General features: G+C 39.7%; 1 protein-coding gene and 1 long non-coding RNA gene across 4 annotated transcripts; one reads left to right on the top strand and one right to left on the bottom strand.

Annotated features, from left to right (window-relative positions):
* The first annotated feature begins 13,551 nt into the window (after positions 1-13,551).
* On the top strand, positions 13,552-50,293 carry NTN4 (netrin 4). Of its 3 annotated transcripts, XM_081331510.1 has the most exons (10): positions 13,552-13,836; positions 19,665-20,194; positions 30,264-30,542; positions 37,126-37,252; positions 38,232-38,420; positions 40,562-40,775; positions 41,066-41,181; positions 42,560-42,628; positions 47,612-47,782; positions 48,580-50,293. In XM_081331510.1, exons 1-10 carry the CDS (start codon positions 13,791-13,793, stop codon positions 48,711-48,713), a joined length of 1,875 nt encoding a protein of 624 aa, XP_081187636.1. In that variant the 5' UTR covers positions 13,552-13,790; the 3' UTR covers positions 48,714-50,293. The 3 variants fall into 3 exon arrangements, with proteins under 3 accessions (XP_081187636.1, XP_081187637.1, XP_081187638.1); XM_081331511.1 differs by lacking the exon at positions 30,264-30,542; XM_081331512.1 differs by lacking the exon at positions 48,580-50,293 and having other exon boundaries at positions 47,561-47,778.
* On the bottom strand, positions 47,966-52,757 carry LOC308670197. The gene is made up of 3 exons (XR_014026964.1): positions 52,662-52,757; positions 50,592-50,720; positions 47,966-48,671 (listed from the first exon to the last, which is right to left on the bottom strand). It is a non-coding gene; the product is annotated as an uncharacterized lncRNA (long non-coding RNA).
* Between the last annotated feature and the right edge of the window lie 377 nt (positions 52,758-53,134).

Raw genomic sequence — 53,134 nt, 5'->3', positions numbered from 1 at the left:
TATATAAACTGTCCATGGTTGAGGCTTTCTTTACATTTACCTATCAGAATTAGTGGAGAACTTTAGCAGAAATGATTATATATTTATAATTCACTATACCATATACTATACCTATATATAGCTCAGATTCATATACAGAGATAAGTGGAAACATATAAACTATAATTTGTAAGTCACGAATAATATACAAATGGTGACAGATATGAACAGCAGTTAACTATTCTATGCAAAGTTGATTCAATGACCCATATAAATTGGATTCAGAAATTAACTTCTAATATGTCTTTTTTTAAAAGTATTATCTGAATTTTGATCAGTTTATGCTTGTAGCTGACACTAGATGTCACCATCATTATTCAGTTATGAATAATTCTTTTTATTTTAATTAGGACTTTGGCACGTATTTCCCACTATTTCTTGTTATTTAGCCTATTTTGTTTGAGGTGCACACCGTCCCTGTGATTAAGATTCAATGCCAATTCTTAATTATTTTTGATAAATTTTAACTGAACAAGTTCAACTAAGAGGTAAATGTTCTGATTTCAGTGGTGGAATTTATAGAGTTTTAGTGGAAAAATTATAAAAGTAGATAAACACAATGATTTCTGCACTTTTCAGCACATTAGTCATGAACCACATATGTATTAGTCTTGTCACTTAACTGAATTCTAAAAATGTTACCAACCCATATAATTGCATAATACTGTATACATTGTGTATATTGAGGGATACATTGGGATATTGCCAGTAAAGGGAAAACTTTGAAGATTCAATATTGGTATGATGCTTCACTTTTCTCTTCATGAAGCAATGAAAGAGACACGGAGACAGAAGTTAACTTTTCCATAAAAGGTCATAGGGGAATTTTGATTGAGCATTAGATGCCCAAATAGGAACATATTTTTCAGTCTCTATACACTACACTAATAGGGTTTCCTGCCTGAGCAGGGGGTTGGACTAGATGACCTCCAAGGTCCCTTCCAACTTTATTGTTGTTGTTGTTTTGTTGTTGTTGTTATTGTTATTATCAGGGTGAATTAGAAATTCAAGTAAATGAGGCCAGATATAATATTGTTGCCTTTACAGAAACTTGGTGGGATGAAACCCACAAATGGAATATATAGACCAAATAAAAGAGGAGGTGGAGTTGCATTGTATATAAGAAATAACTACTTCTCTACAGAAATAGAACACAACAATGATGAAAACTTCTTGAATGCATTTGGGTCAATATAAAAGGGGGGGAAATGACATTACCATAAGTGTATACTATAGATCCCTCAACCAAATAGAGGAAATAGATGAACTTTTTGTTAGTCAGTTAACTAAGGTATATAGGAAGCACATCATAATCGTAATGGGGGACTTCAACTACCCTGACATCAACTGGGAGACAAACTCTGCACCAAGTGGAAGATCAAACAGATTCACGACAAACCTAGCAGACACCTTTATCTCCTGAAAAGTAGAGAAGGTAATTAGGGGATCAGCCATATTGGACCTAATTCTCACTAATAGAGATGAAATGATTGAAGGTGTTGAAGCCACAGGAATGTTGGGGGAGGGGGAGTGATCATGCAATATTGGAATTCAACATTATGCAAGCACAAGCAATAGAACAAAGTCAAACTAAAGTCTTGGACTTTAAGAGACCTAATTAGCAAGAGCTTGGGAAGGATTCCATGAATGAGAATTCTCAAGGGGAAAACAACCCAAGAAGCTTGGGAAATTTTGAAAAGTGAGATTATAAAAGCCCAGACTAGCACAATACCAATGAAGAAGAAAAATACAGTTCTCAAAAGAAACCAGCATGGCTGCATAAAGAACTTTCTGATAAATTGAAAGACAAGTATAAAAAATGGGAAGAGGGGCACATAACTAAGGTAGAATATCAGCAAATAGCCTAAGTCTGCAAAGATGAAGTGAAGAAAGCTAAGGCTCAAAATGAACTAAGGCTTGCAACAAAAGTAAAAAATAACAAAAAAGCTTCTTTCAACATGTAAAAAACAAGAAAAAAATCAAGGAAACAATTGGTCCATAAATGGGAGAAAATGGTTAGAAGGTGACAAGCAACAGGGAGACAGCAGAACTGCTTAACTCGTTTTTTGCATCCATCTTTATACAAAAAGAAAAAACAGTCCAACCTATCAAAAACAGTACCCTAAAAAACAGATTAGGAATATAAATTAAAATAGGCAAAAAATAGTAAGTGAGTACCTGTCCACTCTAGACAAGTTCAAATCACCAGGACCAAATGGATTACTCCCCAAGGTTCTGAAGGAACTGGCAGACATGATCTCAGAACCACTGAACTATATCTTTCGAAGATCTTGGAGCACCGGGGAACTACCAGAGGTCTGGAAAGGAGCTGGTGTAGTTCCCATCTTCAAAAAAAGAGGGGGGGGGAAATAAGTCCAGGAAACTACAGACCTATCAGCCTGACCTCAATAACTGAGAAGATTCTGGAAAACAAAATCAAGCAACAAATCAGTGAACACCTAGAGGCAGTCATAACCAAAAGCCAACATGGGTTTGTCAAAAAACAGATGCCAGACAAATCTTACTGCATTCTTTGACCAAATGACAAAATTAGTGGACCAGAGGAATGCTGTGGATATAATTTACTTGGACTTCAGTAAGGCATTGGATAAAGTAGATCACAACCTACTACTTGATAAGACAGAAAAATCTGGGTTAGACAGCATCACCACCAGATGGATTCATAACTGGATGACCAACCTCCCTCAACGTGTAATCCTCAATGGAACAGCATCCTCATGGAAGGAAGTATGCAGTGGGGTACCCCAAGGCTTCATTTTAGGCCTAGTACTCTTGAGCATCTTCATCAGTGCTTTGGATGAGGGGAAAGATGGGGAACTCATCAAATTTGAAGATGACACCAAGCTGGCAGGAATAGCCAACACTCCAGAAGATAGGCTTCAGGTACAGAGGGATCTTCAGACTTTAACATTGGGCGCTATCTAACAAAATGAAATTCAATGGTGAGAAAAGTAAGGTTCTACATTTAGGCAAGAAAATGAACAGGTATAGTATAGATGGTACCCAGCTCAGTAATAGTAACTGTGAGAGGGATCTTGGAAGTCCTAGTGTACAATCACTTAAATATGAGCCAGCAATGTGCTGTAGCTGCCAAAAAAGTCAACACAGTTCTAGGCTGCATTAACAGAGGGATATAATCAAGATCATGTGAAGTGTTAATACCACTTTATAATGCCTTCTAATACTGCATCCAGTTTTGGCCGCCATGATGTAAAAAGTTATTGAGGCTCTAGAAAGACTGTAGAGAAGAGCAACTAAGATGATTAGGGGACTGGAGGCTAAAACATAAAAAGAACAGTTGCTGGAATTGAGTATGTCTAGTTTAATGAAAAGAAGGACTAGGCATGACATGATAGCAGTGTTCCAATATCTCAGCGGTTGCCACAAAAAAGAGGGAGTCAAGAAGTAATGGATGACAATTAATCAAGGAGAGAAGCAACCTAGAACTAAGGAGAAATTTCCTGACAATTAATCAGTGGAACAACTTGCCTCCAGAAGTTGTGAATATTCCAACACTGGAAGTTTTTAAGAAGAGACTGGACAATCATTTGTCTGAAATAGTATAGGGTTTCCTGCCTGAGCAGGGGGTTGGACTAGAAGACCTCGAAGGTCCCTTCCATCTCTGTTATTCTGTGAACCCCTGCCATACAATGATCAACTGCTGGAAGTATGGGCATGCTAGATGCTGTAGCCACTTAAAATTGAGGAGGTTCCTAGACTGGAATGAAGCTTGAGAGATAAGGCCTTAAGACAGTTCAAATTGGGAAATAGTACTGCTGAAGCAAAGCAAAGCTTCAAAATATAGGCAGGAGTGCATGTACTGTGGCCTGGAAATGGGTGGAACACAATGATGTCTATTCCTGCTTTCAAGAAATGATGGTTAGCCCATTCTGGCAAGTGGGCAAGCAGAAAGTGTGGCCTGGTCTAGACATGGAAAAGTTTCTGATTTGGCAATAGATAGAATATTCTACAAAGGGAACAACGTTCGGTGCTCTGACGTACAGTATTTAGGAAAGAATCTTTTTTTATTTTGAAACAAATGCATACTTACTTTGTTTTTTTATTAGGGTGATTTAAATTATTAAACATTTTATTATAACAATTAAAAGTGGACAATGGGGTTTATTTTTTAACTGCAAGCCTGACCAAAGTTCACTATTTAATATATTGGTGTCTGTATAAGTATGTAGCATTCTTGTTATACTTTAACAGGATGTCTTTGCATGGGGTGCAATTATTCAAATTCTTTTAGTTATCTAAATTTGTGTCATGTGTTTGGTTTGGTCTGGTCAATTTTTTGGGGGGGTCAATTTTCCTCCCACTTTTTTCCAGTGAAGTATGTATGTATGTATGATCCTCGTTTAATAACCACAGTTGGGGCTGGCAACTCCATCATTAAGCAACATGGTCGTTAAGACTTCACATGACACTGGTTTACTATCAATTTGTCCATTGACTTTGCTTGTTGAAGCCTGCTGCGAAGCATGTAAATGGCAATTGTATCACCATGGGACACTGTGATGTTTGTAAACGCTTATCAGTTGCAAAGTACACAAATTGTGATCACATGACTACAGGGATGCTTCAACAGTTGGAAGTATGAAGACTCGTCGTAAAGTTATTTTTTTTCAAACAGTTGCTAAACAGGCAATCATTAAACAAGGACTACTTGTATGTATGCATTCAATATGTACGACCACCCATCTCAAATCCATGACTCTGAATGGCTAATAAGAGTTTTAAACAGCATAAAAACATATATCAAGAAAAACAGGAACAACCAACAACTAATTAACATAACCATTGTGCAAAATTATAGTCTATATGCATAACTAGATATTACTTTTGTAAGGGTTGTGAGAATATATCAGAAGCATTCTAGGGGTACGGGGTATAGAAAAGGTTGGGAACCGCTGTTGTATGGCTATTTCATCCCAGTTTGCTGAACTGCTATGTTCTCAATTGGTCAGCAGTTTCCTTTATTTTTATATATTCCAGTTAACCCAAGGATGACACATAAGGAACATGGAGGCAGTAAATCTTCAGGCTACCACGTTTTCCCCGCCTTTTCACCCAGCACACCTTCATTCCATCTTGGCACATCCTAATGGACAGTTTCTGTCCAAGCTGGGCAAAGTGTACTCTTTTCTTTGTGCTTCATCTAATCCTCCCCTCCCCTCCGGCTCCTTTACCTTATCTTTAAGTTGCAACATGTGCATGCTGAAATCAGTTACAAAGTATCCCTGAATGCTCCTTGTTCTTATTTGAATTATCAGTTCTTGCTTACTACTATGTTTCCATTGTCCCAGGTGTAATAAAGAGACCAAGAAACAAGCATTTCCCCTTATTTTAATCATTGCAATACCGAAGAAACAATAATACAGTGAGGTTAAAGGATGCATTAGTACCAAAGGAGACATTATGGGAAGGGAATGGGAAGGCATTTTATGTTGTGATTCAGGGTCAGCCTGTGGGTTCGGCAGTTGGGTCGGATGACTCAGAGGAGGAGGAGGGGGGTGTTGAAGAGCTTGCTGAGGGGATTGGACAGCTTGATGAGAGCCCCCAGCAAGGCCCCTTGTCAAAACTCGTCCTGCAGCAAGCAGGGCAGGGTGCCGAACACAGGAACGAGAGACTTCCGCTGCGGTCTAGAAGCACTTTATTCTTCAGGGCAACAGCCGCAACAAGAAACAAAGCCAGCGTTGGCCGCTACCTGCAGCCAACGCTACTATATACACACCCGAAAACCCCACCCAAACTCCACCCAAACACGCCCACGCCCTCCCATCCCCTATAACTTCCCCACCCCTCCCCTACAAGGCCCTTCGCCCGACGGCCAGTCAGGTAAGCCCCCTCCCGTGTTTTGCCGCCACCATGCTCCTCCCCCTCACCCACTCCCTGCCACGCCCAACTCCGAACCCTCCTGTCGTCGTCCACGCTCGAGGCCCCCAGCCACCCGGTCACCGCGGCGGGGAGGGACCCGTCCCCTAACGGCTTCGCCTGCTCCCGCATTACACAGTCCTGCGCAGGCATGGCGTCGGCCGGAGGAGGCAGCCGCAACGGCGGAGTCCCCGAAGCATTCCGCTGCAAGGCCGAGGCTCCCGGAACCTCCCAGGCCGCTGAGACGCTGAGTTGATTCGGGCCCCTACCGGTCATGCCGCAGGCCGGGGAACCTTGCACAGACGCGCCGCCGGGCGGGGACGGCAGCCACGGCGCGTCTGGAGGCGGCTGAAGCGGCGGCACGGACCCCGGAGCTTTTTGGGCCGGGGAGCCTTGTGCGGACGCGCCGCCGGGCGAGGACAACAGCCGCGGCGCGTCTGGAGGCGGCGGAAGCGGCGGCGCGGACCCCGGCGAAGCCCAGGAAGCTCTGCAACTGTTTCCGGGTCCGTGGGGCCTGCCACTGTTGGATAGCCTCCACCTTCCCCGGGTCCGTCTCCACCCCGTTTGAGGACACCCGGTATCCCAAATAGTCCAGCCGGGGCTTGTGAGACTCACATTTAGAGAGCTTCACATATAACTGGGCGTCCCTCGGTTTGGTCAGTACACACCGGACTAAGGCGACATGCTCCTCCAGCGTTGACGTATATATGAGGATGTCATCTAGATAGACTAGGACCCCCCGGTACAAATGTTCATGCAGGACTTGGTTAATTAACTGCATGAAGACCGCGGGGGCCCCTTGCAGACCAAACGGCATTACCCTGAACTGAAAGCTCCCCAGCGGGCAATTGAAAGCCGTCTTCCATTCGTCGCCGGCTTTAATCCGGACACGGTAGTACGCCTCCCTGAGGTCTAACTTGGTGAACACCCGGCCCGTAGCCAAATGGGCCAAAAGGTCCTTCATCAAAGGGAGGGGGTACAAGTGCTCTACACATACCGCGTTAACCCCCCGGTAATCCACGCACAGTCTTAGGGTCACATCCTTCTTCTCCCTGAACAGGACAGGGGCCGCCATCTTGGACCGGGTGGGCTGGATGAACCCCCTCCGCAGGTTCTTGTCTATGTATTGGCGAAGCTCCTGCATCTCCCGGGGTGCCATTGCGTACATGCGGGGTTTCGGCAGTTTTGCCCCCGGCTCCAGTTCGATGGCGCAGTCCGTGGGGCGGTGGGGTGGCAAGGCATCACACTCTTTCTCATCAAAGACATCTGCTAGATCGCTGTACTCCCGTGGCACCTGTATCTCAAGCCCAGCTCCCACCCCCGCGGCCCCCTCTGGCCCACCGATTCCCTCCGGACCCATGAGGGAATGCTTTGCAGGAGGCTGGGGCCCTGTCCCAAGACGAAGGTGTCGGCACCCCCCCTCCCACCAAACCGTGGGGCCCCACCTGTCCAACCACGTGAGCCCCAGAATGACCGCCTCCGTCATGGACGGCACCACGACAAACCGGAGGGTCTCCCAGTGTGTACCCATTTCCATTCTCACCGGTGCCGTTACATGCGTAATGGGTGCCCCACCCAGAAGGGACCCGTCTACCTGCTGGAACCGGAGAGGTTTGGGGAGCCGCTGAAGGGGGATGCCGGCCTCCCTTGCCATTACCAGGCTGATAAGGCAGCGCGTGCTACCTGTATCGATCAAAGCCTTACACTCCCTCCTCTCGCCTGTTCGTGGGCTTATCAATGCCACTGGCAGCACAAAAGGGCACACTGGAGCACTTACCATCGGGTCCTCCTCGTACTCGTGATCCTCAGACCCATCGGATGTGTCAGTCCGTCCATCCGCCGGCCCCTCTGGACGCACCGGTGTTGACGTTCGGGGTGTCTTGTCGGCCACCTGGTACGCTGCTCTGGAGTGTTCCGCAGCTCTCCTGGGGGTTGGGACCCGTGCTACCGGAGGGTTGGGCCCTGGCCGCGGCGGTGGTAACGGGCAGTCCACTGCCCAGTGGCCCGGTTGGTCACATCGGAAGCAGCGGAACGTTGGACGGGGCGCCGGTAGGGGGGCGGGTTGTGGCACCGCCGGCCCGGACTTCCGGCTCTCGGTTTTCGGCCCCTCCGGGGCCCTCCAGGCTCCAGAGCCCACTACAGGCCTGCCCCGGGTGTCTTGCAACCCAATATCTAGCTCCACCGCCACCCGGAACCAGTCCTGGAGCCGTGCAGGAACCCCCCGCACCACACATGCCCGCCGGAGAGCTCCATCAAGGCCGGCCCGAAAGTGGTGCACCAGCAAGCGCTCGGGCCACGAGCGCAACCTGCCCGCAACCCTGCGGAACTCGTGCACGTACTCCTCCGCTGGCCGTCCCCGCTGCCTGATGGCTAAAACTTCAGCTTCCGCACGATGTATACGAGAAACATCCTCGAAGCGGACGCGCAGGGCTTCCAGGAATAGCCCCACGTCCCCGAGTTCACGGGCGTGGTCACTGTAAAGATCCGCTGCCCAGGTTGCAGCCTCTCCCTGAAGGCACGCGGTGACCGCCACCACCATCGCCCACTGTGATGTGTAGGCCTGGGCATACCCGTCCAGATGGTTAATCACCTGACCCAGGAACATGGCCAGGCAGTTGGGATGCCCATCATAGGTTATGGTGAGCGGTGGAGGTCCCCACACCACACCCGGACCCCAATGCCCAACAGGTGAAGGGGTCTGAGCCTGGGACACCCCCGCCGACCTTGGCGCTGGACGTCCAGGGCCCCGGTCAGGCGTTGGCCATGCATCACGCCCTCCTTGTACTCGCGTGGATGGGGGCCGAACGCCACCCTCCCCAGGCACCTTGAACTTCGGGCTGGCCAGTCGGAAACGGGACGTTGCTGGCTGACTGGGTGCCCCCCCAAGAGACCACTGTCCCGTGTCTCCTTCAGAGCCCATGGCCGCCCAGGAACCGCCGTCACGTGCCCCAACCTCTCCAAACCTATCGTGCAGCATGTCCATAGTCTGGCTCCCCGGAGCGGTTGAATAGCTCCACTCCTCGCCGTCGTCATCGGTCAACCGACGCTCCCGCCAACCCAGTGGAGCCCCACCAGGCCGGCCCGTTCGTCCTTGCTCGAGTCCCGTGCGCCCCAGGACCGAGCTCAGCCACCACTCCCCCCCCAGGGTCTGGCTACTAGCACCCTGGGACTCCACCGCAGGGTCTGCTGGTGGCGCTTCCCACACCTTAGGCCGCACAGCTGTCTGGGCGTCCTCCACTTCCCTCTCCGCAGGTGGTGTCGCCTCCGCCCCGGCCACGCCAGCCTCCTCCAATCCAGTCTCCAAGGCGGCTCCTTGCAAACCCTCTGCCATGGCACACAAAACGGAACACAGCAGAAAGGCAGAAAGGCCGCAGTGCTATGAAACGCTGGCTTTCTGTCAAAACTCGTCCTGCAGCAAGCAGGGCAGGGTGCCGAACACAGGAACGAGAGACTTCCGCTGCAGTCTAGAAGCACTTTATTCTTCAGGGCAACAGCCGTAACAAGAAACAAAGCCAGCGTTGGCCGCTACCTGCAGCCAACGCTACTATATACACACCCGAAAACCCCACCCAAACACGCCCACGCCCTCCCATCCCCTATAACTTCCCCACCCCTCCCCTACAAGGCCCTTCGCCCGACGGCCAGTCAGGTAAGCCCCCTCCCGTGTTTTGCCGCCACCATGCTCCTCCCCCTCACCCACTCCCTGCCATGCCCAACTCCGAACCCCCCTGTCGTCGTCCACGCTCGAGGCCCCCAGCCACCCGGTCACCGCGGCGGGGAGGGACCCGTCCCCTAACGGCTTCGCCTGCTCCCGCATTACACAGTCCTGCGCAGGGATGGCGTCGGCCGGAGGCAGCCGCAACGGCGGAGTCCCCGAAGCATTCCGCTGCAAGGCCGAGGCTCCCGGAACCTCCCAGGCCGCTGAGACGCTGAGTTGATTCGGGCCCCTACCGGTCATGCCGCAGGCCGGGGAACCTTGCACAGACGCGCCGCCGGGCGGGGACGGCAGCCACGGCGCGTCTGGAGGCGGCTGAAGCGGCGGCGCGGACCCCGGAGCTTTTCGGGCCGGGGAGCCTTGTGCGGACGTGCCGCCGGGCGAGGACAACAGCCGCGGCGCGTCTGGAGGCGGCGGAAGCGGCGGCGCGGCCCCCGGAGCTGTTCGGGCCGTCATGGAGCCTGGTGAGTTCGGCGGCAGGAAGGCAGGGGGTGCCAGGGGGGTGGAGGGGCCCCCCCTCGAGTGTCGGGCTCCCGAGGCCTGACACCCCTCTCATCTGGTCACGACGCAGACCCAGCTGTGTGAGCCTGACAGCGTGGATGAAGATGACCCACAGCTGGCCCTGTTCAAGGACGCCCGACGCAGGAGGCAGTCAGGAGTAAACAGAGGGAGGCAATGGGGCACCTCGGAAGGAGGCACAGAGAGGCCACGCCCCGAACTGTATTTAAGGGGAATGTGTGGGAGGGCTGGTTTGCTGAAGGCAACCGCTTGGATTGTTCCTGCGTCTTAGCTCGTGTTTTATGGTTGGTGTCTTGTCTTGCTCTTGTTTTATGTGAATAAATTTGGCAGGCTTTATTCCAGCCTCTTGCCGTTTGTAAAGGGGTCGTCCCTGCTTTTGCTGCAGGGCCGGTAGCAGGCTGGTACAGAACATTTTAAGTGGTTGGATACCTGGAAACGTGAATGGGAAAAAATGGGGACCAGAAAGAAGGGAAGACAAGACAGGAATTAGTAAGCTATAACATACACTCTCACACACAAACACACAGAATGAGGCCTTCCTTCCCCTCATGGTTGGTGTCTGCAGTCGTTAGGTTGTCTGGATTCAGACTCATCCTGTCCTTGACAGTGTTCCAATATCTCAGGGGCTCCCACAAAGAAGAGGGAGAAGCTATTCTCCAAAGGACCTGAGGAAAGGACAAGAAGCAACGGATGGAAACTAATCAAGGAGAGAAGCAACCTAAAACTAAGGAGAAATTTCATGACAATTAGAACAATTAATCAGCAGAACAACTTGCCTCCAGAAGTTGTGAATATTCCAACACTGGAAGCTTTAAGAAGAGATTGGACAACCATTTGTCTGAAATGGTGTAGGGTTTCCTGCCTGAGAAGGGGTTGGAATAGAAGACCTCCAAGGTCCCTTCCAACTCTGTTATTCTGTTAAATTAGTGCAATCCAGACAGGATATTTTTAAAGTTGCTTCAGAAACAGCTGAGAACAGTGTGAGGGAAGGCAAGTTTAAAAAATCCTATCTGGATTGCCCTGGTTTGTCAAGGGACAGGGATGGTGCTGAGTCCAGATGATGACCACTACAGACCCTGATTACAGGTTCCTCTGCATTGTAGAATAAGTTTGGATATGAAGTTTAGTCATTTTTCCCCTTGACTTTGGGATATAATACCTAGTCCTTTTCTTGAAAAGGGGTGGTGGCTAACACTATAACTGGGGGGATTTCTCATTATGCTCCCTGCCTCCAACATCTTTGCTAGGTTATAGCATTTCATTTCCATGGGAATTTAATCATTATAGCAGCTGCAATCAGATTCTTCTCTGTCCACAATAACATCATCCAAAAACAGCAACAACACAAGAGAATAATACAATTCTCACCATCACAAAAAAGACCATTTGAAAAGGTATTATGCATCTACAGTTTTCCTCCCTTCTACCAATTTTAAATCTCCAGATGCAAAAGAGTTGTAGGAGATAAAAACCTGCCACCATGAAATGATGCCATGATTTCCCAAAGCAATCTGCCTGTTTCAGGTGGGTTTGGCTGCTGTTCTCTATGTTATCAGGTAATTCAGGCTGAGCAGTGATCTTAAGGATACTGTCTGCAAGCTGTAGATATATGAAAAAAGCAGAGCAAAAGTATCTGTAATCTGCAATGGGTACTAAAAGGGCCCCAAAGCTATAATAGGGCAAAAATAATGTGTATGGTTACTGCAAGTACTGATCAAGCCAGCAACATCCTTAACTAGCAGTCTAATTCAGCTGCCCCTGTGTTTCTTATTTTGAAAGGCTGGCCATTTAAAATAAGTGGAGAAAATTCTGAACTTTATTAACAAATACTGTACACTACAGATAATCCAAAGAGAATGGGTCTACTATTACATGTCATGCTAGAAGTTGCCAATGGGTGGAGAACATTCAGCAGTCACAGCATGTCTTTGATTGGCAGATTATTTTTGCAGTTGGCTATTGCTATTGATTAGCAACCCTTTCTTCAGACTAAGGCAAAGCTGGAACAAGTTTCTACAATACTCCAGCTTTGATTGTACAAACCTGATCAGCTTTTTTTAAATTGAGTCCTTCTGGGACTACTGCAATTCACAGCTTGTGGACTCCTATTGCAAAAGAGTAATTCATTGAATTTCATAATAAAAGCAAAAGTTTTTTTTCAAACTTTCCTTTAGTGGAATCGTATTGTTGTATAGGGGCATAGTAGCCTAAGTTGGCAGTTCAAGACCCAAACATGACAGGATGAGCTCCCATTTCTGCCCCAGCTCCTGCCAACCCAGCAGTTTGAAAGCATACAAATGCAAATAGATAAATAGGTACCATTTGGTGGGAAGGTAACCATGTTCTGTGTCCCTTGGCATATAGCCATGTTGTCCACATAACCATGGAAGAATCTTCATACAACACTGGTTCCCTTGGCTAGAAAATGGAGATGACCAGGGCCCTCTGGAGTTGAACACCACAGGCCAGAGGAAATCTTACCTTTTAATATATTGTTTTCCACCAGAGTAGTGGCTGATGTGCAGTGATGAGCGGTGACATGTGCAGCTATGCAAATTTAATTGATAAAAAAACTAAAATATTTTCCCACGACTTACTATGTATAAAACGAGCAATGAACGGCCTTAATGACCAATGCAGTCAAGTCTACACACTCCATCTTTGATATTTAAACTGGAGACATCAGTTCAATTCTTGAACTTTTTTTAAAAAAATGGAGGTGGGTTAGGGAGATGGTGTGGGAAGCAATTGGAGAAAGAAAAAGGCGGCCCAGGTGGTCCGCTTTTTCTCCCGATTGAGAACCTCCAGGGAAGATGGCCGCGGTGACTGCGAGGCAAGTCGCCCTCGGAGGCAAGCTGGGAGGGAAGAAGGCCGCGGGCTGAAAAGCTAAAAAGAAGGCGAGGAAAGGGGTGGCGAAATCCTCTCCCTTCCCCCTGGCCTCCAGCCCGGCTGAGGCACCTTGGCGTGCCGCGAAGTGACAGCAGAAAAAAAAGAAAAAGCCAGCGGGTTTGAGCAATGCAGCGAGGAGAGAGCCGGGAGGGCGGCGCTGGGCCACGGGCAGCCCGCTCCCTGCTCCACCCCAGCGCCAGGCCCCCTGGAGGGCTGAGGCGCGCTGGTTGGAGAGGGAGGGAAGGCGGCGAGGGCGAGCGGGGGACGAGAATGGAGGTCTCTACACCCCACTTTGACAGAGCGGGAGGGGTGGGAGCGGCCCTTCTCCTCCTCCTCCTCCTGGGCCGCCGCCGCCGCCACTCCCCTCGCAGGCTGTCACTCGGGACGAGGAGACGAGCCGGAGGGGCGGGACAGGAGGGTCGGCGCCTCTTCTTAATGCACCTGGCCGGGGATCCCCCCCCCCACACACACACAGCGGGGAGAAGTAGGCTGCGGCGCCACTCGTAGCAGGGCTGGCGGGGATCGGTTACGACTAGGAGCCCAAAGATGCCCGCGGTAGCACGTGCAGTTCGGCTTGGCTCAATCGGCCCTCCGGTCGTCGCCCTCCGGGGGCCTGTGGCGAAAGAGCCCGGCTGCCGTCCTTAGCGGCGCCCGGATCGGGGGTCAGGGGCTCCAGGGCAGCCGTCGCGTTCGCCGGACTGCATGCCTGCCCTGTGCCCCGCGCTCCACCATGGGGAGTCCCTTCTGGCGCCTCGTGTTGCTGGGCTGCTCTGCAGGTGGGTGTCTTCGGAGCCCGCGGGAGGGAGTGCCGGGCGCCGCTCTTTTTCCCCTGGCAGCTCTGCCCATGGCAGAGAAGAGATGCTTTTGGAAACGGTTCCTGCCGGGAGAGGTTGACTCTGGGGTGTTCCCTCCTTTGCTTGGGACAATCTGTAAAACGTCCCCCGTCACTCGCAGAGTTCCTTCTTCGGCGGGACTCAGAGCGGAGGTGCTTGTATTGTAAGTAAATGAGATGAAATTCGCTTTCTAAACAAGGGTAGCGATTCCGTGTGACTTGGAGAAGAAAATCGTTTTAAAGGGCTAGAGTTGTGCAAGAGAGAAAAGACGAATTTCTTAACATGGTTCCCGCAGATAACGTACCTCGTTTTGTATATGACTTAGCGTGACTTTAGGAAATGGAATTTTAAAATCACCGAATGTAAGAAGAATGTTGCAGCTTTCCTTCCACACTTGAAAAACGGTGGAATAATGGGTGTTAATTGTAATGGGAGAGAGCCCGTTTGGTATAGTGATTAAGGCACCAGGCTAGAAACTGGGAGATCATGAATTCTAGTGCTGTCTTAGATACAAAGCCATCTGGGTGAGCTTGGGCCAGTCGCTTTCTCTCAACCCTAGGAAGAAAGCAGTGGCAAACCACTTCTGAAAACGCTTGCCAAGTAAATTGCAAGAACCCAATCAGGTCAACATTTACTCAAAGGCACAACCCCTGTCCAAAAAAGAACTGTCGATCTTAATTCATTCACTGGCAGAGTGCAACAATATCTACACTCAGTAATAAACAGTATTTCTATCCAAGGTATATTGTACACAGAGCTAAACATATGGCCCTGGATCTTTTATTAGTTCCCCTGAATCAACAAGAAAGGTGCAATGCGCCATTTAAGTGGAATTAAAGAAAGGCTAACCAGCATAACTATGTGGCAATATAGGATGACAGAATTTATTTACTACAAACACTTAGTTCTTCACACATTAAGCAAATAGTACAATTGTTTAAACAGAAGCAGAAAAAAGATACTTAAGGTAATTCCAGTGGTATGATTTCAAGAATTTACAGAGAATTACTCTTTGGAATATGTGTGATCTGCTGGCATTTGTTGCATACTGATTTTCCTTCTGAATATTTATACACGAGGACTATACTTTTGCACTCATATCCATTTTATGAATGCCACATGCTGCATTTTTACTTTAAATAGTGGAAAATAGCTCATACAGATTTGAGGAATAAAGCAAAAATAGGAAAGCTGCTAATGCAGCTGCATTATTTATACTCAGACCAGGCAACACAATTTAGAAAAGGTGCAGCAAGGATTAATTAAGGGACTTGGACTACACTGTCCTGAAACTGAAGGAAGCATGAAAAAGAAACTCAGACTAATTCCAACTTGGGTTTTCCTTTGAGAGAAAAATTTGGACAGGTTTTCAAGATTAATATAACCTACAACAATAGTGTTTCTTCCACTGGCCTACTTCAAAGGGTTGGCATCAATCTGGAAAGCCTATCCAAATTTCTCTATTTTCTTTTTGTTTATACTAAACAAAATCAAGGTGGAGTTATTTAAAATTTCTTTTTCATGCTACTTTCTGTGTAATCTCTTGTCAAAGGCTCTCATTAATGGCTACTTTCCTCCACATTTAACGGCTCCCTCATACCTTCCCCAAGATCAGCTCTAAATCCCTTTACAGTACTACATCATGCAGGGTCTTGTCTGATGCTACTCATCCTGTATCATGTACAAATAATCAGCCCAGCCTACCTCACAGGACTGGGTCCGGAATACCTCAGGGAGCACCTGCGGCCGGCATCAACTTCCCTCCGCCCAGTGCGCTCCCACAGAGAGGGCCTCCTCAGGGTGCCACCGGTCAAAGGATGTTGACTGGTGGCCCCCAGGGGGAGGGTGTTCTCTGTGGGCGCGCCGGATTTATGGAACCATCTTCCGGTTGAGCTCCGGATGGCACCCGACCTTCGCTCCTTCCGGCGCGATCTAAAGACTTACCTGTTTGAACAAGCTGGCCTGGCCTGATGGGTGATGGGTTTGGGTTTTATTGTTTTTTATGTATTTTAACTTAACTTATTGTTATAGTTTTTGAGCATCTTGTTTAATCTTTTTTAACTTTTGTATTCTTGTTTTTTAACATGTATTGCCCTGTTCACCGCCCTGAGTCCTTCGGGAGAAGGGCGGTATACAAATATAAAAAAAATTGAAAATTGAAAATTGAAATTGTTGTGAGAAAAATAAGACAAATATATGTACATTTCCTTAAGCTCTTACACTGAACACAGGATAAAAATCTAACAAAGTGCAGCTTAACAATAAACTTTGGACTGAGAGTGGAAGAAAAAAGGGAGAAATAGAAAAGCAGTAAGTAAAAAAGGGAATTAATATAAAAATGCTTTTCATAATGTTGTGATTAGCTGATTAGAATTTTCTTTTTTAATTGAAGTTTATTATAGAAAAGACAGTTAGGAACAGATATTAAAGGAAGGATGAGAAGGGGAAAAGATGCAAAGTAAAAGGGAAAGAAAAAAAGCAGTGACTTACAGCTTTTTCAGTGCAGTGGAATATAGAATACAGTTACAACCTCAACCTTTTGATTTACATATTTAATAAGTACTTGCCATTTCTATAACAACAAAATAATGTGATCATCAAAGCATAAAATCAAAGTTTAATATTTTTTTGTTTCGAGCATAAAGTCCAGAAGCAGTTTCCAAATAGAATCCAAACTGGATAAGTTCTTTTCTTTAATTAAAGCAAGTTTTGCCATCTCTGCCAATTCTGTTGCTTTTCCCATCAGATCTTCCATTGTGGAAATTGATGTGTATTTCCATTTTTATGCATATAGGATTTTTGCCACAGTCAACATATGCAGTAACATATAGTTCTACTTTTTTCAAGAAAGAAAAGGCTTCAGTTTTATATTTGTTTTAAGAATCTTCTGAATTAAGAGGTAGAACAAATGGCTTTTGTTTCCTTTTTTTAAAACACTGTAGCCACTTATCAGAAGACGTAGGAACCTTAATGGCGTAAAAATCACAAGGTTCTTGGCAAAATAATTGCCTCCTATTTTTATGAGGTAGACTTTTCTCCATCTAAGAGTATTTCACTGTTGAAGAAGACAATCCAATCTTTCTTGAGAAACACCATTTTCATGGCCAGTTGTTCACCTCCAAGATATTCTCTCCGTTATTGTTCCTTGACTATGTATGCAAAAAAACTCCTTACAATCCATTTAGCTTCATCTTTTTGGCCTAGTTTCATAATTTCTTGCAACCCTCTTTTAGCAGCATTGATTAACCTCACATGAATAAGCAGGAATGGATCGTGATCAGATCGATGAGTCTTGGTAATCTTTCTTTCATATTCTGAATTTGTGCACCAACACAGAGTTCCCCTCACTATAGCTTCTTCTATCTAGCATACTAGTGGTTTTTTTCACCACCAGCACCACTGCTCTTCTTTTCCTCCTCAGTGGAGGCTTCAGTTGGATTTCTTGGCTTTGTTGACTAGAGTTGGAAAGGCTGAAATAACAGAACTTTCTCAGGGAGATGGTGCTTGGCTTCCAGGTTTGCATTCTTTGATCAACCCCATGGTGTGGAGGTCCACCATGTTCAACCAGTCGTTCTTGCCACAATCCTCCGAATACTCATCCCTCCACTGAAGTGCTTTCTTCTTTCTTGTGCCGCTCCCTTATTGACCCTGCCTCTGGATGACCTCCTGTGCCTTGCTCCTCAGAAGCCTCATTCTGTCAGCCTTTGTGGAAAGCTGTTTGTGCAGTACTGCTGTGATTGTCACGATCCCTGATGTGTATAAAAAAGAACGGCTGGCCTCCAGTTCTTTCACCCTTTTCTTCTGCAAGGAGAAATGCTAGTGTTTGCCACAGAGGTAATTAGCATAATTTTCTGGTAAACATAGGACACAGCTTCCAAGTTCCCATTGCTCCACTGATGCCATCCTTTTGATGGTATCTCAAGACAGCTTCTTCCTCTCCTGCTAAATTCTCTGACAAAGCTCTCCTATTCCTGTTTGTTCTCCTAATTCCTTGCTTTGTTTGTGAACTCCCTGCTGCCTATTTTTCTAAAAAAAAAAAAAGGTTGGCCGAGACCCATGAAGCCTAATTTTGCATGTTTTTAGTATTTTATTATCTAATCATGTATGGATTAGACATCTGAGTTTAAAAAGCAAGGCAGTCTTTTTTTTAAAAAAAAGATTGCATGTGTCTCAGATTGCATGAAGACGTATTTTAATTCGCAGGAGATGCATGAAGCTACTTAGTTTCTCTCTTTCCTTTGCTAGATTGCAAAAAATGGAATAGATCAAGTTGCTGCCCTTTTTCAAAAGGTAAGTGGACTTTGTTTTTTTCCTTGAAGACATTTTGCTTTTCTTTCTTCTTGGATGAGAAGCAAAATGTCTTCAAGGAAAAAAACAATGGAAGTCCAATTGCCTTCAGGACAACCATGACCTGGACGACTGAAAATCTAGACATCAAATTGCTACAGTAAACCCAGGGCTTTTTTTGTCATAGAACTCTCAGAACGGAGTTCCGGCACCTTTTTTGGATGGAACCTTGTAGTGTAGGCAAGGCAGGTTGCATGACATGTGTGAGTTCCGGCACCTTTTTCTTTTACAAAAAAAGCACTGAGTAAACCTGATTATATAGCAGGTAAAGGAACTATGTAGCATAATGACAGTGAAAAATTTAACAGCCAGCATGTTAACTGAGACAGTTTATGGCAATTGTAACTGATAACACATCTGAAAATGTTTCCTTACTTCTCAGATTAGTTAATGTTTGTACAGCACTTTGAAAAGAGTTGGATATTATAATGTGACCTTTACCAGTGTACCTATTTACTTTTGTGGGCATAAGCGTGCTGTCTGCTTCTAAGCTAGAATAGGACAGTTTTTCTTTTCAACATAGAAATCAAACTTGATACTAAACATGTTTTTTTTCCTGAGAAATAAGTACAGTTTATTGCAAATGAACATTCCATCTATGTCTAAGATGAATGAAGAACGAGAAGAAATGGCTAGAGTGGACAGCCCCTGAAAATAATATGTATACATTTGCTGTTAACTATTGATCTTATTCTCTTAAATTTGTTTTAACTGAGTGCTTATGTAAACAGAAAGGTTTGAAATACATTTTATAAGTCAAAAAAGAAAAAGGGGTGCCTTAGGCATGAAACAGCCAATATTATTATCATTATCTATGTATTCTTGACATGTGTTTAATGGTGATTTTCCATTTAATATTTTTTAGTAATTTCTTGTTAAAGTGCAGCGTATCATTTTGTAATGTTTAGGCTTGCATGAGAACCCAAGAAGTTGCTTGGGTCATCCATTCTTTCCCAAATAATTGTCACTGACTCGCAGTGGCCCTTCAAGGTTTCTGGCAGAAGAGATTTATACTTGTTAATATTTGAACATGAGGATTTCTGCATGAAAAGTATGTGCTGCACAACTGAGCAATAATATTCATGTAAACAAGACCTGCCTGGAATTAATTTAGCTACAATGAAATTGAATATTTCAAGAGTTTTGGACAAATGTATTTCTTAGTAAAAGCATTTGATATAAGTCATTTCAAAGGTCAATGTTTTTAACAAAAATTATCACAATATTCCTTAAAACAGTCTTATAAAATAGTTGACTATTATTATCTATCTAGATATACAATAGAGATGATCTGAGATTGAGAATATAATGGATCCATTGTTTTTTTTAACTATGCTTTCTTATTTTGTAAGAATAACAAACTCAGTATCTCACTGTGGATTGGATACATATGAGTTTTATTTAGGCTTTTTTTTCTTATTTAGGATTGAGTAGTATTCTTGGAACTGGGTCTCGCCGTGAGAAAGCATGCAATCCTCAAATGGGAAACCTAGCTCATGGACGTAAATTGTGGACAGATACTACATGTGGATACAACTTCACAGAATTATACTGTTCCTACAGTGAAAATACAGACCTCATATGCAAGTGGCCTAAGTGTAGCAAATGCAACTCTATGAATACACATCTGGCTCATCCATCTTCTGCCATGGTTGATTCATCTTTTAGATTACCACGCACATGGTGGCAATCAGCACAAGGAGTACAGACGGAGAAGATCCAACTCAATTTGGAAACTGAATTTTATTTCACTCATTTGATCATGATTTTCAAGTCGCCGAGACCAGCAGCCATGGTCCTAGAGCGATCTCAGGATTTTGGAAAAACTTGGAAGCCTTATAAGTATTTTTCCATCAACTGCTCAGCAACCTTTAGGTTGGATGATGATGTAACTAAGAAAGAGGCACTTTGCACTTCAAGATACTCCAGCCATTTCCCCTGCACTGGAGGAGAGGTGAGTTCATTAAGATATCCATGACAATAAACAATTCAATGTTGTTTGAAAACTGTAAAGTCCTCCAGTTTCTGTTTTTCAGTAAAAGGTAAAGAAGTTCCCAGACTAGCCTACAATGTTAATATTACCGGGAAGTGTCCCATCCAATTATTAAGCAGGTCCAACTCTGGTGAAGTTCCAAATGTTGGACAAAGTTGGCCAGTTGCTGCCACCTGCTGAAATCTTTTTCTAAGTACTATGTTTAAAAAGGAATATCAGTTTTTGTTACAATAAATGGAAAGATAAAAGATACAGATTTGTTCATGCATTTATATTTCTAGTTACAATACTGCTTGCTTTGAAGCCCTGCCAGCTTTGTTTTCTTTGTCTATAGCTGGGTATTTTATTATTATTCTTTGCAAGTGACACCCATTCTCTTTAAACGTTGAGAAAATTATGGTAAAACAAATTGCTCTACTACTACTACTACTACTATAATAATAATAATAATATAATAATAAAATAACAACAATAAATAATAATAATAATTTATTTTTATTTATTTTAATTCCATTTATATCCCGCCCTTCTCCGAAGACTCAGGGCGGCTTACAAGCTTAGCAGTAGCCTTCATTCTATGTATATGCCTGCTTATTAGGGCTTTCACACACACCCAAGCGGCATTATTACAAAGTCAGCTTAATTGCCCCCAATAATAATAATAATAATAATAATAATAATAATAATAATAATAATAATAATAATAATAATAAATAAACAACCAACTTATTACTGGTAAGTAGAGTGTAGTTATCAAATTCTGCATCTCATTCTCTGAATGCCTGACATTAGCCAGCTTCAGACATATCCTTCTGGGATTTCCTGCCATTTTATTCCTCTTTTTTGTCAGGAAGTTATACTAAAGAAGTTATTTGTCTAATCATGAATGCAGAAGTAGGCTCACTCTTAGTAACAAAACTGACCCAAACTGGTTGATAGATGTAAGTTTATTTTATTTATTAAATTTGTTTGCCACTCATCCCAGTTAATGAAGATATTTGTGCTGTGCTAATTATGTGGTGCTCTATTTAATCTGAAGTTCTTTTGATTATTATACAAAACAAATCACACAAAAAATCAAGTGATCTAGTATAACAAACAGACTTCTAGAAGAAGGAAATATAAGCCTTTCCTCTGTACTCTTATTTTTTTTATAAACTGAGATCAAGTTATTTAGTATAGACTGGGTAATACATTTATGTATGTTTCATGTGTCATATATACACACACACAAACATATGTGGATATACATACACAAACACACAAAGTATACGTATCTGCTCTCAAAATAAAAAATGATTGTTCCTTGCTTTCCTGAAGAAAAACATGGGCAGGTACAGCAGCAAGAGAATTATCCAATGGAAGATGTAGTAGCTTGCTGTCCAAGCTGAATATAATTAACCCAGTTCTTGGGTCGTGACGACAATTGGAGCAGAATTTCCATCACTAAGCGATGTGGTTGTAAAATACAATGTCAATCCTGGCAGTCCCAGTTGCCATTGTAACCCCCAGGACCACACAGATTATTAAATGAGAACTCGTGCAACTATGAGTGCAAGATCAGAATAGTTTAAACAGAAAGTGTGGATATGAGTAACTAAATCCATAATTGTCTATGTCCCATTGCACCTAATAATCAGGAGGTTGTGAAATGCAAAAAAAATCAGTGTCACTGAAATCGCACATTTAGTAGTTTAGAGTAGTTTCCCTATTAATGTCCTGCATGGATTGTTTGCAATTACTGCACTTGGGAAGAAAAGAGATGCCTTTGAAAACATCTAGTGGCTTCTTGGTCATTGCAGGTGTGGGAGTAGGAGAAACAGGAGGCAAGCAGAGGCTAAAGATCTAATTTAGAGGTTTGCAATTTTAAAGTATTCAAGATGACTCACTTTTTATATTTTTCCCATGTGCTATTCATAAGCTGCTCAGAGTCATTGAGAAAATTTTAATCCCTCTTCCTTCTCCCCCTCCCCTCTCCTCCTCCTCCTCTTTTCATTTATTTTCTATGACTGTTTAGTGATTGCTTTTGTATGTTATTATGAAGTACATGTATATGAAAATGGGTGTGTGCATATATTCATGTATGAACTTCTACCTGCATATTCTGTAGTGCCTCAGTTATCAACTATACATGTTCTTGTTAGCAAGAAAGATGCTTATCCAGTAATTAAAACAACTACAACAGCAATGTTTGTTTGTTATAGCCCCATGACAAATATGTTTATAATAAAATGTGCCACTTGAGAATTGTTTCATTTTTCTTTAGGTTTAGATGCACATTATTAATTGTGACACATGTGAGTGAGTGTATGCAAAGTATATGTACTCCCAGAAGTCACCCAAGGCATGTAGCTCATCCCAGGTGTCCACCAGGCATCTGTGTTGGGCAGCAGCAATATAGCAGTATGCTTCAGGTAGGTGATCACTTTAGCAACAGCTTAATTTGGGTATCAGAAGGGAATAGAAAAGTTCTGTTTAAAAGAACTAAAAAAATGAAGTCAGATCACCGTGCTAATCATTACCAAGTTACAAGGGTACAGGAATTGGTGGAATATCTATAGAATTATGGCAAGTAACCAAAAATTAGCTAGCTACCGTATCTGGAGAAGAACACATATCAATGACAAAGAAAGGACACCGTTTTAACAAAGTGTGCAAACTATCACACTGCTTCACCTGCTAGCAAAATAATGATTAGAATCATCCTGATATGGAAAAGGAGATGCAGAAGTTTAAATTCTTTGTAAGAAAGAAGGGATATTATTGTTGATGCATGTGGGGTAATTAAGAAGTCAGTATCTGCTTTATTAACTATAGAAAAGCCTTAACTTGTTATCAACCAAGTCAAGCTATGGAATATTCTTAGGAAAATGAGAATCACAGAATATGTAATTCATTTTCTTCGTGCAAAATCTATATAGACTGGATGGAAGCCACAATAGGGACCGAATAGGCAAATAGGCAAAACAATCTATTGAAATATCTGAAGGGTCTCACTATTAAAACAATTTGTAAGTGGAATATATTAGTTTATTCCATTGTGTATGGACGATACTAATAAAAAAAATCTTTCTGTACTCACATTGCTACCCTAAAAGCATAATATCAGTGATGATTTTGTAGGCCTTTGGTTTTGTACATGTGTGATGCTCAGTGATAGGAGATTGTTCTGTGGATCTTCTGATGATTTTGTGTCCTAACTAGAAAGTAAAGTTGCTCATTCAGTCCCTTACATTTAGTTTTGGAATGAAGTTCATTTTTTTTAACCTGACAAAAATCCACACATAACAATGGCTTGCTGACTCTAAGAACATAAATCTTTGGATAAAGGAGGAAACTTGTCTGAGGAACATTCGTATTTGCTGTTAAAGCTCTAAAACCTTCTTCAAAGCTCAAGGTAGAGGGAGTGATTTTTATTTTTCCTGTGCAGGATACAAAATCACTTTTGAAAATGCAGTAGATTGAAATATTTATAGAAAGATTAAAGAACTAATTAAAAGGAAAGTACTGAGTCTATAATGGGACGTGGTGGCTCAGTGGGTTAGGACGCTGAGCTTGTTGATCAGATGGTCGGCAGTTTGGCGGGTCGAATCCCGAGTGCCGCGTAACAGAGTGAGTGCCTGTTACTTGTCCCAGCTTCTGCCAACCTAGCAGTTCGAAAGCATGTAAAAAATGCAAGTAGAAAAATAGGGACCACTCCGGTGGGAAGGTAACAGCGTTCCGTGCACCTCTGGCGTCTAGTCATGCCGGCCACATGACCACGGAGACGTCCTCGGACAAGCGCTGGCTCTTCGGCTTTGAAACGGAGATGAGCACCGGCCCCTAGAGTCGGAAACAACTAGCACGCATGTGCGGGGGAACCTTTACCTTTACCTTACTGAGTCTATCTACAAATACATGGGACCCTCCTATTCTGTTCTCAATGAAATTTCTATCAACATTTTCAAGAGAAAAATTTCCAATAGCATAAAATCCAGACTCAGCAACTCTGAAATAGATGTTTCTTACAAGAAAGCTGACATATACATCATTTGATCATAAAGCAACTAAGAAACAGGAACTATGCTAGTAGAGATAGAATATAACAACAAATAACCTATATGGGTTTTTATAGTTCCCCAGCATAGAAATATTTTACCATGTAATGCAGTTTATCTATCAGTTTTTCTTAGTTTTTATTAATCTAGTTTATGCATAGTGGGATTATAAACAGCACTAAAGAAGTTTATAAACCTGCAAAATAATCTTGTGCATGGAAGAAATGGAATATGTTTCTATAATACTGAAAGATACTTGCAATTCTGTTTGTGACTAATAGAGGAAGAATAAGAAAAAAATATTAGCATCAGCAGTCATCTGTCTGGACATACCCCAGATCAACTAAAGAGATTAAATGGATTCTAAATAAACCTTTAGCAATACTGTGTACAATACTTGGATGCCATCTGAAGCATCTTTTGGAAATTGAGTCAGAAATGTTGCATAGCACTACATACAAATATTTAAAGCAAATTTCATAAAGTCTAGATATGGCTACTCGAGCCATTGAGTTTGATCCTCTGCTCAATACAGGGATTCAAATTAAAACAGATTTGATGGATGGTTCCAAAAGCAAACTGCTCTTGCCGTTTGAAACAGATTCAGCTGGAATTTTCTTTTTTATAACTTTAATCCATTGGTTCTTGTTTTGGACTCCAAAATGATGGAGAATCAGATTTGACCTTCTGTATGTTATTATTCTACTATTTAGAGTGATATAATAATCTCCAACCCACCTCATCTCCTTTTCTCATGGATAAACATTCCCAGTTCCTTTAGTATAATTTCATAGGTCTTAAATTTCTACATCTTAATTATTCTTTTTTTTACTTTTTTCTGAGATAGTAAGAGTATGTCTGAAATTTTCCTGAAGGTGCATTTAGTATGGTAAATAGTATGATAAATCACATTTATATGGTAAAGAGAAGATCTAAAAATTATTAGAGTGCAAAAATTCTGACACAAAAGCAAATTTTATTTTAAAGGTTCTTGTTTTGTGTGCTTGTGTATGTATGCATTTTGATGCTTTATTTAATTTTGTATACATAAATTTAACCTTTCTGTCTCCATCTCTCCTTCTCTCACTCTTTCTCTATGTACTTTGTGTATACAGACATACACACAATATATTCCAACTAAGACTCAATCATAAGAAGGAGAGTGATTGAAAGTTCCTTTCCTGGAACAGAATGGTGGTAGACCACATCAATACAAGAATTGTCCAATAGAATGCTGTGGTAGCCTGCAGTCCAGACTAAATAACTTGAAAACTGCAAACAAAATATATTTTGTTTAAACAAAAATCTTTTAAATTTAAGCAGTCGTAAGAACAAGAAAGGAACAGTTTGAAACAAGGAGTAAAGTAAAGATATGATATATGTGTCAAATAACCATTGATTATGGCAAGCCTGTTTGGAAGTGTGGGATTTATAATTCAAAACATCTGGAAGGCATCGGAGATCTTTAGGACTTTCTGTTTTTGGAGTTTCCTGATTATATGATGAAGGAGGGCTAAGAGAAATTTATGCCACTAAATACTTGAAAGATCCAATTTTTTAGCCGTGGGGTATTCAGCTTAGAACCAGGGCTTTTTTTGTCATAGAACGCTCAGAATGGAGTTCCGGCACCTTTTTTGGATGGAACCTTGTAGGGTAGGCAAGGCGGGTTGGATGACATGTGTGAGTTCCGGCACCTTTTTCTTTTACAAAAAAAGCACTGCTTAGAACTATTGCAAAAATTTGGGAAATGTCCAATTAATGGGCTAAAAACACATGAACAGAAGTCCATGATTCTTGATCTACTGCATATGGTAGAACTACCTTTGAAATAGGGCTGTGCAACTTGGACATTGCCCACAACTACATTTTCATATGGAAAGCCACATTTTACATTTAATTTTAAACACTTAGCCTGGCTTGCTTCCCACACACGTATATTTTATTGTCATCAATTATTTTTTATATGAAAATTAAAAGCAACAGCCACTTCTAGACATTTCCTCCTGGAGGTATGGATAATACTGGTCAGTTCAGGCATATTTTGGCTTGTCATGCCACAAGCACAGCCAAAGCCCAGATTTACCACAATAATGTTCATGCTATTCTATCTATCTATCTATCTATCTATCTATCTATCTATCTATCTATCTATCATCTATATGGTACAAACTTGAGACTAATTTGCAAGGCACTGTTTTGTTGTCTGCATCTCTCTAATTAGGAGGTTTTGGCAGCGTACAAGCACAGGGCTTTTCAACCTTTTCACCTATTGTACCACTTTTGGGATATGGCAATATCGGAGTACCACCAGTTGCCTACCAAGGTGTCAAAAACTTGATGACCCCCCCAAAAAGGGGGGGGAATTGATGAAGTACAGGTAGTCCTCGACATACAACAGTTTGCTTAGTGATTGCTCAAAGTTACAATGGCACTGAAAAAAGTGCCCCCCAAGCCACAGCCGAGCAAGACGCCTGCCTGCCCAGCGGCACTCTTCCTCCTGTCTGAGGTTTTCATTGTTGTGAGCATTTCTGTTGAGGATTGGCAGCGGGGATGGGGTAGGGGGTGTTTGGTTTTTATTCCCCCCATCTGCTGGGTGGTTGCAGCAGGTTTTGGTCACTTCACATGACTCTGGTACACTGTGACCATCATAAACGTGAATCAGTTGCCAAGCATCTGAATGTAAATCACAAGACCCTGGAGATGCTACAACATTCCAGCTGATTGGCACTTCTTCTGGGTTCAGAAGTGCCAGGATCAGTGCCGAGCTCCAGCTGGAGACTGGCGCTGATCCTGGCGCTTCCACTGAGCCCCAACAGCCCCGAAGAAGCACTGATCCTGGCGCTTCCGCTGAGCCCTGACAGCCCTGCAGCTCCAGCCATCTCTCGCTCAGGCTTGTGCGGTGCTGCCACCGGTTCAGCTCATTCCCCTCCCCCGCTACCACTTTTCTAGGATGGTCACGTACCACCTGCCAGGTGCCAATGTACCACAGGTGGTACCCGTACTACTGGTTGAAAAGCCCTGTACTAGCACACACTCAGGAGGCAGTTATTTTCATTGCCTGAAATAACAGAAAGCAGAAAACGATAGACAATTGTTTAGCAAAATACCCAGGTAGTGGTGATTCAAGGGAGGAATACTGGACTTTGCAGAAAAGGCAATAATAAATCGATAGCTTTTTAACACTCAGCCAGAAATCCTATTTTGTAGCTCCAGGCAAGCAATGTGGGAAATAGGCAGGCAGTGTTGGTAATAGAGACAGTCCACCTAATCTTGAATTACCAGTACTTTGTGGGGCCTATGGGAAATAGGAGCTATGCAGCAAGAAACTATATATCCTTCCCATGCAGGAACGCCAAGGTACTTCCATTCCTTTTTTGATGCCTTGTTTCTAGTAAACTTAATTGTGTGCTTTAATGTATTTTCTAGGGTTTGGTTAGCATGGCAATCTTAGAAAAGTATGTACAGAATTCTGCCAAATGCTACAAATTATTTTCATTACTGAAATGAAGTCTGAAATAATGAATAAGTGCTCTTTTGCCTTTAACCATAAACTATGATTGCCTACTTTAACTATGATTGACTACCCTTTAATTTATAAACTGCAGATAATAGAGGTTAATAAAACTAGGATCTATATGAATTATTATATGTATCAATGTTATTTTTCCTTTAAAATCTGCTTTTAAAAAATAAACAATGCAGAAAGAACAAAGAAACATACAATGCAGATTATTTTTAATTGAAGGAAACATGAGTGGTCTATTTCTTGAAAAAATATCAGACTGAATTTTCTTCATTTAGCAAAAAAGGAAATTGTCTAAAATTCTATTGTGTTCCAAACTATTTTATTATTTATATATTGAATGTATTTGCCACCATCTTGCGGTTTAATTTCTGCCATATCTTAAGGCAACTTTTACTCAGCTCCAACACAACCCATGAGCATTGTTTTCCCAATGCAATTCTCACTCTTGTTTCTTTCTCCCTTGGTATCTGAAGAACTACAGTAGCATTATTATTCCTTACAACATACAGCATATCTCATTTCAAAACACTCAAAAGAAAATATTTGATTTACAAATTGGCACACTTACATGTATCCAACAGACTATTTTTATTATTATTTTATATGATAAAAACCCTTAGATATATTCTAAAGATATATTCTAAAGTCATGCTTGCTAGCATTTAAATATTCAGTTGTGTCTGTCTCTTGTCACATTGGCTGCTGCCAAATTTGGCATGCTGACAGAATAGACAAAAGCACACTGCATTCATTCCTTTCAGAAATGTAAATTACCTAAATCCTTTCTTTTCTCTTACAACCCCTCCCCGCCCTAAGTGGCCCTGTCTCTCAGGGAAGTTTGGTAGTTCAAAAAGGAAGCCAATGCTTGGTCAGCAAAGAATCTCCAGCTAGATTTTAAAAAGTGATTAGACGTCACATGACAATCTTGGAACCAGTTAGAAGTTGAAACAATTCATTTCATATTTATTATCTGTGAAAAATCCTGGAAAACTGAGACAGAAGTTGCAGCCAGATTCAGAAAAACATAATGGCCTGACTTAAATCTTTTGAGGTTTCAGAGTATGTTTGGTTGCATAACTTATTTATTTGGTTTGGTCTATTTAATTCACAAGGCCACCTGCCTCATACAAGCAGCTTTGGGTAGCTAACAAAAACAAAAACACACACAAAAAAAATTCAAAATATCAATCAGCTGCTGTGTTGTTGTTTGTAAAAGAGAGAGAGAGAGAGTCATCAATGCAACCATTTCAATACAATTATTTCTAAGGCTCCAACTGATCCTCCAATCCCATACCTTGAACATAACATTTTCAGAGCCTTGTGAATGGCCAACAATGTCAGCGCCAATCTGATCTTTTGGGGTGGTGAGTGTGGAATGATATCCTCTAGGACAGGTGGTACCGTAGAAAAATATTTCTTCCTGGGTTCCACCAGATGACGGACCTTAATGGATGGGACACGTAACATGTTTCTGCTGCTGCAGTTTAATACAGAATACATATACTAAGATGATGTTGAGATATTTTTGGAACATATTCGTTATATCCTTACTTCAGCAATAAGGACTATGATGGCAAAAGATCAGGGCTTTTTTTCTCATAGAATGCTCAGAACGGAGTTCCGGCACCTTTTTTGGATGATACATTGTAGGGTAGGCAAGGCGGGTTGTATGACATGTGTGAGTTCCGGTACCTTTTTCTTTTACAAAAAAAGCACTGCAAAAGATTATTTAAATTTCACATTTGTAGTGCACATTGAAACTAAACTACAGCAGCATTATTCAGCAGAAATTTAAAAGATAATTATTTCTTTCTCCCCTTGGATCTGGAACTTTTCTGTTTCATGATTAACATCAATACAAATGTGTGATTCCTTTATTATTAAGGAAAGAAAGACAAGCTAGCAATTTTGTTTAATAAATGAACAAAATCTTGTTCATTGGTGAAATATTCTATGTCCTCAAGGACAAGACAAAGCTAGGAGCTTTATTATTGGTTCATTTATAGGCATTTTTTCAACAATAAAAGTCCTCATGCAATAGCAATCTTAAAATCTAAAATTTAAAATCTTTGTAAATAAAGTCTAGAGGTCACAGGCTTTCAATAAATAAAATATGCAGGGAACAATATCTTGCTCTGTGTTTGAGGTGCTAACAGCTCTCTTTACAAGCTGCCAGGCACAAGAAATCAGGAACCAAGTTAGTTCAAATGAATATATGCTAAGACTTTAGACAACAATCTGAACTACTAACGATCAAAGAAAATTGGCAGTAGATAAAGAGTCAACGGAATTCAAGGTGGGATAGATTTAGACTTCTTGTGAGCACAAAGGGACTTGAGACTGATGATGTGCAAAACCCCTCCCTCAAGCTCAGCCTGGTCATCTCCTACACAAGCATTTTTAAATTCCCAGTGGATGTACCTTTTTTTATTTCACTGATTAGTTTCAATTTATTTATTATTTTCAGGTTATATATCAAGCTCTGTCACCTCCAAACTCTGCTGATGACCCTTATAGTCCTAAAATTCAGGCACAGTTGAAAATCACGAACCTTCGAGTACAACTGCTAAAGCAACAATCCTGCCCATGTCACAGCAATGATCTGAATGCAAACCCACCACAGCTAACTTACTACGCAGTCTATGATTTTATTGTGAAGGGGAGCTGTTTTTGCAATGGCCATGCAGATCGCTGTGCACCTATTAAAGGTTTTAGGCCTGTCAAAGCAGCAGGAGTCTTCCATGTGGTAAGTTTGTATTGTTCAAATCTTGGAAGGAGAGATAATTCTTTGAAATTCTTGTGCTCAATTAGATGCCATTTTGATGGAATGTTAGAATTTCCAGATCATTCCTCTGAAATATTAGATGTCCTAGAATAATAATGAAGATACGTGATTCCTTATTAGGAGCCTATACTAAATTGGGCCACTTTGAAATGTTACAGTGACAGTCAATAATGTAAAAACAGACTATTGTATATTAACAACTGTTGTGTAGTGGGTTCTGGAGAGTAGGAAGGATGCCAGGCCGATGAGTACAGCATAAAAACTCTTTATTAGGTGGAAGTGACTGTACTGGGGAATAGGGGTTACCTGCACTCTTCATATACCTGGCCAGTACACAACCAACCAATCGGATTGAACCTGTTTCCCGCTGACTGCTTCCCGCCAAAACAGTTACAGTTCAATGCCTCCTGGTGGTGACTCTTATACAATTGCTTTAGGTGTTCCTTAAAGCCTAATACATAACAACAAACACTTTTTTGGCAGACATCTTAGCTATTAGGATCCATAATACTGTACAAACATTAGAACAAGCTAATGGTTTTATTGATTTTATTTTAATTGAGAAGTACCCATGTCAAAAATACTTAGGAGTTGCAGGATTCAGTATGAGTGAAGCATTTAATTTTTCCATAATTCCTTGCTTCTCTTTGCAACTTCTGCTATTCAAGAGTCATGAATTCCATAAGCACACTTAAGATTTTAAAAAGTCTTTAGCATGGGACTAATTAGGGAATACTAGCACTTGCATTTAGCCTTAGATTCTGATTCTGCTTAATGTATGCATATCTATTAAATATGAAGGGGATGGGGGTCTTTGCAAGGGGTGATATGTTGGAGCAGAAAAATATCAGATAAGAAAAAAAAGCCATTTGTTGAATGTACAGTAAATTGGAATTCTAGTTTTTATATCATACCCAACTACTGTTTTAACAATATGAGTCTATTGTTATACAACAGAGAGGAGAGGTCTAGGACTTCTTATAATTTTAGTCTGCTCCAGTGTAATAAAAGTAACTATCCCAACGTGAATCATACAAATTATTCCTCACTTCTCTTAAAAAACTCAAGGGATTTGTCTGGAAAATTTAATTATCCACACAACTTTAATGACCAATATTATAGCTTTTATGGAACTTGAAATCACTTTGATTTAAAACTGACTTAATAGTTCATTTCTGTAACAGGCACTAATTACAGAGATTTGGCTATACATAGATGAGTCAGCTGTAATGGGAGCTTTTACTTCTGCTAACTTATGTTATCAGATGCCTCATGCTAAGGGAAGATGTAGATGTCTTGCTAGCACTTTGAATGGGTATGCATATAAATGGGTATACATATTTACATACATATTTATATGCATATAAATGGGTATACTTATTTATTAAATAAATAAATATATAGCGGTTATTACTGAATCAATTCAGTAGGACTTCAAATCCAATTTTTTTTTGAAATAGCATGAAAAGTTCTTGAAAAATTATATGGGCTGCATGCATTTTCCTGTCCCTTGGACCTCATCATGTTTCAGATGGAACTTTTCTCCTGATTGAGTGCCACTCTTTATTTCTGGAGGTTTTAGCAAACCTGTGATCTTTTTTCCATAATTTTTTCCAGTTGCTTGAATTATTAATGACGTTCTTTTCCCTTTTTCCATGCCTGTGTACAATTTATGATTATTATAAAAAGTTGCTTGCTGTGTAGCAATCTCCTGAACTGCTGGAGGCAAACTAGCTCACCCCACTTGTTCCAGTAGAAAGGATCTATTTCAGAGGCCAAGGATTTTTCCCTTTTTTTGCTATACTGGATTGTAACCTTTTAGACCATTTTCTAGTGTACCATATTTTTTTTCAATTACTGTCCCTTCTTCTTCCCATTTCATATTTATGCCATATGAGCCACATTTAGACAGGCAGCATTTGAAGGGTTGGACAGTCTTGAGAGATCCTTCTGTTCATGAATTAAACATACCATACTTCTCAATTTACAACCGTTCACTTAACAATTATTTAAAGTTATGATGGACCCCTCGCCCAAAAGCTCTTTATAACATATTTTCAAAGTGATGACAGCTGCAAAGTCACACGATTGCATTTTATGCAGTTGGCAACCAGCTCACCATTATGGCCAATTATGGTGTCCCGTGGTCACATGACATTTGCAACATTTTTGCCAGTTTCCAGAATTTTTTTCTGGTTTTCAGCAAAAGCATGCATTGGGGAAAATTGATTTGTTTAATGAACACCACAAAAAATGTGGAATAATCAGGTGTATTTATGCGATGCGAAGAACTACTACTACTATAATTCCAGACTCAATTACAGTCATAAATCAAGGACTATTTGTATAATATCTTCAGTACTATTAAAGATATAGCTAATAACATCAAAGTCAAAGAACACCAGGTTCAGGACAGAGCCCTGGGATATCTTCCTCCATGTAAGCATAGATTTAGCTCCACACACTGGATATACTTGTTCAAACACTATAACTCCACCAGGTAGCAGGACTATCCATTCCATTTTTTTTCTGTTTATCTAGGAGGGAGGCTGTGGTCAACTTTATCAAGTGCTTTATTGAAGTCTTGGTACACCACATCCAAAGTATTTTTTGATCTACAAGTTAATTTGTCAAAGAAGCAGTTTATTCTGCCACAGACCCCTGTAGACTTCTAGTAATTGCCTTGTCTCTTCTAAGCATTTGCACACTTAACTGCTTATCTTTAGGATTTTTTAGCATTTTTTTAGGATTTTTCTAGATATTGAAGACAAGCTGATTGGTCTGTAGTTTCATGGGTTTTCTTTGTTCCTGTAGAAAAATGATAATTTTTCTATAGTCTTCTGGCATTTTCTCTGTACTCCAGAAGTTCTCAAAAATTACAGTTAATGGTTCTGAAATCACATCTGGCATTCCTTTAGTATCTTGGGATGTAATCCTTCTAGCCCTAGAAACTTCATTAAAAGCAGCATGTTATCTCATAACATATTTGCTAATTTGACTGGTGTTTGTCTTCTATCCCCCATGGGATAGGTTGGACTACTTTTTTTTCCCTTTTGGTTAAAGGGAGATGTAAAGAACGAATTAAGCAGTTCAGCCTCCTCCCTATTATTCACTGTCACCTTGGCATCTTTTCCAACCGGCAGTCTGATAATTTCCTTGTCTTTCTTCCAGGTTCCACGCATATCTAACAAACCTTTTTTGTTATTTTTAAAAATTCATTACAAACCTCTGTCTCAAAATTCTCAGCCCTTTAGAAGAAGGGATTTTTTAGGACCTCACCACAGGCTATTGAAATTACCTTCTTAGTAATTTTAAATATTTTTAAAGTTTTTTTTAAAATACTACACTTATGTCAATTGGAGGATGTGCAATACTGTAACATCTCATTGGTAATTGGGCATATAACATGTTGGTATTTAAATTTTATTGTTAATGAATTCCTGATTTAGTGAAACATTTCATTTCTAATTTTAATAGGATGTAGAATTATTTGTTCAATAGTAGAAATAGTAGAAAAGCTAATATCAAACCTGGAAAAGGCTTTTTTTATTGAGGAAATATATTTCCATTTAAGCATTCTCACAATCACTATAATTATACACCCCAAACTAAAAATAAAAATGTAGCTAATCAAATCAGTTTCAAAATGGCTGCAGGACAGGTCATTCAGTACAAAAAAACCCCTCCTTTATTTTGTGTAGTTTCCTGACAGATGATATTTATTGCTGTGGCATTTTGCCTTTCATTCTCTTGAAAAAAGCTTAGTGCAAGATTGATAGTTTAAAGCCATTTCCTAAGGATGGTTTTCTGTTATTCTTTTGATATTGTTTCGAAGGCTTTTACTTTTTCAGCATGCATTCCTATGTCATTTGTTAAATACAAACCTCCCTGAACTTGAAAATTAAAACACGACATATTTCAATATAATTAAGAATAATCAAAGTGGGTGTAGAGAAGGCAACTTAGTCTACAGCTGATTATTCACTTCTTTCTTGATACAGTATATGGAGGAACATAAGTCATGAAGGATTTTCTTATAAACAACAGGCAATTTGAAAAGAACTAATTGAATATATTAATTCAAGAACAAAAAGGCAATGGAAGGAAACATGCCCTAGCAACTGTCTTCATGTGTGAAAATCAGTCACTCGTTTATTTTACATAGGTCAACGTTTGTAACAGTTTGCCTTGTATAGCATAATAAATGACATTACGAGAGAGCTGTCAAGCTAAGAAGAAAAGCAGTCTGTAAGTGAAGTGAAAGGCCTGGTGACAGAATGAAAAATAGCATGTGTGAAAAAGTATTCTGGTTAAATGAACTTGTGTTGATTCGCAAAATAATGAAACCGCCTGGGAAATGTGTCTGTTTAGCAATTCCTTATAACATTTTCAAATGGAAATATTTAGATCAGTGTTAATCTGGTATTCTCTTATTTTGGGATTCAACTCGTAACTGACATGCTTTTCATGAATATGGTGTCACTTATGATGTACTACATGGGATTTTGCCTATTCCATATCACTAGGCAGGAATACTGGGACTTTTCATTTTTATCAAAGGAAATGTTTACATTCTAAAACTAACCACAGATCTTAGGTGGCAATCATGCAAAATATATGTGTATATAAGAAACAGGAGCTTGAAGTCTCTGCTAAAAGATATTGTTTATTGAAGCTGGAAAGAAACCTACTGTTATGAATCCCATGGATTGTACTTCCATTCATCTACATAGGACACTGGCTTCAATATGTACATCCCATCATCAATGGAAATATGTGCATTGATAAATCAAATACAACTGGACGTCTTGTTTGAATCTCTTAAATCATATAGTTGACATGTGGGTATAATAACATTGAAGTATGACGTCTACTCTGCTATTATGTGGCCTTGTCATAATATTCAAACAAGACTGAATAATGTTGCATTGCAGCATCATAAGAATATTTTATATCATGGTTTTCATAAATGTCCCTCCAATACTATAAGTCCTTGCCCACCACAATCAGGCCTTCTTAAGGATATCTTGAAGGATTCAGAATAATCCTTAGAAATACGTATTTTCTAAAGAAAATATCTTTGTCTGCAAAAAATTTCCTAGTCTTCCACAGATTGCATTTTCCTCTTCTAGCTTGACTCTACAACACATTATGATACATGAAGTGTATCTTTTTATTACTTTGGAGCCAAAATAAAACTGAAGTTACGAAGTATTAAGAAAAATAATATAAAAAGGAACAGGCAAGTATTTTAATGGAAGGCCAATTATGATGGGTATCCTTTTATATAAACTAGTTTGTTTAATGTATGTATATCTTATTTTTAAATAGAACTAATAGGAATCAGTCATTCCAAGATTATTCAACAAATGCAACAGCATCACTTATTCTCTATAGAGTGTGTTTGTGATGCTTTAAGTGGTATTTTGTTTCAGAAAAATGCATTTCATTTTTGGCAGCATTTTTTTTTAGTATTATAGCTTCTATGTTAAAGAAGTTGCACAGTATAATAAGTATTTAATGGAAGATTAAAGTAAAGGTAAAGGTTCCCCCACACATTTATTTTTTTTATTTTATTTTTAATTCCATTTATATCCCGCCCTTCTCCGAAGACTCAGGGCGGCTTACATGTGTGCTAGTCGTTTCCAACTCTAGGGCCGGTGCTCATCTCCGTTTCAAAGCTGAAGAGCCAGCGCTTGTCCGAGGACGTCTCCGTGGTCATGTGGCCGGCATGACTAGATGCCAAAGGCTCACGGAACGCTGTTACCTTCCCACCGTAGTGGTCCCTATTTTTCTACTTGCATTTTTACATGCTTTCGAACTGCTAGGTTGGCAGAAGCTGGGACGAGTAACAGGCACTCACTCTGTTACGCGGCACTCGGGATTCGACCCGCCAAACTGCTGACCATCTGATTGACAAGCTCAGCGTCTTAACCCACTGAACCACCACGTCCCTCTTAATGGAAGATTAGAATATGAATAATTGTCAGTATCACTGCAACCTTGTCTTCCTTCTCCAATTATATGTTTTCCCATTCCTTACAATTTACCTACTCTGTGAGCTGAAGCAGCCTTTCCCTATTCTCAGTTTCCTAGCATCTATGCATTTGCTTAATTCTACAAAAAAACCATACAGCCCATTTGTTGTGTAGGAAACACCATTAAGAATATTAAATCCTCTTAAAACTTGACAGAGTTACATGCAATGAAATTTATGGTAGGGAAGTGCACTGATTATTAATTGGATAAGCTCTCAGCCATCAGTTTTCAAAAATGAATTATTTTAGTTACAAAGGGCTATTGAGTAGTGCATATTATGTGAAATTGTGTAATGGTGATATCCAGTGCTTTTTTTGTAAAAGAAAAAGGTGCCGGAACTCACACATGTCATACAACCTGCCTTGCCTACCCTACAAGGTTCCATCCAAAAAAAGGTGCCGGAACTCCGTTCTGAGCGTTCTATGAGAAAAAAAAGGCCTGGTGATATCTGAATGTTGAAATCTGTACACATGCCATTGCAAACATGGTTGTTTTCCATTGTTAGGTCCATGGGAGATGCATTTGTAAACATAATACTGCAGGAATTCATTGTCAGCATTGTGCCCCTCTTTACAATGACCAGCCCTGGCATGCTGCAAATGGCCAAACAGGAGCTCCAAATGGATGCAAATGTAAGTATGAGACCAAACTAATGAAATCATTTATAGGCTATTGTGTAAAAACAGAGTTCTCTTCTGCAGATGGTTGGGTAAAATAGTTCAAGACAAAACTAAAACTACCATCTATATTCTTTTAATTTAAAGCATTTCTCAATTTACAAAAATAAGAACAGACATTTACTGAAAAAGTACTGTTTGAAGTTTCCCTGAACTGGCGCTCTTGGTATCTTGGACTAAAACTTTCCTAATCCCAAATAGACCATGTTAGCTGAGAATTAGAATCATCATGCTATAGAATATATTGTTTGGAGAGGACTTTATAGGTAATCTAATTCCACTTATTGTTCAGTGATGGGATCCTGTCTGAAAATTCTGAGAGAAAGCCCATTGGCTTAAAAAAACATTCCAGTCCTTAAGAGATTATTTAGTACATACTGTATGGAGAGAATCAGATTGAAGAAAGTCATATTGTTTGGTCTACTGAAAAGCCAAGGAATTGTTACTTATATTTTCCCATAGCATTTAAATAAAATGTTCTGAAGTAAAATCAGAAGGTTTGCAGCCTTTATTTAAAATACATGTACCCAGAAATAAACACTGTTTGCAGTGATTCTAAATGTATTCCAAGAAAAACTGATTTGAAATTTGATTAAATTTAACATTTTGAAGTGACCATGAATTTTTATTGTATTTTCTTGCTTTTACAGTATTTTATTGGAAATATTATTTAAATAAAAATGATACTTGTCTATTCATCCATCCATCTATCCATCAAAATAAAATTATAATTTTAGCAATTTCACATTTGACAAGCTAAATATACTAGAAAAACTATACAATAATACAATCTGCTCATTTTATGAAAGCATATATTCTAATATCGTTTCTTTCAGTATTTACAATTTCCATGTTGTATTCATTTTTTTTAACAAAACAGCAAAATCCTGGTTTTCTTTCTCCTCTGCCCTTCTTAATTTTGAGTATGTTTCAGCTTGTAAATGCAATGGGCATTCTGACACTTGTCACTTTGATATGGACACATGGCTGGCATCAGGAAATCAAAGTGGGGGTCTCTGTGACAACTGTCAACATAATACTGAAGGACAGCATTGTGAACGTTGCAAGCCAGGCTATTATCGAGATCTCAGAAAGCCTTTTTCTGCTCCAGACACCTGCAAATGTAAGCCAATTCTGATTTTCCAAGCTTTGAACATCTGAGTGATTCTTAATTAATATATTAGGGTTTTAATTAATATATTAGGGCTTTTACTTTAGGCTTCTTTTATGTATGCATACCAGACAGTTGTATTTTAGTATACTTTGGATAATTATTTGAAAAAAATTATAACTATGAGGTACTGCAGAGGAAACAGTTCCTTTCTTGCTACAGTTTAGGAGGGAACTTAAAATATACTTATTATACAAGTTATTTAATACCAGTATTTTAGATTCTCTAAATAAATACTGCACACAATATCCATGCAACATAGAGTTGGAACAAGGGAACTTCAGTTTTAATTCAATCTCAACTACTTTTCTGCTCAACTGTGAATTTTATCAGCCTCAAGCCAGGCAAATAGAGTGATCAGAATTATGTATATAATTTAGAGCTTCCATTTACAGGGATTTTCTGGTGTGCATGAAGATGAGGATGATGAACTGTACAGGATTTAATTTGGAAGAGCAGTTTAGGAATATAGAATACAGTGAACACAGCTACTATCTGCAATGCATTGAACAGGCTTTGTTTGATTCCTTAAAGTTGCTACACAATCCTGACAAATTAGACATCTGTTCTATTGAATTGCAAATAGATGCTTTATTTACATTCCTATGTATTCCAAAGTACTTTTTCCAATTTTCCATAGCATTACCCAGCCCTCATATTTATAATTTTATTGTTCCATTTGAATCAGTTAACTGACCAAAGCTTTCATGCAAAATGCTATAAGGGACTAAAAATGCTAGTCCATGTTTAATCTTTAATTTATAGAATTAGTAGTATGAAAAGGTCATCAAACTCACCAGCAAGAGTAAACAACTAAAACGAAACAGCTTCAAAATATTTAAATATATACAGGTAAAATGATTAGTGGATATCTTAATAACATAATGAAAATTAATAATACTGGGCAACATATATTTTTCCACACTTCACTCTTAAAAACACAACCAAACAGCAATGAACAGTTTTTTAAAAAGTGGAGATTACATTTGTAAATGTAAATGTTTTCCCCAAAAGTCAATAAACACACACACACACACACACACACACACACACACACACATCCATCAGAAATTGGTTTGCTTGAATTCATAATCTTATTATCCATTAAGCAGAGAGATGATTACAGATTTTGGTACTATTTAGCTCTTTTATATCTTTTTTATAAAAGTTTGCCAAATGTAATTCATAGAACTAATACAAATAGATACCAGTTGGCATTTGTTATACAGTTGCATTCCATGCTAATAGAGTGGTAAACATCTAATAATATAAAACCCCTCAACTATAGGTACAACATTAAAATGATTTTTTTACAATTCAAACTATTACATTAAAATGAATTTGGTCTTTTCAAAATATTAACAGCACTTCAGAATTTGGAGAGTGATGCCAAAATAGGAATTATAGCCAAATCAGAAATGATGGAATCAATGACACATTCTAGTTAACAGAGAAAGAGAAATGAATGTAATGAGCAAAGAGGAAAAGGGAGAAAAATGGCTGACATTTATCTACAGTCTGGCCTTTTCCTCAAATGTTTATTTCTAATGTTACAGATGAACTGAATTCTATTACATGAGCTCAGAGAATAAAGCCCTTACTGTATCATGTGTGCATTATTTCATACACCTAATTTATGCATGTTTTCTTGAAACTAATGCCCCCTCTCTCTATATTGTTGGGACTTAAATGTACTATTTAGCTAATTTAACCTTTTTTTGCTTTATATTTAGTTGAAAGCTCTTATATATTTAAGAAGAGAGAGGGATAGGCATAATTTTCAGAAGCATGAGAGGAAAATTTGGAAGACCCTAGAGCAGGGGTGTCAAACTGCTGGCCCATGGGCCAGATGCATCATGCTGAAACCGCACCCACCCCATTGCTGGCAATGGAAAAAGTCACGATACGTTGCGACACGTCACGTGACATTGCGAGTTTGACACCCCTGCTCTAGAGGAATATTCCCTTGGATATTATAAATATCTTAAATGTTCAGGGAAAAAAATAACCAAGAGAAACAATACACAAAGAAAGCTTTCATTTCTATTGAATACGAAGATGCAGTCTCTCATATGCATGTTCTGACATTGCAGTGTGCTCTTGCAACCCCATTGGATCAGCTGTGCTTCCTTTTAGCAACAGCACTTTCTGTGACCCTAGCAATGGTGATTGTCCCTGCAAACCTGGCGTGGCTAGTCCTCAGTGTGATCGGTGTATGGTAGGATACTGGGGATTTGGATATTATGGCTGTCAACCATGTGATTGTGCAGGAAGTTGTGATTCAATCAATGGAGACTGCATCAATAGGTAAGTAGAAAAACTGAATAAGTTGGTTAATCATAATAGGGACAGGAATTTACCTTTAATAATCCTGTGTCTGAAGTAGAGGTCACCCGAAAAGCACAAATTTACGAACACATTCATACTATTTTATGAACAAAAATAAAAAAAGCTTAGTAGTACTTGATCACAAGTTTATACAAAATTAGTTTCATGGCTTTTCTTTCTGCAACTCAGTTTGAACCATTAAGATCTGAAAGCTTGAACTGAACTGATTTCTTAAGAAATATTTCACATTTTATTTCTTTTATTTTTAGCAATGCAGACATAGAGTGGTATCATGAAATTCCTGGTCTCTATTCTGCACATAACAAGAGTGAAGCAGCATGGCAATGGGAGGAAGAACAAGGATACTCTGCTCTTCGACATTCAGGTAAGAATGTGTTCACAGGTCTGCCGGTCATCTCATTACAGATTAATAAACAGTAAAAGTTGATTTTGAGAAATGGTGGGAAAAGGATCAGAAGGTCACAAATGAAAGACAAAGTCTTCAGTAAATGAAACAAGATCTTATCTTGAACCATGTAAAAACAGTTGTTCTTATTCTGATGAAGTAGTTTTCATTACCCATATTTCTAGGCCTAGGTTTCAAAAAAGCCAAAAGTTCAGAATTAGAGCATGGGTAGGCAAAATACTGCTTTTCTGAAGGACACATTCCCCTTCCTGGCCCTAATGAACTCTCTTCAGTCATTGTTTCTGCAATGAACTTTAATTGTGTGCTGGAATCCAATTTTCTTTTTCCAAATAATTTATTAGGTTTACATTATTGATTTTAGACTTTTATGTATATCGGTGTTGCTTTCTTTTCTTTTTTCTTTTCTTTCCCCCTTTTTCCCAAATCAGTTCCTTGTAAATTTTTAGCTTGGTATATTTAAAAGAGTATCTCATTCAAACCATCACCTGCAGCTACCCCTTGTGCGATTTCACATTGACAAAATATTTATTAAAGTCAGTTTTGCTGGATTGGGCAGGAATATAAAGTTTCTTTCCTTTTTATATTCTTTCTAGTGCTGAAGGGAGAAATTATTGTTAAAATGATTAAGAATGCCAGAGAAACTATGAAGTGTCAGAAGATTTAGTCTGAACTAGCCTATCATAAGTTTCTCTTCTGAAGACATTTTAGTATTGTTGGTAGCGGAAGAATATATTCCGAAGATTTCTGTTTCTTTTATGAAACAAACAAGGAACACATGGAAACCGTGGGAGAAAGCCACAAGAACTCAAGAAAAGTCCTGCTGGATTAGGCCAAGAGTTATTTCTTATTTCAGCATTTTGTTTCTCATTGTACTTATCCAGATGCCTCTGCTGCGCTTGCAAGCAGGAGATGGAGACCTATCCTCTCCCATAGTCTTTCCATTGCAATTAGTATTTGTAGGCAATGCGATCCAATGCATAGCTAGAATTTTAGAAATATTAATTCCAAAATTAAGCTCCTTCAAAATGTTCCCCATTTGTTAGCCTATTAAAACTTCAAGGAGCTTCTTCAAATATTCTGAGCAATTCAGGACTTGCAGTCTCACCATGATACACAAGGAATAGTTCATGCAAAAATAATTCATTTCTTGAAATAAATGTATTCTTCCAAATTATAATACACTAAATATTATATATTCTTATGTATAATACGTTCCTTCCAAGTTCAGTTCAGGGAATATGGGCAACCGTACATTCTTTTGGTGACTGTAATATGATGTAATAGCAGTTAGAAGTGTTGGTGATTCACGGTAACAGGTGTTTTGATGTTTCCACAGGCAAGTGTGAATGTAAAGACCAAGTTCTGCAAAATTTTAAGATCTTTTGTGCCATGAAATATACTTATGGTGAGTTAAAATACATACACATACACACATACATTTCATACATGTACAGAAATATATATAATTATAATAGAAAATTAATCAAAAGTACTGTACTTGGAAAAATAAGGAATAGATAATGGTACATACCAAGTGCAGAATTTTCAATGCCTTAGTACTAGTTCACGAAACTTACATACATTTACTGTGTCAGAAAATAAGGACTGTGAAGATGTAGTCCAAGACCCTTAAGTTTCAACACTGGAAACTCTTCCCCACAATAGAATATCACAGCGGTAAGGTAAGGTAAGGACCACGGAGATGTCCTCGGACAAGCACTGGCTCTTCGGCTTTGAAACGGAGATGAGCACCGGCCCCTACAGTCGGAAACGACTAGCACGCATGTGCGGGGGAACCTTTACCTTTACCTTTAAGGTATTCAAGGGCTGCCCAGCCTACATCATAACCAAATAATCCATTTGGAAAATAACTCAATCTCAATAGTGCAGCCATCTAAACAAGTCCCTGGGTTTGATGACATAACCAAGTCTTTGAGGGATTCCAAGAAGATTAAAAGGAAAGGAGCTAATATAATGGGAGAATTTGTCTAATGATTTTTCTTCCTTGAGCTAACTCTTGTTTCTTGCCTTGTACCTATTTTTCTGCTTTGGCATCTAGCACTCCGCCATAAGGAGGTTTCCTGTCTTTTACTTTCTGTCTAAGACAAAAGATCTTTTGATAGACACTTCTTTACTGCATCTTCTTCAATATCTTCTCTCTAGTCATTTCCACTGAAAACCATAGCCCTTTAGGGCAGCAGCTGCATGTAACTTTAATTATTGAGGTTCTGCAATGTTTCTTCTTCTAGTGAGATGTCTGAATTAATTCATGACATCCAAATTAGTATTTGGCTTTTACCTTCCCATATTATATAATTTAACTTTTGTAGAACAATGATTCTTTACTCTTTGCAGCCCAGCTCATTTATTGGCTAGTTAATATGCTGTCATTTTTAATCATCCAAAATAGTTGGTGTTCTATTACTTTAGGAACCTGAACATATACTTTAGATACAAACACTCTAACGTGCTTAACATTTAGTTTTTAGAACCACAGCATAATCCACGTGGTGCTGCTTCTCTATCTTTAGTGAGCAATTTATCTGACAAGTCAATCAGTTATGCCTGTTTCCCCTCAGTGTTTGCTTGGTAGTCTAGCACCAAGAAGCATGTTTCCAAAAGTGTTTTATTCTTTGCTTTAACACCAATGCATCCTCACTTTGTAGTTGATTCTATGCTTATAATTTTATTTTCTAAGCAGAGGACACAGGCAGCTTCTGGATTGCATAGTGCTGGTTTCTCTTTTTCACAGCTAGCAGTTCCTTTGCACTTAGGCTGAATGCTGCATCTCTGATGAGGCAAAATGAAACTTTAAAATTCATGTCTATTGTATGGCTGAACAATTACAGAAATTAGTTTAAAAATATGGAAAAAATTATGGCACATATTTAATTACGTGAATATGAAGCAATATAACATAACAACTTTACTTTCTCATGTTGTTTCTAAGCTGCTTGTACTCATTTGTAATAAATGAATTAAAGTAAATTATAAGCAGTTTTCATTGTCTAAATTCTACTTTTTTAATTTATAGGTATGCAGGTGGTATATCCTGATATTAAGAAGTAATTAATGTACCATTTTGATTGTGCTATATAGACTGTAAAGTGCAAAAAATATCAGGTTTTTCTTGGCAGGTTTCCAGTGCTTTTAACTGTTGTATCTGGCCCAACAGTTAATTGGACAAAAATTTTCCTCATATGGAAATGAAATCAGACAAGTGTTAAGAATAGAGATATTATAAGAATTCAGGTGGCAACTGTAGGATTCAAGTACATTTTTTTTCTCTTGCAGAAGATTCCTTAGCAAACATTCATTTCAAATTCTTTAATCCTACAAACATGATTCACAAAAATAAATAGAAATCATTTTATACTGGATAGGTAAGAAGGTATCTTGACTTATACCATGATTTTCTGTATCTTTTTATAGAGTAGGATAGGATTTGGCCTGGAGAAACAGTTTGCTTCTTTCAGATAGGAAACTGCATTTGTTCCAACTACACATGTCTTATTTTAAGGAAGCAACACATGGATTTTTTCTCTTAGTCTGGACTAAGTTGAAAAATAGCCTGAGGAGAAATCAGTAAGAATAAGCTGTACAGTCCAAAATTTTATTGTAAATTGTTCAGGGTAAATAACATGCAGCTAATTATAGCTACCAAGGCAGCATTCTGTACAAGTGCAAGAGCAATACCAGACTTTTTCTATTATTGATTTCACAATGTTTTCTCTTTAGGCTGAATGTTAAGACAAACAGGGAGAAGGCAAATGTGTTGTGGTCATATTAAAAAATTGCAAGCTGCTGTCTGCTGCACTGTCAAAATGGAATAGAGAAGAATCTTATTATGTGTTAAGTACAGAAAATATACCACCAGCAGCAAATCCTGTTGTGATAAAGAAGATATTCTTTTGACAAGTAGCAGATTTCAGATTTCCCTCTAAATCCTGTAGATGTCCCCATATTGGTGCTGATATCAGCAGCAAATATGTTTAAATACCAGGAAAAATTGCACACAATAGCATGCATGAAAGGGACCATTCCTAATATTAGCAGAACTGGATATTAGTGTGAAATGATATACTAATCATGCACACAATATAAATCAAAATGGAAATTGCTGAGGACACTAAATTTTTCAACTGCTAAGCTATATTATATCCTTTGATTTGGGAATTTCTTTTTAATAAACTGTGAAAGCTACCAACATATTTTGAGTGCTAGTTATACTTTTTCCAACAGAGTATATGTTTTATTATTGGTTATGTGTCCTATTAATAAGACATGTTCCATGTAAAAATAGAATTTGATGTATAGTATCAATTCTATTCTTCCCCAATGTATATCCCTTTACTTCTGGCAATTATTTGTGATGACAGAACTATTTCTAGGGTTCTAACTTGAAAACTACCCATGTTTCAGTGCGGAAAGAAATAAGTAGAAGCTCCCAGGTTTTTTATTTACAAAGGTAACTTTAAATGTCTGAATTATTTTGCTTGTAAGAAATCAACTTTTGTAATAATATAGTGGAAAAGCATCAATTGGGGTTTTTTATGCAAAAATCTAAAATTATGAATAAGCTAAAGCTCATGGTATTGTAAACAGAGATAAACAATAATACATAATCTTAGCAATCAGGTCATAGAACAAATCAGATATACAGATAATCCTCAAATTATGACAGATCACTTAGCGATGGTTCAAAGTTACAATAGAGCCCCCTCCCAAAAATGAGTACTTACAACCTGGTCCCAAAGTGGTGTGTTGCAGCATCTCTGCGGTTGTTCACCCTTATGATTGCCTGCAGAGATGCAGCAAAATGCCCACTTATTTTTCCGCCCATCCTGTTCCGCAAGGTTCCCACAGGCGCTGAGCCTGCTTTGCTAACCCACCTGGTTCCACATGCTCCTCCTCATCCCTGTCAATGAACTCAGTTATCTTTCAAAGATCTCTGGAACGCAGAATGTTGGGGTAAGAAAGGAGGACAGGCCTCTCCATTGCTGGGCCACGTGGCAGAAAAGCAGCCATCTTTTCTCAAATGCTGGCAAGGCCGTTTGCTTTTCTTTGATAGATGCTAGCCTTTCCTCCTCCCCACCATTAGCTCTTATAGTAGCCTTTGTTGCTAAATGCTAGCCTTCTCTCCCCCCTGGAAATAATGGTAGGGAAGGGGAGACATGCAGCCAATGGCAAATCTCACCTTCCTGTAGGCTTGCCTCCTCCCAGCAAACATATGTAACCAACAGCAAATCCCATCTTCCTACATGCTTGCATTCACATTGGCTGCATATGTTCGCTGGAAGGAGGCAAGCATGTAGGAAGGCAAAATTTGCCATTGGCTGCATGTTTTCCCTACCCTGCCATTATTTCCAGGGGGAAGTCTAGCACTTAACGACAAAAGGAAAACAGCTTTGCCAGTGTCTAAGAAAAACTTGGCCACTTTTCTGCCACATGGTCCAGCAATGGAGTGGCCTGTCCTCCAGTCCTTTGACATATGAGCGCTGGAGATCTTAAAAAAGTAAGTGACCAATCAGGGACAGGGGGTTGGCGCAGAGAAATCCCAAACAGCTGTGGGGACACAGTGGGTGGGAAGCGGAGGATGGGACATCTCAGTGGGTGGCGGGGAGACCTTGGGAAGCCAGAGGCAGATGGTCTTGTTCCTTCACTAGTTCTTCCCCACCCTAAGGTACACCATACACACTTAGCAACTATGATTCATTTAACAAATGCATTGGGGAGGACAGGGACTGGGGCTCGTTCATTTAACGTGATTCACTTAAGGTCCTCCCACGTTCCATTATGGTCGTAACTGTTGTATTACAGAGAGGATCTGACACTACTTCAGTTGATTGCTCTCCTCTTCTTGTATCACATATATTTGTGCATGTATAAGCATGTGTGTGCACATGTATAAGCATGTGCACACACATAAGCACATGTATAAGCATGTGCTTCTGCCAACCTAGCAGTTCGAAAGCACGTAAAAATGCAAGTAGAAAAATAGGGACCACTACGGTGGGAAGGTAACAGCGTTCCGTGCGCCTTTGGCGTCTAGTCATGCCGGCCACATGACCACGGAGACGTCCTCGGACAAGCGCTGGCTCTTCGGCTTTGAAACGGAGATGAGCACCGGCCCCTAGAGTCGGAAACGACTAGCACGCGTGTGCGGGGGAACCTTTACCTTAAGCATGTGTGTATATGCATTATGCAGTGTACAATGAAATATGGAAAATACATTAAACATCACTGTATGGCTTTTAAAAGTAATTAAAAAGTAATTCTGAAAGGATCTACACTGCACGTTGCTTTTAGTCAATATTTATGTTTCATTCCATTCCAGTGGAATAAAAAGAGAAGATATATTCTTCCTTCTGAAATTGTCTTCCCACAGTGGTAAAGGCAAAGATTTTGTCTGCTCATGATAAAGGGACTCATGCTGAGGTCAATGTGGCGATCCAGAAAGTACTGAAATCTACAAAACTGAAGATTTTCCATGGAAAACAGATTCTTTACCCAGAATCATGGACTACCAGAGGTTGTACCTGCCCAATACTTAATCCTGGTAGATATTTCTATATACTTATTTCATAAAATTTTAATTATATATAATTTATTGTATAAATCATGCAGGTAACTAAATAATATTGCGCTGATTGTATATTATATAAATTTCATTTTGTTCCATGTGCTAAAAAAAGCTTGACGCTTCTGAAAATAAAACTGCCACACTGTCTATATTATTAAAGCAATTTAATATAATACCAAGCAATTCCTTCACTGCTTACCAATTATAACATGTACTAACTACTTTTATTAGTGTGGATCTTCTATATAATTATTCTCCCAACAAAATTTAACTTAAACCCGCAAAATAGTGCAGGTAACTTAATTTTTTGGAGAAACAAAAATTACTCTATAGGTGTTTTAATTAACAAAGTGATATGCCTTTTCCCATGTAATTTTGCTGAAGCCATATACAATTAGTGAAGCAAACATATTTTATTTAAAGGAGATATTATAAATACAATCTCTTGTAAATGACAGTTGCTATAATAATACTGTCATCATCTTGGAAATATCATGCACATAGCAATAACAACAATATATTGACTAACTGGTAATAGAGAATTGTATTTGCTACAATAAACACAATGAAAATTCTATCTAAAACTACTTTATTTATTAAATTTCTACACAGCCTATCTCATCTAAGTGACTCTGGATAGTATTCTCATGTACATTATTTTCTCCTCTTTTTTGTAATTAAATAATTTTTTATGTTTCATGATAAGTAATATTTATGCAATATATATTAAGCACAAATCATTAAGATATAACATATGCCTATTTTATCTGCAGGTCTGAAATATCTTGTGGCTGGATATGAAGATATTCATACAAGGAGACTGATAGTCAATATGAAAAGCTTTGTTCACCAGTGGAAATCAGCTCTGGGGAAAAAGATTTTACAGATTTTTAAAAAATGTGGCTGAAAAGGGCATTTGTTTATGCATAAAAACATACATGTAAAACTTTATGAACAACCTCTTGAGATTAAAACTGGAATGCAAGCAGTGGTGGGATTCAAATATGTGAACAACCGGTTCTCTGTGTGGATGCTGCTTCCGGAAGTCCATTCTGGGTCTGGGCAACAAAAAATTAGCTACCGGTTCTGCCGAAGTGGTGTGAACTGGCTGAATCCCACCACTGAATGTGAGGGAACAGTGCCAAATGTAGTATTCATAGCTCATTCACCTTGACTCAAAACACCTCATTTCAGATTGTAGAAATAGTTGGAACTCTCTTACACAATCCCCGTTTTCTATGCAGTAGGATGAAAAGTATGAACTAAATGTAACAATCCACAACTGGGGTAATAAGATATACATCCACTTCTGCATTCCTGCAGCTCTAGCATTTCCATTTTATCAACAATCATCAGTTTGGTGTGGTCAAAGAATTTTGTGAACAAAATTTCCTCACAGGTATTTTCTGGACTGGCCCAGGATACTTAGAAGTAAAACCCATTAATTTGGCAGAATTTGCCTTATCATTACTTCCTTAAAGTTCTCATAATCAATATAGATTTAATATCCGATTTAAATGTTTTATTTAAGCCATAGAGAAGTGTATGGATAAGATTCAAAATAACTTCAGTTATGTAAAAGTTGAAGCTTTCATTTTCTTCTTTGGAAATATGTATGTACACTTGCAATGGATAAAGTAATTGCTGTTATTTGTACTGTTGTAATGAACGAGATTAACTGAATGCTACATTAGTGTATTGCAATCATAAAGGAGAATTTGGTTAGGTTTATATTCAGGTTTCTGTAGATATAAATGGAAATTACCAATATATTAATGCTCAAATTTATAAAAGCAGTACATAGAATCCCCACTGAAATACAAAAGAATGCTGACTCAAGTTGGTTAAATCAATGGCTTTGGGGAGCTGTGATGTGCAGGATGTTGCAGTCATGAGCACTTCAGACAATAAATGAAAATGGAATCTATCCCTTTACCAGAATTTTGAATTCAAATATTTTATGTATGAAGCACCTTATTGTTTGCCCCCTTCCAGTGTGAGCAATCTAATATTGGGGAACAGGGACATAACCAGGAAAAGGATGTGGGAACAGAATCTTGCTAAACCTACTAGGTCAGGATAATTGCTTTCCTTATAACATAGCAAAATCCATTCAGAAAAGCTAAAGATAACTTGTGAAAAAGAATATATTTACAGTAGAGCCCCAACTTCAAAATAATAATTTGATTTGCTTGATACCAGTTATGATAAGTCTTCATAAACATAAAAAAAAAATTCATGAAAAATGTGGTGAACTTGCCTAGCATTATGCTGGACTTAGTTTCTAATTTTGTAATATTTAGACTTAAATTGTCTTCTTAAATTGTCATCTTTTGCTTCTACATATAGTGTACACACTCTTCCAAAATTGAGTATATTTTATATATCAAGAACTTCATCACTGGTGTCTACACTGTTCTGTTAGCACAAACACAATCGCTAACATATCCTATTTATATGAACATATACAAAGTAAAGTCAAAGGCACCATACAATACAAACAAAACAGTCATCCTTGGTTCACCTGTTATTTTTTTATTGTGATCCTATGGATTCTCAAAAATGATACTTTTTTTAAATGCTGTTTTTCTATTTTATGTATATAATAAATATGTTACAATTCTAAACATTGTCATGATACGCTTTTGCAATATTATATCCTGTCAAAATCTTAAATGTAAAATAGTTGAAAACCAGTACATTTTCTGTGTATTTAAGTTGTAATACTGATTACTAGAACATATGGGATTCTTTCCACACATGATGCTTAAATGCAAATACATACCCATTAACGGATGAATTAGTCCTGCTGAGATTCACAGAGCTTACTCCAGGATACATGGATATAGAACTGCAGTCTTATTTCTCTTGTGGAACTAAATACCAAGCATCACAGGTTCCTGCTTGAAATTAGCTGTAATATATGAGGGATAGTGTCATGGTTCTCTACAAATAATTGCTCTTCTGTAGTCATTTAGATGATCTTTCAAATTTTAATAAAGAAAAAAACTATGAAATTATTCGTAGCAACTTGCTCCTTCTGTGAAGGATTGGTTTGCTCCTCTCTAGGTTGCAATGAAGGGAAAGATGTTTACCAGTTACACTTGATTGACACTTCTCATCTCATTCGAATGACTATATTTGGTTACATATATCAGTCTTGCAACTATGCAAGTGCCTACTTTAGATGGTTTTCAGTGGAGAATTACAGAACAAGGTTGAATTTTAGTATAATTACTTCAGAGGAATACACCTTCCTGTTACTAAAAATGATGGAAAATCTAGTACTACTACAGTATCTAAATGGAGAGCTAGCATTGCCATAAATAACCAATAGTTTTGGAACAAATCTGCAGCCTATATTTTTAGATATTCAATCAAATACAGTCAAGTGATTTTTTTTTAGTACTCCCTACTTTAAAGATCAACTGAAGAGAGAAGCAACCATATTTGCCACTACTCAAGGTTTCTATATTTTCTTGTTGGGTTTCTTTAGTGACAGTGTGTTCTGAAATCTAACCTTGCAGAAAGGTCAAGTCCTTTCCCACAATTCAGTAAGAAAATATTTATGACTATTCCACATTAATGGGTGAGGGGTGGGGAGCCACAGAAAGAAAAACAAGTAGGCAAATATTTCTGGAAATATTCTATATATGGAAAAACTTCCAAGACATGCTGAAACATTACTACAATGTAATCTGCTCAAAGCAAGATTAGAAATTAAAATATTTAGCATGCCATGATTTTGAAGTTAAGTATGCTGCTATGGTAACAGAAATGCTATGCTCTTGTTACAATGTCAAACTTTACTACCGTGTTTCCCCAAAAGTAAGACCTGTCTTATATTATTTTTGCCTCCAAAAGAGGCATTAGGTCTTATTTTCGGAGGGCGTCTTATATTTTTCGTGACACCTGCCTCATCTCGCGGCAGCACCAACAGCCCCATCCAGCAAGAGCCTGCGTGGCTGCTGGCCCACTTCTTTGGCTGCTCACAGCAGGAGGCTATGTGGCACATTGTGCCGCTGCCCCGAGGCAGGTAAAAGAGGGGGTGAAGCTGCCCCATGCACCCTGCACCCGCTTCCTTCAGCCCCCCCCCCCAGCCAATCCATTCCTTGCTCGGTGACCTTCCCTTTCACTCCCCTCCTGAGCCGGAGTGCCATGCTACGGAGGGTGGGTGGGATAGGCCCGGTCCCCCTCCGTTTTGGAGCCAGGGGGGAGTGATGGTGAAAGGCTCCGCTACCACTGTGCACCGCTGTAGGGGATTTCTTCATGCTTTGCCCCACAGATCACCTGCCCAGCGACACGATATGCTGCGCGACCTCTGGCCCCATTGCAGCAGCGAGGTGGGACGGATTGGGCGGGGTCCTAATTAGGAGTTATTTTGGGTGTAGGGCTTATATATATTATATTATACCCCCCAAAATCAGGGTAGGTCTTTTTTGGGAGTGGGGCTTATTTTCAGGGAAACACGGTAGTTGCAAAATAAAATACCATCTCCTGCCTACTTTGCATCTCATTTATCTTATGCTTTCTCCTTTGTCAAAGGCTAAGAGGGTATATACACCTATCCTTTACCCATATTTTATTGTAATAATTTCCATCTTGATTCTTTCTGGTGAACTAAGCAAAAACAGAACAACTTCTTCAATAAATCTGAGAAAGTCAGTCAATGCCCACATTTCTATTTGCCACCAATTTACTCTCTTTCTAGTTTATATGGAACTTTTCTGTTGATTCAATCAAGGCAGTTCTTAATTTAAAATACTGGTTTGCAATTTAATAGAAAGTAAATGCAAAACACAAAATAAATAGAACTGAGATGGCTATGTGCTTGTATCTTTTATACTGTAACTACCTTGTAAGAGCTATTCTTTAAATGTCTATGGAGATTCTCAGTCATCCAGGTCATGGTTGTCCCAAAGATGCTTTTTCACAAGGCAACTGGGCTTTCTTTTTTCTCTTTGAAGACGCTTTGCTTCTCTCTTTTTTTAAAAGATATTTTATTAATTTTCCAGTTTTACATATAAGTATTTAGAAGGCAACGTGGTAACTGGGTTGAACAATAGTTCAGTAATACAACTGGTAGGTATCTCAGGTTACATCATCAAATATTTCTTCTCTGTTTCCCTTAACATCTGCTATTTCATATTTAAGCTAACAAATTGCTAATTGTATCAAAACTTAGTATAAACTTCATTATCACAGTTATATATTTTTTGCTTATACATATCTTAATAAATCTCAATGAACAATCAATGTCCTGTTATTAAATTTTACCTAATTTTAATTTTTAATTACATATTTCCAGTTTGATCTTTAATATTCAGA

This window comes from Vipera berus (genome assembly GCF_964194415.1).
Source record: "Vipera berus genome assembly, chromosome: 6".
Classification (NCBI taxonomy): domain Eukaryota; kingdom Metazoa; phylum Chordata; class Lepidosauria; order Squamata; family Viperidae; genus Vipera; species Vipera berus.
Note: the sequence above shows the minus strand (reverse complement) of the source record. Positions and strands in the feature narration are given on the sequence as shown.

What these genes read in the sequence shown, in the direction of transcription:
- NTN4 (XM_081331510.1), top strand. Translation starts at nt 13,791, where the DNA reads ATGGGGAGTCCCTTCTGGCGCCTCGTGTTGCTGGGCTGCTCTGCAG. An exon ending in GTTGCTGGGCTGCTCTGCAG is followed by an intron (nt 13,837 to 19,664) that starts GTGGGTGTCTTC and finishes TTTCTTATTTAG; the next exon opens with GATTGAGTAGTATTCTTGGA. An exon ending in AGCTCCAAATGGATGCAAAT is followed by an intron (nt 37,253 to 38,231) that starts GTAAGTATGAGA and finishes AGTATGTTTCAG; the next exon opens with CTTGTAAATGCAATGGGCAT.